We start from the raw sequence: 72,089 nt of genomic DNA on the forward strand, positions 1-72,089 counted from the left end.
AGAAATTGACAGACTTTATTGACACTATAAGTGATATCAGGCCTAGTGATTGTTGCATACTGAAAAGCACCAACAATAGACCTATAGAAGGTGGGCTCAACATAGAAATCATTCCCTTCTTTTGTAAGTCTGCAGTTGCTTGTCATAGGAGCTGTCACAGGTTTAGCAGTACCCATATTTGCTCTATCTAGGAGATCTCTAATGTATTTTGATTGGGACATGAGAAGAGATCCATCAGTGAGGTGCTTGATCTTAATGCCAAGAAAGTAGTCTAGTTTCCCAAGTTGTTTAAGAGCAAAGGAAGAGCTAAGATCTTTGATGACCTTCTGAACTTGAGAAGAAGAAGAGTCAGTTACAATGATGTCATCAACATATACAAGAACAAAGAGTTGAGTGGAAGAGGAGGTCTGCATAAAGAGAGAGTTGTCACATTTTCTGACCACAAACCCGAGATTGAGAAGAGTAGACTTGAGCTTCACAAACCACTGTCTTGGAGCTTGCTTAAGACCATAAATAGCTTTGTGAAGTTTGCACACTAAAGATTTGTCATTGTGTTGAAACCCATAAGGTTGTTGCATGTAAACATCTTCATTGAGAACTCCATTTAAGAAGGAATTATTGATATCAAGTTGTTCAATGTGCCATTGGTAAGTAACATCAAGAGTTAAGAGAATACGAATGGTGATGGGTTTGACTACAGGTGAGAAAGTATCAGTGTAGTCAATGCCAAATTTTTTATGAAAACCCTTGGCAACCAACCTTGCTTTGTACTTGTGAATAGACCCATCAGGATTTTCTTTAATCCGAATAACCCATTTACAGCCAATGGCATGTTTACCATGAGGTAAAGGGACAAGAGACCCAAGTTCCTAAAGCAAGAAGAGCATTGTACTCTTCTTGCATAGCTTGCTTCCAAACAGGATCAGCAAGAGCAGATTTGGCACTAACAGGTTCACATTGAGTGAGGAGAACCCTAGGAAAAATGGTTTTGAAAATTCCAGACTTAGACCTTGTCTACATGAGATGAGTGGATGAAGATGGCAAATGATCAAGTAACAAACCAGTGGAAGAAGATGTATCCCTGGAATTAAACACATGTATAGGAGAGATTTCAAAACTAGGTAACGAAGGAGAAGACATTGAGGTAGACAAAGGGATTGAGTTTGAAGGGATATCAGTAGATGAAGCAGAGGTAGGAGGTAAGAAACTTGATGTAGAAGGAGAAGGAATGGTGGAGTTGATGGAAGGAGACAAAACAGGTAGGTCATTTTGGACAAAGAGAGAATTATCATGAAAGGGAAAGGATTGTTCATTAAAAAGAACATCCTTCGAAATATAAAGCCTCCCATCTTGAGACAAACATTTATAACCTTTGTGATTAGGAGAGTAACCCAAGAAAACACACTCAGTACTCATAGGTTCAAGTTTATGTTTGTTGTAGGGTCTAAGTATAGGAAAACAAGAGCACCCAATGATTTTAAGGAATTTGTAATCAAGAACAGCGCCAAACAATTTCTAGTAAGGTGATTGATGTTGTAAAGTGGGTGTAGGGTTTCTATTGATCAAATATACAGCAACAGTGAAGGAAAACTCCCAATAGTCCATGGGAAGTTTAACATGAGACAAGAGAGTTAATCCTATCTCAACTATACGCATGTGCTTCCTTCCCACAGTAACCTGTTGATGATGTGTGTGAGGACAAGACAATCTATGTTGTATGCTTAAGGACTGAAGATAGCTGGTGAATGGTCTAAATTCACCACCAAAGTCACTCTGAACAACCTTAATGGTTGTATCAAACTGAGTTTTGACCAATTGCATAAACACTTGAAATAGAGACATGGTATCAGACTTTTGTTTCATAAGAAACATCCAAGTGAACCTAGAGTGAGCATCAACTATAGTAAAGTAGTACCTAAACCCCGAATATGAGTACCGAGGTGCAGGTTCCCATAAGTCAACAAACACAAGGTCAAAGGGTTTATTGTAAACAGTGGAAGACAAAGGAGCATGTAATAGCTTTACCCATACAACATGCATTGCAAAAATCAGTGAAGTTCTTATTACAATAGGAATATTACAATGTTTCAAGACATTATAGACAATGGTCTCATGATGATGACCAAGTCTACAATGTCGCAAATGAAAAGACATAAACATAGAAGAAGTACTATTACAATGATCAACAGAATTATTCACTGTATCAACAGAATTATTTAAACTAGAAACAAGAGAGCAACTAGGACGAGAGACATAGTTGGGAATACGACCATGAAACGCATACAAGCCATCTTTGGTTATAGAACCTTGAAGAATAAGCTCATTAGAAACCTGAGATTTCACAAAACATTTGTCAGCATGAAACTCAAAATAACAGTGATTATCTTTAGTAAATTGGGAGACACTAAGAAGGTTTTTCGTAATTTGAGGAACATGTAAGAGATTATGTAAAGAAAATGAGAGATGAGAGGTATGAGAAGTAAACTGAGAACTCCCTGTGGAGTGAATCGGTATACCATGACCATTACCCATGAATATGTGATCTGGACCAAAGCGTTCCGTAGGAGTATGAATTAAACCCACATATGAAGTGAGATGATTTGTGGCTCCCGAATCTGGATACCAGGTAGAGTGTTTGGTAGCTTCAATATTTGATGTCATTGCATGAGGTGTGTAGGAAGGTGGAGAGTAGGGAAGCCCTCGAGTAGTATTAGCACCATAAGGAAAAAATGAGTGAGGACCCGATCCTAGAAGAGATTGAGAAGAAGGAGGCCCAAACTGAGATGTGTGAGGCTCAAGAGTGTAGTGTGTTGCAGTTGGAGGAAAATGTGAAAGAGGAGAGTAGTAGTGATCAGTGTATGAAGGAAAATGGGCTTGAGAAGGTCCATGAGAGAAATTAAATGATGAGTGATGGCCCAGCCCAGTTTGTGTGAAGGTTGATGAGCGTGGAGCAACTCCAACATTTCGAGGAGCGTAGGTTAGCGAGTTGTAACCATAAGGCGCATAATAGCATGTTGCCACGTCATGACCAAAGCGGTTACAGAAATCAGAGTACATCGATGAACCACGGTGAGATCCCCTTCCTCCGCGCATACGACCACCACCACGACCACGATAACCACCATTCGAAGCAGCAAAACCATAATCAGGTCGCAGAGACTAAAATTGAGACTGAATTTGAGGCGAATTAGAAAAAGTCGATAGAGAAGGAACATATCTTCCTGAATTAGGGCACGGTGATGCAGAGGAAGAAGGAACAACAGCAATATTAACCGATAGAGCATCAGAAAGGACCTTCGACTTGTTCTTCTCCATTCACGATTCAAAGGTCAGAAGAAATGATTCCAAGGAATGAAGTGTTGGAAGATCAAGTTGCGTCTCAATCGAAGTAATCACCAGTTGGAATTCTTCATTTAAACCATCCAACACATAATCAATGTGTTCAATTGTGGAAATTGGAGCTCCAATGAAAATCAGAGCATCAACAAGATTTTTGATCTTACGAAAATACTCAGATATCGACAAAGAACCTTGAGTAATTGAACGAAGCTGAGAACGGAGTTGTCGACTTCTTGCTTTTGTTTGAGAACTGCAAAAATTGTGTAGTTCTTCCTAGAGTTGCCACGAGTGTTGACAACCAACAACACGAGGTTGTAAGCTTTCCGAAAGCGAATTCAAGATCCAGGAAAAAATTGCTTGATCTTGTTCTTCCCAACGCAAGTAAGCGGAGTTCACTTTGTTGATAAGATGATCATCATCGGTGAGAAACCGATGAGGTATTTCGGTCCAAGAACAAACTAATTAGCTCTATTGGAAGTGAGAGTGGTGATCATGAAATGACGCCACACGAGAAAGTTCTGCTCCGTTAGTTTCATCGTCGGAGCAGGGAGAACTAACGGTAACGCCACCGTTTGCAGCGGAGTCAGAGATGGTGTAGATGGAGGAGAAGAGAGAGAGGCACCAGGAACTGGAGAAGACATGATACCATATAAGAAAATGGTTACAAAGAAAGAGATAGAGATAGAGAGAGAAGAAGAGAATGAAAACATAATTTGTTATCATCTCAGACCTAGTTACAAAGAGAGGAAGAGATGATTTATATAAGGTTTGACAGCTCAGCATAGTGAAGCTAGTCACAACCTTTTCCTCACTTAAGAGATAACTAAAATAGAATTACAGATGCTAAGTATATTCTAATAATCCATGGAGGTTAATCCAATTATGACATCATTTGACATATGTTAGATTTATCTTTGAAAATAAGGTGTGATTGTTGTATAATTTTAGTCAGGCCCTCTATAGTTAAAAAATTAAATAGTTCCACTATGGCACAAATTATGGAACCTAATAACAAATTGTAATTTAGAAAACTAGGGGAGGTTTGTGTAAGTTTAGAAAAGTGAGGGGTGGTTTGTGTAATTTCACTAAAACTCAGGGGATGTTAGTGTAATTTACTCATAACATTATTATATGTACTTACTCCTTGTATCTTTTCCTCTGATTGGAGGGGAAAAGTTTCCAACATTAACAGGTTTTAAACCTCCATTACATTTTAGTTTCTTGATTAATCAAAGGAAATGATTGAGGGAATTAGCACAGATAATGGTTACAAGAGGGAACTCTTTAAAAATCAAGTGAATCAATATACAGACCAAAAGAACGAATGGAACTGTATAATAGGCTTCCACATAGTGGGGTCGATGTATACCGTTTTTGGGTATTATGTTGATGACAAATAAAAACACTCCTACTTAGTTCCTCTTCTGTGTTCTGAAAGATCCATGCAGACTTCAAAGTCCATGATAACCCCTTAACCATTTCATTACAATTGAAAAGAAGAAAGAATCAAAACTTTATTTGCTGTACTCACTTCATCCTAATATATCAAATACAACCTAAGCATACTGCATTTGCAAGCCCAGTTGCTTTACCAGAAAAAAATTAAATTTAAAAACAAAATGAAGATTGGCATGAAACCCCAAAAAAGGCAAGCTCAGAAACATGTGCCCTAGAATCAGCTACCTCAACAAATAAATTACCCTAAACATTCAAAGAACTCGCAAAGAGAAGGGGAGGGGTGGAAAATCTCTAGTTTCTCTTCATTAAAAGTTTCCTAGGAGCAGAAGCAGTTATGTTAAAAAACACTGATACTGTCCCTTACACTTCCATATGTTCAGCTCATCACTGTGAAACATAGAATCTCCCTGGGCTGTAAAAAGAGACACTACAAGTAAATACAAGTGTCAAGAAGAAAAATATAAGCTTCAATAATAAAAATCATTTCGCTCACATGCTTAACTGCCAGGAACAAAAGGCAAAGTAAACTTTTAAGAATCAGAATAACTGAATAGCCATTTTGAGTTTGTTCTGTTTCCATTTGGGCAACTTGTAAAAAGCATCCTTTGTCATCCCAAATTTCTCTTCGAACTCCACAGATGATAGATAAGTCTGTATGCATCAAGCTCAAACAAATCAAAACTAAAATGAAAGCAAGTCTAATTATAAGCTGCCAATCCACAAGTGATGAGGGAAACCACAGAAAGATGAGAAGCAAGTACAGAGTACAGAAGAGAAGATGATGCGAGATAAACAGTCCATTATACCTCACGTCTAGTCACATCAATGTCTGTCACAGGATCTGTGGAAGTTATTTTAATGCGTTCATAGGGGTAAATCGAGAGACCTTCCTCAGCTTCATCCTTCTTTACATCTTCCTGTATGGTAAGAGATTCCATTCTGCTGCTAACAGGATTCTCCTTGTCATTTATCTTGGGGTTTGATTTGAGGGTAACTGGACTCACTTCACATCAATAACAGCGGCAAAGAACAGAAAACATTTTGCATTAAAGCAAATTGTGATACTCAAAGCAGTGCTCAAAGGAGAGGAACATTCAATTATTTCATCTATTATTTACCTTTAAGTGGCCGAGGTATCATACTTTCTCGTGCTGAAGGTGGTTGTTCAAAACTAGAACTAAGTGCAGCTATCACATTAGATTTGAGTGCAAATTTTGAAAAATCTGGTGTCCGAGATTTTGGATACAGCTTTGTAATTACTGGAGGAGTAATTACTGGAGGAGTTGAAAGGTTCCTAACATTAGGGCTCTCAAAGGTAGCTGCTAGTGCATTAAAAGCTGGAGACCTGCCCCGCACACGAACACGATCAGGACTTAAAGACACTCTGCGGGAGGAACGCTGGGATTTATCTGGCACACTACTAGACCTTCCCCCATAAGATACAGGATTTCTCCGTTTGGGTTTCTAAAAATGTATCAGGCAATCAACAACAAAAGAGAATAAGTACAAATACAAACAAAATATTTGAAGAGTCAAGTATTTTCACTCCAAACAAGCCATGTACTCTCTTCAATGAACCTGTCTATTTTACTTTCCAGTTAACCTGCGTTCATTAAATGTAACATTTGGAAAGCATGTTTACAAGTTGCATGAAGCTACAATATGAGAATATGAATAATTAATTGCAGAACAAAAGAAGTTTGTTTCCATTATATCATTGATTTTCTGTTTTTAATTTTCAGTGGAGCCATTACAAAAGCTTATGCCACACTTTAGTACTTCATTTATTCATATAATAGGCACTAAACATGGACAACTCAATTACAACTTTAGTCGGGTAATAAACATTTATCCACAGAGACTAAGTTAGTTACAGTTATTATGAATCCTTACTTCAAACTTTTATGTTATTGTACCTACAACAATTTATATTAAAAAAATTACTTCAGAAAAATAACTTTAAGTAGAAGCAGCATTTCATCCATTAACCAGCCTGCTAACAAAAATGAATATTGAAAAAGTGAATTTAAAAATGAGCTTAAATGAATATCAGACAAGAAAAGGAATATGTCATTTGTGATTGAAAAGGAAACAAAGAAATACAAGATAATATGCCTTACATCCAAAAGTGGAGTACCCCCATTCTTTAAAATTGTAAGCTTCCTTTGAAATGAGTTCCCCAACATCTACAAAGTAAAAAGGAAATTGTCAATAGTCAGGGTTCCTAAATGATTTAAGTCATATCAATATGCCATTACACTGAGAAACTTACTGCAGATTTTGCAGATTCCCATTTAAAGAAACGAGTGAAGAAAGGTGGCTCACTCCCTTCATTGATAACATATATTGGAGCCACCTGAGATAATTTTTCTAGAAGGAAATCAAGCTCGAGATATTTCTGTTCAGTTCAAAAGAATGAGTTAATAAACCCGTAGTTGACTTTAGAAATATTTCATGCAAAAGACGATGAAAATGCTCAAGTTAAAATATCATGGCTTCCTAATGATATTGGAAATTAAAATAACTAAAACTACATTATGAAGTGCTCAAAATACTAGCTATGAAATTACACATGTTATTGGCTTCCAAAAGTAGCACAACCAGTTATACCTCACCAATTGTTAGAGCCTGCGCTCTACTCTTGAGGTCGACCTGCTTGCCAACCCAGAGAAAGATTTCTGAGCGACAATCCAAGATGAAAATGTCTTCCGTCATTAAATTGTCCTGGGAAAAGTTGTATATCTCTGTCACCTGAAAACATTGCTTCAGATTAATGCAATGCAGCAGAAATAAATCCAAGTAATTGTATCTTCATAAGCAGTATAGTACAAACTACGAGTGAATTCACCCTGAAGATTTCTTAAATGTGCTTTTAGTACGATTTTAGGTTTCAAAAAAGTTATTCATATCACCATGACCAGACTTTATGTCAGCATTCTTCACTTGAAGAGTCAACCTTTAAAGGATGGCGTAATGGCCATAACCAAATTGAATTACATTGATCAGGTTAGGTCTATATTTTTCCACTTTGCTGCTCACAGCACCAACTAGTATACAATTTTTGACTTTGAAAAAACGTGCTGTCTGTTTTAGTTACCATTTTGAATATACGTCAGAACATCTAATAGGGTAATCTGACTTTATTTGCACATACTGAATGCAACTATAAATTATTTAATCAACACCTAAGAATGTTCCAGCCTCAAATTCAATCAACTGTACCACTGATGTTGGATGTCTTCCAAAAGTGTATTTCATCCCTGTTCAGTAGCTTTCTATTGCCATCATTCTTGAGTACTGGAATTTATGTTTTCCAACATTATTTGTTGATCGAAATAGCTTGTATTTCAATCTTGTTAATCACCTATTACTTGTGCTTAATATTGATTGCAGCATTAATATATTTTTATATGATAAAAGCAACTTAACATGTCATAAGTAAAATATTTTGAAGAGTATTTTCCTATGCCTTCATGCCATTGTATCTCCATAAATTTCAAAATCAAGTATATGGTGATTAGAGATAATAGATCAGTGGATGTACTCACCTTTAAATTTCCTGCACATTGTTCAGTCAAGCAGCCGAGGAAAACCATCATAAACAAGTCAGTTGTTTGTCTTCAAAAGAGAGAGTGGAACTAAATAGATCCTTCCAGCAAGCAAGAAAATAATTCTTACCTTTCGAGAAGTCACAAGAAAATAGGTGAGGATCACTTTCAGCCTCCCTAAATACCTTTTGACTGGGATATTCTGATTTTCCTCCTAACAAATCCCAAAATTGCTCAGACTCTGTACCTTCCCTTTGTGGCTTGGTTTGTAAGTTTGGCTGCAGAAAATTGTCATCTTAGAACAACATAAACAAGGAAAGCTGACTAAACAAAAATATTTACCAATCTCATGAAACATTTGAAAGTTTAAGAACTCGGTTATTTTATTCTCACACATTAAGACTGAAACTGGCAAACATGCATGATTAATATGATAACTGCTAAGCCATATCTTCATAACTGTATAGTTTCCTGTCTGTGAGATGGGGATTAGAGGAATTCCACTGGCTACGCAGAACCCAATACCCATGACAGAGGCAATGTGATAGGGTAGGTATAGGGGTAGTAGAAAAGAGGGTTGTTGTTGGTAGTTGTTTGAATTAAATAAAGAGGGAATTCCTAGAATACTCTTACTAGTTAGTTGGACTAGTGTATTAGTTGTATAAATAGAGAAGGGAAAGCTTGTAAGAATAGTTTTTGACACTTTGTAAATGTGGAATAACTGAATTGGAGAAATTGGGTTGGGAGGGAAACTGCTGGCAGTTTCCATTTCATTCTTGTACTCTATCTCTTTCTTTCAATACAATTTCATAGATTCAAGATCAAATTGATCTTGGAAACATTCTTTCTTCAATCTTTCTACTCTTTCTTTTCGTGATTAACACCAGTTCTAACACTGGTATCAGAGCACCAATCTTGGTGCCTGAGGGAAGTGAGATCCACCAATTTTGCTGCTTGGGTTACGAATCGCACCTGTGGAGGAATAATACGGGAAATCGCAGAGTTGAAATTGATTGAAGATGAAACAGAAATCTGATTTTTACGAAGGCTCGAATTTTGCGACACAAAGATGACACATGCAAATTCGTGAGGCTAGGGTTTGTGCGAAGAAGAAGACGATTGAGTTGTGACGTGGAGAGGACGAAGTCAGAATCTGAATGCTAAGGTTTGGATGCTGGAAATTGCTGAATTACACTAGGAGAAGAAGACGAAGCATTCCAAGGTAAATTGGAAAATTCAGTTTCGAATTGAGGGCTTACTAATTCAATTTCATATGATTTCAGTTGTGAATGGTTGGCAATTCATGTGAATTAATTAGGGAAAGAACTATCAATTTATTATGTTTCGAATTGATAGACTAATTCAACTTCCCTCAAGCATTCCAAAATCACATCACCACATCAGAACTGTTTTTATTTTTATTTTTTGTTAAAAAAAAAATCAGATTGTGAAAACTGCTATTGCTACTGTTGTTTGGTGTTAGAATTTCAGATTCGAAATTCAGAAATTTAGATTCGGAAATTCAGAAATTAGGAATTCGTGAATTTTTGCCGGAAATCCAGAAAATTCAGATTGGGATTTGTGTGAATTCTTGTTGAGAATTCGGGATTGGTTGTCAGTTAATGGTGTCAACACGAAATATGGCACGAGACAGTGATAGTTGGAAACAAGAATGTGATAAGGATGCGCACCAATGAGAGAAATGGCAAAAGTGGGAGATTCTGATTTTTACTGGCGATGACGCGTTCGAGTGGACTCACCGGTTGGAGAGGTACTTTAATTGAAAGAATTGTCGAAAGATGAGAAGATGCGCGACCATTATGGCTCTTGAGGGGAAGGCATTGAGTTGGTACTAGTGGTGGGAGAAGTGTAATCCGAGACCCAATTGGGAAGCGTTCAAGATCGTTGTGATTCGTCGATTTCAATCATCTATGATTTAGAATCCATTCGAACAGTTGTTATCTCTCAAACAAACAGGTTCAGTAGAGGAGTTTGTGGAGGAATTCGAGAAGTACGGTGGGACCTTGAGGGTTATAGATCAAGAATTTGTGAAAGGAGTATTCTTGAATGGGCTCAAGGAGAAACTACAAGCAAAGGTAAAACTATATGATTTACATTTCTCATATGAAATTATACAGAAAGTTTTGTTGATAGAACAAAACAATCAAATGGAGAATAAGAGTTTGGAAGAAGCTACGAATCAGAGCATCCCTTTGAAATTATCATCTGAAAATCCATGTTCAAGTGTTAACTCTCCTTCTTTTCATGCAAAAGGAGCATGAAAGACTTTCAGTTGCTATTACTTGTGTACAATCTGTCAGTTCATCAACTCCGAGGGAGAATTCTAGGTATCAAACCAGAAACGAGGGTGGTTTTGAAGCTAGTAACATGTTTGGTTCAACGCCTTTCAGGAAAAACCTTGAATCACCTTCTGCAAGGAAATCTCCCTGGCTCTTCAACACTTTTCTGTATAGTCCTAGATTTGATAATGAAATTACAATTGAGAATTTTGGGTTTTTAATGAGCTTGGGTGATAAAAGCTATGATGAAATCGGGTTGGTGAAACAAGTCGGCGAACAAACTGATACCACATATGTTAATGTTGAGGAGATTTTGGGCGACGAAAATCTCTGGGAATCAACAACCTGGATTCAGGAGAACTTTCCTAATTTTCCCCTTGAGGACAAGTTGATTCTTTTAGGACAGGGTATTGATAGGGTAGTATAAAAGAGAGTTGTTGTTGGTAGTTGTTTGAATTAAATAAAGAGGGAATTCCTAGAATACCCTTACTAGTTAGTTAGACTAGTGTATTAGTTGTATAAATAGAAAAGGGAAAGCTTATAAGAATAGTTTTTGACATTTTGTAAATGTGGAATAACTGAATTGGAGCAATTCGGTTGGGAGGGAAATTGTTGGCAATTTCCATTTCATTCTTCTACTCTTGTATCTCTTTCTTTTAATACAATTTCATAGATTCAAGATCAAATTGATCTTGGATACATTCTTTCTTCAATCTTTCTACTCTTTCTTTTCGTGATTAATACCAGTTCTAACACAATCCAACACATTTAGTAAACACATTTAGTAGGTTGTTGACACAAAACCCCGTCCCCACAAAAAAAAAGAGCTAACTTCTTCACGTTTGTTCAACAAAAAAATTCACTGCATTTATCATAGCACACATCAAACCTTTATCAAATCCAGCATCCTCTCAACAAGGTCGTGGTCAACTGCAGTTGCAGAGCTTCCGGACCATGTAAAAACAACAGGCCCATTATGAAGTATGTAACAATAACAGGAATTCAAAGAAGAAGCAACCTGGTTGACCAAAGAACATCAAAGGAAGGAAATTGATTAGATAAATAGAATGAGGATATCCAAAAATGTATCTTGCACAGTGCATGGAGATATGACCCACTATAAAGAGAAAACATGACATACTGGTTCAACTTGTATAGCTTGCATATTGTCTGGTCCAGAGCCCTGGATGCGGAATAATGCAACTCCATCCTCACTGTATGTCTCATCTGGAATTTCCTTTTCCGCAATGTAAGTTTTATATGCATCACTAAGTCCACCCTGATAATAATAATAATAATAATAACAATTATAATAAGCAATAATAACAAATTTAACGGGCCAGTATTACAGAAAAAATAAATTAAATAACATGATTCTTTAGTTTCCAGTTTCCACAATATCAGAATCCCACAAACCTTAAGAACAATAAAGGTCTGAAAGATAGTATAAAATTGAATTGGTTCCTTGTCTTCATATATGCGAGCCTAAAATCAATTACACATGCATATAATATCAGTAAGGAGAAAAGAAATGGGCACAAATAATATCTCAACAAAGTTAATTTAAATATAAAATAAAAAATGAAGAAAAATTACCTGGGAAGCCTGAAACTTCATTGACTCAACCAATTTGCTTGCCAGTGAATTAGCTGAAGCTCTTTCTTCCTATTTTCAAGTTTCAACTAAAAGATCTTGTAAACAATCCAACAAGAGATTCACAATATTCTGAAAGCAAATTTATTGCAAGACCAAAATAAACTCTGTTGTGGATATATTTACCACTTTCTGGTTCCAAACCAGTACTGTGTATAGTGTAATGATATAACATAAAAACATGGTTGGCTAGCATATATTACATTAATCTTCATGTCTCTACATATCAATTTTTTTTTAAAATAGACCCCTAGTTTCAAAAACTATTTTTGATACGTTCCCTAAATTCAGTCTATTGTTAGGTCCAGTTGAAAGCAATAAAGAGGCAACCTGATGTATTATGCTCATGCAATAAGGACCCAGTTGAAAAATAAACTGAATTCAGTAAAATAGGGACTTGCAGCTTAATTTAACAGCCAATATATTTTCCACAAGTTGGTAAATAATTTTCAACCATGTTATATTATTTGTTAAATTTTATATTAAAATCATACATGTAAGCAGAAGTACAATTAAACAATAAATCTTTCACCTCAACGCTATTCTTTCCGATCCATGTTCCAATAAGACATTCTTCCTTATCTTCTCCAGGATATGTATACTTAAAGATGTAGCAATCTCCAGTATAAAATTTTGACTGGTCAGAAGCTGGAAGAGGAATCTTTTGCTGACCAATCACATGCCAAACCTGTGCAGTTAGGGTAAATCTGTTGTTAACCTCATAAGGAAAAGAACAATGTTGGAACGCACAGATCACGCAACCAGTCTACCCAAATAGGGAGGAGTATACAGCATTTTTTGAATTGTCAATATACATTAACTAATTATCAAATTCCAATAAAGCAATACAAAACAACAGCTAAAATACTGCAACTATGCATAAAACTCTTCAGTCAAAAACCTATTTGACTCTCACCTTGATGTCTCAGTCTCAACAACAACTTCAATGTAAATTAAGACGTGTTTTCATTGAATCTTGGAATCAGAATTCCTAAAATAGTGGAAACCAGGAAATATTTTGGGCAGACCAAAGCAAATGGAAAATTTCCAAAAATACTTTATTAAGTCTAATATAAGGTCACAATATAATACAATTTATAGTGGCATGACTTGAACCCTAATACCAGTAGGAAAAGAGTAAAAATGATAAATGAAAGCTTTCTCCTGCTGGACAAAAATTGGATCATTTTATAATCCAGTAACTCTTAACTGAATGAAACAAATGCATAGCAAACTCGTCAAAGCCTACTAATTAGCAAATAATCAGAATAAATATCAAGTGCTTATTTATTCTTTCAAGTTTGTGAAGGAAGGGGTGTGCTGCATCTTTTACATTAATTACTCTCCCCAACTCTGAATTCATTTCTTACAGGATAATAAGCAACAACTCAATTTGTTCAAGATGAATATAAAGTAGACATAGTTTGGCATATCCCAAGTATATGATAGAATACAGCTTTATGTACTACAAGCTTATGTATTCTGCTTCTCATTCTGATCGCCATCTTAAGGATGGGAGGAACGAGAGTTTTTCGGGGTCCTGGGGTTATAAATCTAAACAATTCTGTCATTAGAATAAATCAATTACCCAGGGCCAAGGGATATAAAACCAATAAGAAATAAATAAAAGTGAAACTAAGAAATGTTATATCAAGAAATATTGGTTTTGGTAGATAATTAGCTATTTAGCTATGCAAACTAGCAAAGTACCTGCAAATATCCTGCGCAATCGATGTAAGGTTGAGGCTCTTCCTTAATTGGATCAGCTTTCAACAGACCCTTCACATTTATGCCTTGACGTTTAAGAAGTGCTACAAAATCATACACAAGAAAAAAATTGGGATATGATATAATGACAATCTTGTAAATGGTGCTGATTATAAAATTTTATTTTTAGAAAAATGTATGCAGACCACAGTAAGAACTGTAATAATTTAACACCTACAAGCAATCTTGCCACGGCCATCTTCAGTTACTGTTACATCAGTAGTCCGAGGCCAAGACTCAAACTTGGACCTGAACATCACTGTTTCAAATCCTTCAATAACACAAATTAGTTGGGGTTTCAGTTGAGCAGTGCCACTGCCGAACTCCTGTTTGCCGGTCAACAGAAATTAGAAAGTCATTAAAATTTATAGTAAAATACTTAACTATAATGTAAGGAAATGAGATGTTACATCTGCAGCTCCACTTGCACGTTTTCTTTCATCAAGAGAGGTGTATCTTCCCATCCAGACAAACACTTCCAACCCACAATCAAGAATATAGCATTTATTTGTGTCTAGTAATTCCCTTTTCAAAGAATCAGTCTCAACAGGTTTTGCTTGTCCCTTTTCAACACTGCAAAAGTGATAATTACTTATAAACAGAACATTATAGAACCCATCATGTTAATATTACAGATGAGTTTCATCAATACTTTGTCAAAATGATTCATATTACTTTCAGACTCAGACTGCAATAAGCTAATACAACTTTGAGTTCAGAGTATAGAAATTTTTTAGTCTTCACTTTGATAAAACAGCATGTTTGACAAATGGAAGGAAATATGAAACAGTGGTAAATTGAAGTTTGCACCCTTATACTCCATCCGAAAAAAGATTAAACCTTCAAAATTGAAATGCTTTAATGACCCCGGCAAAAATAAATAAATGAATGAATCTTAACACTTCGTGTGGAAAACCCCTTTCATCAAGCAAAACATTAAAAATTACAGGAAATGTCTGTGACTTACATGCAAATCCATCAAAACATGTTTTAACCTCCAATAATGCCATGTTAAGTGAAAACTATTCAGGTTGTTCCTCTTAATTATGTTAATTTTTCACGTAAATTTGACTTTATTGACTTAATTATTGCATTATTGGAGGTTATAATGTATTATAACTTTTACTGGTATCCCCTACAAGTCATGTGACAGTTCCGTTAGCTTTTTAACAGTTTGCTTGACATAATGGGCTTTGTGCTCAAAGTGGTGAAGATTAAGGGATCAATTGCACCTTTTCAAACCCTAAGATCTAATCCACACATGCCAAAAAGTTAAAGGGTTTAAGTGCAATGTAACCTTAAAAACAAAAGGTGAATGAGGAAAATGAAAAAACATTTCAAAATCAATCAATCTGATACAAATATCACTTTACTAAAGAATGGAATATAGTGGCAGTTAAAACACAAATGAAAATGCCAGAGGGAAAAGTGAAATGACATTACCAAAGCAACTTTGGAAGGTAAGAATCAGAAGGCTTATCATCATCACTGGCTGCTTTTCGTGGAAAAGGAGCAAAACCACCAAATAAACCCCAAAATTCTCCAGTTTCAGGATCAGCCATCAACTTTCCATCCTCTGCATGGAAATTCAAGTATAGAAATTAAATTTGTAATACGTAATAATCACCTTTCAAACTTCAAAACATACTAGTACACTTACCAATAGCAGCCACATCACATTTCCCCTGATGGTACGTATCCTTAATATACTGTACAACTTCCAAAGCTTTAGCCCTTTCTTGAATAGATGAATTGGAACCATTAAATTGGAAGATTTTTGACTCAGTATCAAGAACATAAATATCATCATGGCTGAGTGAAGATCGAGCAAAGGGAACCTATAAACAATATAAACAGTTACTCAAACAAGTATAAAGAAAGTAGGAAACATTTTTTATATAGGTGTATGTCTGTATCCATGGTGCAAATAAGGATATACAAGACTCAAACCTCAATGACAGATTAATAATGTCAAACTTGCCTCTTTGACATGTACAACATGTTTCCCTCTGCATACAAACAACCGTGTTTTATGTTCTTCAGGCACAGCATGTTTAAAACCAGAAGCAATTCCACCTTCTTGAGGTATAATACATGGTTTGAAATAAGACAGAAAATTTTCAGTTTCATGGCCCTGTACTTCACGATATTGTACAGCACGTCCTCCAAGAGCTGCATCCAACTCAACTGTCTTGATGGCCGCAGCACCAGCTTCATCCTATTTTAAAGTCACAGTCATTATATACCAAGTATATAGCTATTTTGGGCGGGCACCCCTTGTGCTTAGTTTAATACAATTTTTCTTTACTGAAAAAAAATGTATATAGCTATTACAACTACTGTAATGTTAAACCAGACTACAACAACCAAGCCTTTATCCCACTATCTTTAGTGTACTGTGCAAAATTTAAAAAAATCTAAAAAATATATATATATAACCCCCAAAGAAAGCCTTACCTGACTGGTGTCTTTACCAAGCCAGTAATGGATTTCATGGCGCAGAGCACCACTTTTCGATGCAGTTGTCTGCATTTAAAGGATAAGAAATAAGAAAATACTGATACTAACGGAAAACATTGCTTCATATATGATATAGTATGTACAAGCAACTTAATAAAAACTAAAAATAACTGCATTGGCAATTGTGGCCAAACAGCACTAGAAAACAAGAGGATAATGTAAGTCTAGCCAAAATAGGTGCTATTGAGGATTATATTGAGACTTCAACCAAAGACCTCAAAAACTCTCTCATGAAGAGGAAAACAAAGCACATGGTAAAGAAGCCAACAAAGTCCTTTACCTGATCTCGTGCTCAAGGAGAAATAATATATATTGTAAATACAGGCATCACTATTTTAACTTGAGGGCACATTCTCTACCAAAACCAAAGGGAATAAGAGATATACATTATAGGTATAGCTAGTCGATATTTCTCACATTAATTTCTTTACAACACATACATGGTTCTCCCTTTCTTGTATCTTTGCATTTCTTAATACAAAAGGATAAACAAACGAATTTAATGTTTCAATATCTAAGCTTCATATTCTGCCATCTTAAATATGTGCCAGTCTTAATAGCTAGAATCAGAATGATGCCAACGATCTCAAGATGAAGGAAAACATGGCAAGCATATTCATGTTCACATGTTATTAGAGCAAAGTGATTCCTGTATTATTTCTAAAGATAGCACCAATGCCTTAACATTTATAAGTGCAGAGGTGCTACAGTCTGAATCATCAAAGTATGGCTCCGATAATAATGATTTAAGTTAATCCCCACCTTGTTAGGGAGCATTCTTAAAGCAAGAGGGAACATTTATCTTAAAAAACAAGTGCAATTTGATTCAATTATTCAAATCAATTTTGGCATGGTTGTACATCTGTAGGCATAGAAATTCCATAATAAACATTTTCTATAGAAAAACAAAGAAGAACAAATTAATCTCACATGTCACTGCTACAGATACCATAAACTTTGTCATTCTGAGAACAGGAAGGATTTTAAATTTCAAGGAAACACAATAATAATCAGAAGCAAAATCTTCCTGCAACTAAAGATACGAACATGAGGCTACCATACTATGAATGAATAAACACTTGGGTTAAATGGCTTTACCTTTAAGATCACATAGGAGTCTCCTGTGAAAAACTTCCCATAAGAGGACTTTGGGATAGGAACTGGATTAAAATTCTCAATACGCCATATTTCAAGTCCACTATAAATAATTAAGGAGAGCAGTGCAGAAATACTGAGAACAGGTCAAAGGAAGAAGTTAAAGTAAGACTAGAACAGAGCCAAATGAAGATAAATTGAAATTCTGATAAATTAAACATCATAATATGTTAACTAGATTCAGGATACGCCTTTTGTCCCGCTCCCTGGAAAACTGGATCCAAATCTCTCATGGAAACAGCCATATTAATCTTCTGCTATTTTGTTTTCCACAAACTAGCTTCAGTGTAGCAAACAAATATCCTAAAAGACAACTGCAATAATATAATGAGTGTATAAATGTAACATCAAAGGGTTAAATTGCTGAAGCTGACATAATAGAGGGTGAAAATGCAAATGCTTCAGTAACTCCTCCAACTAGGAAATTCTGGATCAGAAAAAAAAAATCTGGAGAGTCGTGAAATTGATCAAGAACAAATAATAGAAATACATTCTGAAGCATATCTTTCTCAACAACAACATTCTCACCTGTTCTGATACACACAAAAATTGCATTTTCAACAAGCACACATTCCTTGTAAATGACTACATGAGCTAAATATTTTGGCAGCGACCTTCTGTTTCAAGGTGAGGCTTTTGAAAGTCAAAATTGCCTATTCACACTCCGGTGACCAATCAAAACATTAGGTTGTATTTGACACACAAACATAACAGAATGGAACATGACACCATTAGAGTGATTTTGTTCTCTTTTTTGTATCAAGCCTATGATTGGAATCAATTTAACCGCACGTCTTATTCTATTTTAATTATAAAATGCACCAAACATTGAAACATATAATAGAACTCAGATGTTATGTTCAATCTTGTTCTAATACACCTACTAAATGCTACCTTAGTTGTTCTTTTTAAACATGAGTGGACAGAGTGGTCAATGAGGAGTGTTAATAGACAATTGAGATTTCCGGCAAGAACACCCTCTGTTCAAACACACATCTGCCACTTATACTAGGAGCCTAGGAGAGTTGCCCATCGAAAATGAAGCGTAGTAATAGCAATTACATTAATCTATGAGAAAATTGTCTAATAATATCAAATAAACAATGAATTATATATACATATATATATGACAAACATAAACTATAGGCATTGGTCTAGTAGTGTAAGGCCCAACTAGATCCCCATAATGACCAAAAGGTCAAGGGTTCGGTGGTTCGATTCCTAGGAGCGACACTTCTTGGGAAGGGCAATCACGAACCCCGAAAATGATTAGTTCTTTATCCATAAGGTGGGGATACCCTTGATAGTACCCAAAAAAAACTATAAAGATGGCTCTAATCATTAATTAATTGATCCAAGGCTAAAAGGTGGCAAAGAGAAACAAATGATATGAAAATGATATATAGCACAACACTATAGCTGATCCAGAAAATCTACATTGCTAACAATAACACATTCAAACACGTAATTACTGCTCCATTTTCTAAAGTTCCGAAACTTCAACACATCATCATCTACTTACTCTAGTTTCAAAAGGTGCTAAAATTCAACATCGAAAACAACAAAAAAAGTGCATGTGTTTGGTTTCGGGTTAATCAAAATCAATCAACAATCGGGAACAAAATAAAAATTCAAGTAAAACAGATAAAAAAAATTATACAGCCACGTACCTTGAAAAAAATTAAGCACAAGTAGCAGCAATCGATTTTGTCTTTATCGAAATCAGCAACGAAAATGACGTTGATATGAGAAATGCGGAATCGAAACGAAATGAAAAAGTTGAAGCAGATTGAAATGGAGGACTTTAGATGAAGCAGAAAATGGAAGAAGAAAGTGTAAGGCAGGTACAGAAGAAGAAGAATAAAAAGATGTAAGAGAGTGAAGTGAATGGAATATAATTTGTGAATGTTATTAAACTAGGATATGACAAGAGTCAATTGGTCAATGATCCACTTAGTTTACATTGAAAATCGTAAGATTCTAAATTTAAAAACATTATCAAAATTAATTAATTAAACCATTAATAAAGAAATTTCATTATTATAAAGTATTATAAATAAATTATAAATATAATTATAAATAAATTAAAATATTTAAGTTTTATATCTCAAAATGACATTTTTTATTAGCTCTTTTTATAAAATTATTTTTTATTAACCTGATCTGTTCGATTATTTAAGTCACTGATTTTAAGCTTAAATTTATCAAATTGAACCAAGTTGATTTTGATATAGAACCAGTTAGATGAGAGGCTCGGACAAAAAAATCTAATTCACGATTGAACCGATCAGACCGGTTAATCTTAGCCGAGTTTTATTAGAATAATAATATGATTTTGTTCTTTAGATTGGGTTTAATATTTATTAATCGTTTTTTATGAAGTTAAATAGGTTATGATTGTAATAAATGAGACGGTAAATTTAGAATAATAAATCTAACTCATTACACTTGAATCTTGACCATCTTAATTTAGGCCTCTTTTTTGTTTTAATTAACATTTTTCATAAACTAAAGAAAACTTTATTTTAACAAAATTTATAAAAAATAATATCAATAAAACATTGCCTCTAGAAAGAAAGACAAAAGGATGGAAATAATGATGATATGCCAGCCGTGCTTATCAGACAACAAAAATCCACCCCCACATATCACACCTCAATAAACTGCAAAACTTTTTATAAAACTTTATCTTATTTTCTTTAAAATTTTAGGGAATTGATAATTTTATTTGACTCATGAGTGATACACATGGTATGCTGGTGAGGGTGGAAAGTGAAAAAACTAAAGACTAACCGTAGGGTTAGAAAAGAGAGAAAATATGGATAAAGAAATGTGAAGTTTCTTCCATTTGATTGAGATGTGAGAAGGAATAGAGACAGTAAAAAAACGGATGGATCCACAAAAAGTTTTTCTCTTCATTTATGAGAAGAGAAAAAAGAACTTTATACAATATGTTAATAATATCCTACAATAATTATTCTCGTAATTTTATACAATATATTTATAATTATTGATTAGTAATTAAAAGAGTATAATATTTATATATTGTTAATATAAGGATATATATATAGTTAATATATTATTCATCATTCATTTGTATTATTTTTTGTAAAAATTCGATAATGATAAAAACATGAATAGTCATAATACATTGATAATGTATAAAACTCATATATTGTAAGTCCGTATGTTTTTTCTCTAATTTAAAACTAATAGTTAAAATAATATGTATCATAATATTTAAATATATTATAAAGTTTAATAATTTTTCTTATATTATTTTCATCTAATATTATTGATATTTAAAAAATTGCATTGTTTTTCTCTTCATATTTTCTATCTAACCAAACAAATCAAAGAGAGATGAAAACACATATTTCTCTTCTTTTTCCTCTTTTACCAAACAGTTGAAAAATTCACTCTATTTATCACATATTTTTTTCACATTATTTTTCTCACCTCTTTCTCTCTATTCATTTTCTTCTATTAACCAAAGAGTGCCAAGGTGATCCTCTGCGATGTATATTGGACAATATTTTCCTCAAAAACCGTTTCAGTGTTGTTACAACATTTTGTCTATTTAGGTCTTCACTTTAAAATTATAAAGTTTAACTTTGGAAGGAAATAATAGAATACAAAGACTTGTGAGCCATACAATATGGTGACTCTAAAGCCTTTCATTTCGTCTCAAAAACTAAACTCTTTTCTAACTAGCAAATCATTGGTACTATCATTATCTAAGGGAGTAATTAGTAGGGAGAGTGATGATTAGTCAAATGAGGAAGACTAAATATTTGTTTGCTATTTTAAATAGACTGGATTTTTATATAAACTTGTAGATTGATCATTTCTTTTTATTGATTTTTTTTTAAATAGTATATGAGACACTTGTTAGCAATACTCAATTATTATAGATGTGAAGATTTATTTCTATTTCAATTTCAAGTAGTAATAATTAAGAAGCAAAGAATAGGTGTGAAGAGATTTTTTAGTGTGTTTGGTAAGGCATACTAGATGATTATACTTAGTATTGGCAATTTGGTGTCATGTCTATGCCTATACAATGCCCATTAAAATTATGGCGGATATGAGCATGCTCGTTTTTAAATAGAGTATGAAATATCATGTTATATTCACCCTAAACATGGGTAGGGCAGGCTTGCGGGTCACCCTAAATTAAAAAGAAACTAAAAATAATATATTACATAAAATATTGCAAGATATTATATATTGTCTCTTATTTTTTATTTTCAGTGCAGAAGCATTGCAATATTCATATTATCATACTTGAGATATTACATGAATGCACAGTGTGATAGTGATGTGCTCTTTGAGGATCATATCAGATAGTGAGGTTCAAAATACAAAACATAATATCATGTTCTGTATAAATCGAACATGCAGTTAATTGGTAAGGTATTATAATTTGGAAAATTACTACATTAAACTCGAGTGGTGAGAACATGAGTTAGTCTTGACATATTTGGTCCATCAATTTTTTTATTATAGTATTTATTGATGTTTGTGGGTAGCCTTGTCCACCCGTTTGAAATGTCTGTTGGCAAAAATGACATGTTAAATGGATATTTTAGGACGAATGGACACATTTTTCATGTCATATTCGCCCAAAATATATGAGCGGGTGCACGGCCCCATAAGCATGACCAAATGGGCAATGATAATTACACGTTAGTGAACCCATTTACTTGATAAGAAAGTCTATAATCCTATTTAGATAGAAAAGATTATAAGTAGATATAGGCAAAAGGATGAATATGCTTATATGTATCAACACACACCTATTTGGGGACTTACCCACCAGCATAGCAAGTATCTATAGGTAGCAACATTTTTTTAAATTAATTATATATTTATATATTTTGTAATAACGAATATATAAAAATAATCATTATGAAAATAATAACATATGTATTTAGTAAGTTTGTCATTATAGTTTATTTACTAAAATTCATTATGAAATTAATATATATAATGTCAAAGTAATAGAAAATTATGTACATAAAATATTTATTAAAAACAAATTTATGAATATGTAAGTATTATGATAGTCTTCTTCATTCATAAGTTATCCTTACATATTTCTATTATGGGCATTTTGTGGGTACTTATGTGTGTGAGTATTTTTGACATATATAACTATAAGATGATGGATGGGCTTTTTTGACCAAAAAAACTTGTAACCTTGCTTTGTTAAAGAGAATTTAAAAAGTATCCAAATTTTAACATTTAACTTGATATAATTATGTGTTTGGAAAGACATGGAATGGGAACATAAGTGAGGTGACAAAAAGTAAGTTCCAGGTTTACTTTGGTTAGATGAAATTTTCAGAAAACCTTTACAAGTTATAAGCCCTGATTTGATAAGCCTATTAAAGTAACTTATGTCTCCTGGTCTCTTAACTTATAAGCTTTTAGATATTATTTTGTCATTTTCATCCAATCTATTAGCTAGTTTTATCAAATAATCTAGCTTATTGGCCTTCAACCTTTTATTGTCGACTTTTTCGATCTCATAGTTTCACTCACTTCCAACAATATGATTATCAGTGTCAATTCTCGAAATACTCACAATATGGCTATTCGTGCCAATTCTTTTCCCACAAAACTGATTACCAGTGTCGGTTCTTGAGATGCCCGCAATATGACTAACTGTGTCAATTCTTTTCCCACAATACTGACTACCAGTATCAGTTCTCAAAATTCTCACAATAGGTTGCATGTGCCAATTCTTATTGACACAGAAAGAAAGGGGGAGAAGTTTGCCAAAAATACATCGGCAGAAAATAATGGGGGGAGAAATCTTCTATTTATAACATGACATTTTTTCCAAATTCTTCATCTCTCCAATGTGGGATTTGAGAATTGTTTTTTTCTTTCAAAACTTTTCTATATGGGACTTAAGAGTTTTTTAGATTTTACACTCAAAAGTTCTTACTAATGACTTTCAATTCCACCAACAAGTTAGATGACCAAAAATAAGTCAATGACCCTCTTTGGCTATAAGTGAAACGTACTATGTCCTAAAGGTCTCTACGGACTTCCCCTTAGACCAAAAAAGAAAAGTTTACATTAAGAATAAGTGGAACCCCACTTATCAACTAGAGGAGAAAATTAAGTTTGTTTTACTTCCACTGTTTTTTCTTGTTGGTAGGTAAGTATAGAATGAAGAATACATGCATGTAAGTAAGCTTTGACTAATGTTGTTATTATCTAAATTTACATTTATATAATTTGTTATGTTTGACTATTGGTGCTTTATGATAGTGACATGCATTTTGTTGTACCGTGTTAATTGATTTGAAGGAAAGAGTTCGTCACAAAAGGAAAGATTTCGGACATGTTTAAAATAGTAGATATGTGTTCCGTATGTAGTTGGTCATAAAGGGGAAGGACGTCTGCCGGCTAATGCATTATTATTCATGTAGGTTGCCATAAACCCTAATGTGTATAAGGGTTTCTTGCTAGATAGATCATCCGTCCTAAATAGTATTTCATTTCTTATCACAAACTAATCACAATGATATTTTTTATTAGTTTTTGTTTTTAAATTTTATATTTTATTCATGTATCAATATGTGATTGACTCGAGGCAATGAATAAGACACTATTTAAAATAAATGATTCAAATCCATAACTTTAATAGATATAACACGTCAAGCTACTTTTTTTCATCTTTCTAAATTGATGTATCCTCTATAAAGAGAGTAATCCTAAAGAGAGTAATCCTATTGAGTTGAAAATGATCTAACTCTCCATGTCCCCTCTTCTCTATATCTTTTGGAATAAAAAAGAAATTTCATATTTATTTATTTGTTGGATGGTTAGTTTCTAATTAAAGTTTTAAAGTTAAATATGATTATACTATCTCTTAAGGCTTCATTTAAGAGTTATGAGAGAAAGAGAATAGATGATCAAAGAATTATGATGAGAAAGAAATGAATGACAAATGAAGGCAAACATCTTCTTTTTTAGGAGTGTGAAATTAGATATGAATAGACTAAAATAATGATAATACAATAATATTTTTATTATTCCTTTAAAAATTTAATTAATAATGGAAAATGTACAAAAATATAATTATATAATTTTAAAGTCATTTAAGTACTTTGACATGTTTGTTTATGAAAAAATCAGAATGGGATTCTATGTCCTTAGAATTCTTGTCTCTATGACCCAGCCTAATCACTATTTGCTAGCAAATAAAAATAACACTTTATTTTAATTTTATTTTACAAAAATAATACATTAGATCCACGTGTCTAAATAATGGGGACATCAGTTGAGACAGATGATCCCCATCCGAAAAACCCCTACATTGAGGGAATTGACATGTGAAAGATTTTAAAGACTCTGAAAACCTCTAAAATCATTTTCTCTCTTTTCCTCAACTATCAAATAAGGAAGACTCTTTTCAAAATTGTATATTTATTTCTCCTCCAAACTAACACTTCCAATCAAAACCTAAGTGAACAATTGATGTGGGTGAAACACATATTTATTAGGGAATTAAGTATCTCATGGTATAAGGAGATAATGTATCTCCTTCTACCAATGAAATCATGACATGTGTTATGTTTTATCATTTTTTATAAAAATATTTTTAATAATAAACAAAATAGCACATATGTCACATTTTTACGGGCTAAATGATATAAGTTATTTCCTGATATGAGGAGATACATTATTCCCTATTTATTATTAGCAAATTTTCAATAAATAGAGTGTAAACTCAGCCATGAACAGCCGAAAATTATATGAGATCACCTATAAAAACAAGTCATAGGACAACTACACCATTCCAACATATATACCATGTTCCCCTTACTAAATTCATAACCGTGTAATACTATTCACCCATAGTGAAGAACATATATCCTAGATCATATCTCAATGAAGCAAAAATGGAAAAGATAATAAATATTTAATTTTATAATTAATATAACAAATATTTATTAGTGCCGAACAAACTTTGGCATAACAAAACTTTATTTATCTACTGGAGAGTAATATTGACCTCATATCTTAACACTAATATAAAAAAAATTTAAAAGTCAGATTTTTTATTGTTTTAGAATTACATAAATTACAAAATTAGATATTTATCAACTGGACCCTGGCATCCAGCATTGTAAATAATCTCATTCTCTTTTTTTTTGGGTACATAGTGAAAATAAAAAACAGAAGGAATAAAACAAATTAGTAAGGTAGATGAAGAAAACCTAGAATTTTATTTAATGACTAGTTTGGAAGTTAAATTTTGGAGTAGAAGAAAGAAAAAAAAAATGCTTGGGTGTTATAAAATATATTTGTGAGATGACTCTCAAACCTTTTGTTTTCATTCATTCCATTTCAAAATCCAATGGTAGATTTCTGTCTAAACACGATATCATTCCTATTTAACCACGATGACCCACCAACATATCATTACGCCTTGCCTTCATAAAATAACTAATAAGTAAACCAGTGTCATGCACGGATTAATAAAACAAAACTTTTAGATATAATAATTTATTACAAAGTCTGTTAATATTTTTTTATTGAAAATAATTAGCTTTTAATATCATTAATGTAGTATTAAAACAAATTGACAGAAAAAATTTATGAGTTTATATTTTTACTTTGCCACCATAAAGTTTACTGCACTCAGCAGTACAAAATTCTTACACTGTTAATATATAAAACTATAAATATTAAACTCATTTTTATTACATTATGATTAACAATTAATAGGATATCATATAAGTCCGATAGTAATCGTGTTTAATTTTTATTTTTATTTTTGAGTTTTTGCTTATAATAATAAATCAATATATTAACATACCAATTAAAATTCCTAGTCAAATCTACGATCTATTATTCAATCAATATTGATTAATCAATTATATAACCATTATTAATTTACATGTGTAATTATTAAAAAAAGTTGGTCACATGGCTTATCCATTCCCTGAGAGTGCAAGAAAAAACGATTTTTCTTAATAATAAAAAAATTAAGAAAATTTGTGAGGAATGAAAACTTGTCTAAAATAGTAATGGGGGTTGATTAGAGATGGTCAATGGTCATCATAACAAGTGAAAAACTTCAAAATGATGGACTAAAGTTTCTCAAATAATAATTTGGGAGAGTAGATGATTAAGTTATTTTTTCTAAAACAAAAAATGTCCTCATATTTTTTTATGATGAGTTTGGAAATTGTATGTCAAAAATTAAATCTTAAACGTTAAGGAAACATTTTTCAATAGGAAAAATGACAATTTTCTTTTTTCTATTTCATTTTTCAATTTACATTTTTTCTAAAACAGGAAAAATGACATTTTTATTTATTTTTATTTCAATTTTCAATTTATATAAGATATTATACTATTTTTTGGCTTTCCTTAAATTTATTTTAAACAAAATAAAATGTTTACCTCAAAAGAACATTAACATATATTTGTTCTTTTTTCATACGGTCACCATTATCTACAAATTATTTTGGTGCCCGTAAAAAAACTCATTTATGGAAACAAAAATCTTATAAATCTATTTTTCATTTAACAGGACTAAAATCTTAGATGGTGCTGAATAAGGAATGTTTTGATCTTCATAAGATCCTAAGATATGAGAACATGTTTGGTAGAAACTAGAAAGCTTGAAAAATAAAATATCAGGAAATTAGCATATTGGAGAATCACTAATTTTTAATAAGTTGAATTCCTACAATTTTAAAAATACATATTTCAATCTATGTTTTTTCAATGTTATCAATTTGGTTACTCAAAAAATAAAAAAACCCAAAATATTCCCCTAAAGTTTTAAATGTAGGTCAAATTAATCTCTATCAGATGTTATAAAACATGCTAAAAATAACTAATTTGATTTATATTTAAAACTTTTGTAGACTATTTTGGGTTTTTCCATTTTTGAGGGATCAAACTTATAAGGTCAAAAAAAATTTGAGGCACTGATTTACTTTAAATAAAATATTAGGAAAGTAGTATATTGGACTATATCGATCACTTCAACCGTAAATTGGTAAATCGGTCCTCATACCAGTACAATATGATAATATATCAATTTATATAGCTAAAATTGATCGACCAAATTTCAATTGAATCATATCACACTTGTCAGTTTTAACTTTTAACTATATTTTTTTACCAAAATGTTGTTATAGAGTATCAATTACAAGTGCTACATTTATTTGTCCTTCCAATTTCTAAAACATGGTCTATTATCAACTAACATTTTTTTAACAAACATATATAAATAAAAGTAGTTATCATTTTTTATTAATTTTCAAACATGTATATCTAACTCAACTGTTATACAATTTAATTATGCATACATGTCTTACATATTTAGCATATAATAAGCAGACTTAGATTTTCAATAATACCTCTAATTGGCTACCAGAGGTAAAACTTAGACTTCCAAAAAAGATCCCAATTTATCCTACTGGATTGCCTTATGTATTAAATATTTCACATGATCTACTAATTAGTAATTACTTATTAGTATACCATTCTTATTTTATACATGATATAATACTTCTAAAAAATACTATTGTGTTTTGATAATATATATTCGATTAAAGTTGTATTATACAGTCCATAAACAACATAATAAAAATATATGATATGTTTGTGAAAACACAAACCATCATTATGGTAATAATACAATCCACCAAAATATTTAACAAAAACAGTAAATTTCAATCAGCAAAAGTTTCCTTCCAAACAATTATACTAAAACAATATTTCCATTCAATTATTCAATTGACATAATTACATTGAGTTCCACACTATTGATGTACATACATACACTATTTGTTTTGTTTCTAAAGTTATCAAGGTGCAGATATGAAGTCACAGGAAGTAGTAACAATAGTTTATTAATTAGCAGGTCCAAATATCAATATCTCAACCATTTCCTATGATTAGCAGCAGAAAATATGTGCTTGGGTTTGCATGCCACTGCATCAATCCAATGTGTCTCATCTGCATTGCCATCAGGTTCCAAGTGTTTGATTTTCTGCATGAAAAAATCAAGTATTAGATAAGAAGTATAGAATAGGAAGCTATCACAATCTAAGGTAAGTGTTTGATTCTCTTGCTCCATAAAGCTTTCTTCTATTTTAGTGGGGTCTAGGGTACGCAGCCTTACCCCCGCAGACGGATAGGCTGTTTTCGGAATTTGAACCTATGACTTCATGGTTGCTAAGCAACAACCTTACCGTTGTGCCAAACTTAGCCTCTACTTTCTCGAAATATATAAAACATAATATTTTATCAAGTACACCATACCTGCCAAATTATACATCACAAGAATTCTTATACATACCTTCTCCAAATTGCTGTTCCAACCGAGACACAATGTGTTTTCCATAAGTGTATTTCTTCAAAACATGAGCATGAATTCTTATGTACGAAAGCAACTTCGCTCGCTGGTTTTCGGAACACATATCAATAACCTTCTGGACCACATAATTTGCAAACTGGTCTTTCATCATTGTCTGGAATGAAAATAAAATACGATCAATTATGCAAGAGTACAAACTCAAAATTGCATGTATACGACAGTCATAAAAATATCATAATCATTAGCATTATTCACATTACATTTAATGATTTAATTCTCAAGTTTTGACCCATGAATGATTTAGAAGACTTCAATGATAAAAATGTAGAATAATCATCAAACTTGGAAGGATCAAACATACAAGCATATAATTAGTGTTACATACGGACCAACGTGCAGTTTGACTAAACCAAAAAAACTTGAAAGAATCCGAATCCGTAAATTAAAACAGCAAAATAAGCCATAAAAGGTTCCTGATATTGTTTGGTATCAGGAGGGAATAAAAGGGATGGTTGAAAATTGGAGAGGGGAAGAGGAAGAGGGATAGGATCTCTTGAATATCCTACCGGGTTCTTTGTATCTTGTTCCTTGTCACTGAGTTGTTTTGCTATCACATTGGTAACAGAATCATTTCTAAATAAAATCCATATTGTCCTACACATTCTTTTTGTTGAGTCCTACATTGGTTGAGTATACGATTAAAGAATCGTTTATAATAACTTAGGCAACTATCCCCCGAGATCTAGCTCTCGGGTGGATTTTCAGAACAGTTATCAATAGATGCTTTAGTCAGAGATTACGAGACAATTTTCAGCCACCACCTAAAAGGATAAGTTTTTCGGTGAAGTTATTTTTGACAAATTTTTCTTTGCATTTGTTTATTCTGATAACATTTTCTTTCATAAAAAATAAGAAAAACTCTACAAACTACATACATAGCAATTTTTCTTCTATGGCAGTTCTAGAAATGTAATCCTAATCCTCCATGTTACAACAATTATATGAGCATTTTATTACCAGTAAATGTGAACAAGTGGATATTCTGAAGAACAATTTGCCTGTAAAAAGTTTAGACTTACCAATAAATTATCATTCTGTTCGCCTTGCCCAACAATCTCTGAAATTAACAGCTCCCTTTCATTGGCATCACCATACTCCAAACATTTCTCGATAACATTTGAAGCAAATTTATGCTGACTTAATTGAACAACATGTTCTGACAGCTTACTAATAATTTGACTTCGTTCCTGACGATTTCCTCTCTCCAATACATGCTGTAAAGACATTGCTTAGGAAATCAAAGGAAATTGACATATGAAAGGCAGCAAATAATAATCAAGTACGTATACATTATATCCAATGTGATGCATGTGCAACCGAGAGTGTGCACAAAAAAGTTCCAATGGGACCCAGAATGTTATCAAATGTCTCAAAAGGAGTATGTGAATTCAAGTACGTGTTTAGGCACCATTACTCAAATTTATATGCATGCATGAACACAATTCCGAACATAGGACTAAATTGCGTAAAAAGAATCATGACATCAAGTCAGCAACAACCAATACAATTCAAATGTTAAATGTAATATAACAATCACTTAAAAAGCCAAAAACCTCAGTATTATTTTAGGGGTAAACCTCGACATGGAATTTGCTTTGTATAATGCTACATTTGATTGCCAAATGTTCTGTCTAAAGTATATAATAAATACCCGAGTCCAGTTCATAATAATATTTTGAAAGAATTATTAATTTGGAGTGATGATATAAAGGTCAATTCATTTGTCTACATTCTCTCAAAGTTCAAGCACATCATATGGCACCTCATGTAGACCGAAATGACACGACATAATTCTATCCACTGAATGGCTACTTAAAATAACAAAGGACTTACATACCCAAAAAATATGTTAAAGTACCTGTGGTTTTTAACAATCTCACCTAATTGAACATGTATACACTTCCAATGATCCCATTTTAAATTACAATGTTTGATAACATAGCATCCATAATTTTGAAACTGAACTCCAGAATAAAAATATATCTAAAAACTATAGAATACATAAAATACTTTTTTTTTATAAAAAGGACAACCCATTGCACAAGGCTCCCACCTAGTGGGTTTCGGGGATGGTAGATGTACAACCCCCGCAAGTGCAAAGACTGTTACCAGGATTTGAATGAGTGACCCCTTAATCACTAAACAACAACCTTACCATTGTGCCGAGACTCACACATTAGGAAAAAATCAGACTAGAAAAAGAACATGGAAGCTTAATGAATAGATTTGGGAAGAAAGGTCTTAGAATGTCGTTTGGCAAAAAGAAAAGTTCAAGTTTGAACAGAAGTAAATAGAAAAAGTAAAAGTTGGGAATGAAACATCAATGTAGAGTGACACCTGATGAGAGTGTCACAAATCATGCTATTTTACAGCAACATCAATGTATGTGTATTGTGGCCACAACCCTGGCTTATTCTTTAAGGCAGTCACTATAGAGATACTGCAATTTATATTGTACACGACTGCATGTCAAAGAAAGTGACATGCACATAACTACTTCCAACTTTGATGCAGTTTTTTTCTAATCAGTACTATGCATCATAAATACTATAACGTAATAATCAAAGATTATAATAAATGGAGAGAGGGTGTGACTAACCTGGGTAACATAATTACCATATTGGTTCTGAGCAAGAGAACAAACTGACTCCAATATCTCATCCACAATAAACTGACATTCAACCTCATCTGTACAATGCTCTAGAACTCTCTACAAGAAAAATCATCGTAGGACTGAATTCATGACCAGACAAAATGCCATTTCGTAGGAAAGGGAATTCAATAACCTTACCTGTATGACTCGGCAACCATAAGGATGTATTGATAAATTAGCAACTTGGCCACGAAATGCAGATATTATGAAGCCAATTTGTTTGGTTGGAATAGATTCAATGCACTTCTGTATTACATGATTCCCATTTTGGTCACGAACGCATTTCATTACATTTCCATCTAGCTCACGAACAATCTGAGCTTTCTGTTCAAGCTCAATAACCTCAAGTGCCTGCATGGACAAAAAATTATAATAAATATGACAATTTTAATCTCTAATGTAGAATGAATAACAGCTTAAAAGATGTTTCAAGCTTGAGGTAACTGATATGCTTTAAAAACTTTGTGCAATTGTGGAATAAGTAAAACAGAGTAAAAGAATAATCAAGTAAACATACTTGATCATAAAGTTGAATAATAAAGATTCCCATAGCTTGAGATGATTGAGCGGTGAAATATATTTACTATTATTCAACAAGCCCAACTCTATAAATTCATTGATTTTGTCATTACTTGGAAACTATATTGTTGGGAAGTAAGTCTCACTTCGCCTGCCTCATTGTCTCGGTAATGGCTTAAATACTTGTTAGGCAACTTCTCTCATTGCCAATTAGTTTTGAGATGGAACCTTAACATGGCATCAGAGCCAAAGCCCAACTTCTCACAAGTTGTCATGAGCCAAAAGATGGTCTTTCGTATTGGGTCAAAAGAACCCATCACATGATCCGGCAGGCTTTTGTGGAGAGCGACATTGGGAAGTAAGTCCCATCCCACATCGCCTATGTCATTGTCTCGGGAATGGTTTAAATATTTATTGTGTTACTCCTTTTGTTTCCAATTGGTTTTGAGATGGAATCTTAACCTATATATTGACTATAGAAGGAAAAAAATTAGGTAGTTGATACTAAATGTAAACCAGATTTCGTAAAATCCTACCCCAGGGGCTGGTGGGTGCAGCAAAAAGCAAACCAGGTTAGAAAACCCATTCTTAGAATGCCATTTTTGAAAGCCTCAGCTCTACCAATGGCTACCTATGATCTGGATATATGCAGAACATTACTAAATCTCAACTGTAGAAAAATGCCAAACGGACTAAAATCCATAATTAAAGCATCTATGTGAATTGCACTAGCTATGGTGGTATGGCCTATACGTGCCACTTAAATACACGTATGCTAATGTCATACAGCTACATGAATTAATATGAATTACATACCTTTTGGATTACACGACAGCCATACATCTGCAGACTTAAAGTAAGTATCTGACCAGCCAACTGATTTGCAAGTTCCCTCCTCTGCTCAGGGCTTCCATACTCAAAAAACTACAGTCAAGAGTAAACAAAAGTTTAGACGAGAATAAATTCCAGATAACCACGAGTTACACTAAAATTTTACAATAATGTACGTCACTTAAAAAACGCACCTTCTGTATTACGTAATTACCAAATACATCAGTCATTAATTTTGAACTATGTGGGAGAACTTCTTTGAACACCAATGCCTTCTCTTCAACACCACAACATTCCAACTTTTGCTGTATAAATCGACTACCGTGCTGATCAGCGCTGGAGTTAAGAAACACTGAACTTTATTTTCAAAAGCAAGAAATTGATAAATCAGATAGGCTGAAAATAACTCAAAAGACTACTTGCCTAAATTCAACAATATGTCCAATAATATCAGATAGCTCAAATCTGCGACCTTTGCCAGATTTTAATTCCTCAAGAAAATTAACAATTTTGGGGTCATGAGTACTGTCAAAGTATCTCTGGCCTTGCCATCCAATTAATACACCTATATTTCTACCGGAAGCTGGGGAAGGTTTCACTTCACTCCTTCCTCCTTGAAGGGCAGGACTTCCTTCTGGGTATCCTGACAGAAGTGGACTAGGAAGTGGTGAACTTGGATACTGCATTACAAAACCCATGTTTGGCGGGTGTCCGTGATAACTAGGAATTGTTAATCCTCCTCTTCTTGACTTCATATTAGCACTGGTTCCCTGATCATGCAATATTTTATCATCCGAATAAGCACCGGTACTGGGACTTTTCTGCAAATCAAAGGGACTAATTTGGCTACCACCACTTGGTCTAGGTGCCAGTGGATCAAAATGACCAGGAATACCATACCCCTCCACAAAAGGTTGCTGATGATATTGCATGTAAAAAGGATCACCAAAAGAAGGCTGCATAAGACCACTTGGTCTATATGAAATGCTTCCCCTGGTTGAAACCCCTGGTGGTAGTGGAGTATAACTAGAACTAGCAGCCCCATCAACAACAAGTGGTACAGCACCGTGAGGCGGAAATGCAGTAATATATGAAGGAATAGCTGTGGGATTTAAGGTGTATCCACCAACATATTGTGGAGTATACATGCCTGAGGCATGCAAATTAGTATAGTATGGATTTACTGAGGTCATATAAGCCGCTGTGGCATATAGTGGAGGTGTAATCCCAGATGACTGCAGCACTGGTTGGACATCAGAGAACTTGCTGGAATTACGAGGAAACTGTTCCCTACCAACATAGGCAGAATTTACACTTTGAGAATTGGCATTAGGAGTTTCATATTTATTGTTTTGTTGGTGGTATTTCTGGTGTTGCATCAAATTATTCTGGTAGCTGGCCTTCCATTTTTCTTCATTACTCAGGCTTTGTAAATTTGGTACATTAGATACACTAAGAGCCTTTAACTGAGACTCAACAGTCATAAAATCTATGTCACTAAAACCCACGCTGCCTGTGGATTCAATAGATGATGAGCTTGCAACAGGGGCATGGGAATCAACAGTTGATAAAACACTTCTTTCATCTGCACCTCCAGCAGGTTTAGCAGCATCTGCTGTAGTGACAGAAGGGTCATGAGAAGAAGTGGAACCAGCATCTAAGTCAATTGGTTCATCCACGAGTCCATGACGTATGGAAAGAGAGTTATTATATACAGGGGACACTGTACGGGGGAAATCTTCCTGGAATTAAAATTTTGAACAAACAAGAATTATGCATTTGCAATCACAGCTTTAACCTGGAGGAGGCAATAAAAAATACGGACTTACCCACTTAGAAAAGAATTTTTTTTACCATAATCATGGAAATATAACCCATTGCGGCAAACAATAGGCAAAAAGAAACTAAAGAAGGTAAATGGACATTATATTAAAATTTGATAAATAAACTAACTGTTCAAATGTAAGAAAATGTAACGGAAATAAACTGAATAGACTTCAAAAAAGTTGAGAAGTTGATAGCACATCAATCACCTGAATTAAATCAACCACATTTTTGTGCTGAGATGCCGATGAAGCTGCATCCGGTCTACGCCATATGTCACTTGTCTTAACTAACTCATTATCATATGGCTGTTGGGGTGATTCATCCTCGGACTCCTCCTTGTGTGTTGCAAGAGTCCATTGGGACAAACGTTTAGAACTTCTACTGCTATCATCTGCAAAAGATGATCCCCAATTATTGCTAAAATTACTAATATGATGTCCCATATGACGATTTTCCCGGGAGATTAGCGGGGGAGGAAGTCTAGGGTTTAGGTTGACATGAGAACTGTAATATGCCAAATAAGCTGGATCAGCTCGTAATTGTTCTTCAGTCTCACATTTCTGCATAGCTTTGTTTAGAGTTGCAAGGCTTGCATTCTGGGTGGTGCTCTGCTGGGATAACAGGTTTTCTATGGCATGAAATGAGCCTTCCATGCTAGGAGGTGCACTGCCGCTGCGATTTGGTGCCACAATCTTTCCACTGCCGTGGAACCGATGGCCCTTCAAAAGTATACCTAAATCCTCTGTTGCCATGTTACGAGATGGTGGACCATAAGTTGCAGCTTGCTTAAGAGAGGGCCATTTACCACCAGCTTTTGAGATTCTAATTGGACTCTCAGTTGCCATGCCACTGGAAGATTAGTTTGCCCCTTTTTTTGCAATGTAAGTGAGAAATATCACATTCTCTCCTAAACTGCACCCAAAATTGTTGAATCAATATAAACTTCTAAAGTTAAAAAACATGTCAGTATTATTATTAAAAAAAAGGAGACCCAACGCACGAGGCTCCCACTTAGTGGGCTCTGGGAAGGGCAGGTGTACACAGCCTTGGCCCCAGAAGCGGAGAGTCTGTTTCCAAGTATCAGTACTATTATATTACACTAAAAAAGTAAACCAGAACAGTACAAGAAACAATAACTCCAATCAATTAATACATTGAGTAGTGACCAAAGCTATTTAAGTAAACACTTTACATGAATTTGTATAAGTATTATGCAAAAATTAAATTTTGCTGAAGTCACTAGCAATTATAATGAAGTTACATGATGATGATGTCATGCTCCTAGAATTCATAGTAACAATTCAATGGAAACAAGATGTATTAACACAATGTTAGGCATTAACATGATCCATACTCAACTTTCATGCATAATAACCATCTCAGCATAAGTATATAACTTAAACAGTCATTCAAAAATATTAAAAGCAACCCCACCTACCAATTTCCAAATTGAACACAGACAATATAAGACGAAAATGGGAAAATTACAGTATCATAAATGCTTAAAAGAGTAAACAAACGAAAACACAAATAACAAACCATATGCAGCACAAATATAAAACTTCATGATAAGCATGTTTTTGAAAATACCAATGTAGTCAAACCTTGTAAAATTGAAGGCTCTCACCAGCAGAATTCAATCCTACATAGCTGGCACATCTCCAAAGAAAAGAGCAGAGTTGCCGGGTTCACTTCGATACCCAGTTCGTTACTTTTTACATATTTTATGAGACATTCTTTATGATAAACCAGAGAATTATGTGACTGTGGAAAAAGCAAGCACTTTATTTTTATTTTCAGGGGGAAAGGAAACATGTATAACAAAACAGAAATGAATTCCTCTTGCAACATATACACTAACAAACAAGCTTACTCTACTGGTCAAATACTAATAGTTCTTCTGTCATCATTCTCATTGACCAAACAGGAACCAAAGGAAGAAGAAGACACAAACTAGTCCTTAGTTAAATGATCATAACCAAGCATCATCATCATCACCAAAAAAACTAATCCGTATTAATAATTTATTACCCAGTGAAAAACAAAACACAAAAATTTCACCTTTTCAAAGTGTCAATTCAATTACACACAAAAACAAATAAAAATGAAATTTTTATGCATGCACGTAAAGAGAGAGAAAGGAAAATGAAAAATCAGAACAAAGCATGAAGAAAATAACAGAACCTTGATGTGGAACTGAAAGGGTGCAAGATTCTTTTGTTATGGTGAATATTCACTATTCAAAAACCCTAGATTCTGTGGGAAGTAGAGAAATTTTTGTAGAGAGAGAAAGAGGATGATGCTGAAGGATACAGAAGCTGATTTGTTAAGTGATTTTGGTTTTCTATTTACTGTATATAACAAAAAAAAAAACTATTCTCACTTGACCAAGGGACACATGTTAATATCTTTTACAAAATTTTCATTCTAAAAGTTCTCTATTACCTTTGCTATTTGTTTTAATTTATTTGCTATTTGTTTTAATTTATTTGCTATTTGTTTCTATTCTTAAACATAAGATAAAAAAAACTTACAGTAAGGACACATGTCAATACTTTACTTCAAAACTTTTTTTATTATTTATTTTAATTTAACATAATAACTCATTATCTTTCACATCTGTTTTATATTTTTCCACTTTTTCTCTCACATTTCATTCTAAAGCATAGAATTTTCTCTCACATTTGTTTTCTATTCTTTCATCATTTTTCTTATCTTCCACCATTTTTTCTCTTCTTGGTTTGTATTCTTCTTTCATTTCATTTTAAAAGATTCTTTTGTTACATACCAAAGATGTATGTTACCTTTTTTTGTTGCTATAATGTTTTATAGTTAACTTTATAGTGGTTCTATGAATGTAGATTTATTCGTTGATTTTTTCAATTAAAAATATATTGCATTAAAGTCTTTTCTTTATTAATTTTTTGTACTTATATCGTAGGATAACTGAATGAGTGATTTGTCTTTAATGATGTGAACGGTGATGAGGGTTATATTAGATATGGTGTCTCTTATTGTTGGTTCACCCTTTAAGTATTATTGTAGATTAATTTTCTATATATTTATGCATATATTATTTTGTTTGTAAAATTTTCTACTTTTTAACAAAGAGTATATCAATTGTCTTGAAACCAAGTTATAATACAGCTGTTGAGAATGACGCCTATAATGATGAATGGTACAAATGAAGAGAAAAGTTAATAACTCATAACAATGTGGTATTTTGATCATTTTGCTTTCAATTTGTAAAGAAATAATTGTTTAAAAGTAAGCACTAGACAATGTATTATATGTTATCCTACCAAAACTATACCAAAAAATTGTATGTGTCTTTATAGTCATTTTGATATTATTTTAGAAAAATGATTTTTACCTTACAAAATCATCCACTAACTTTAAATTTAAAGTTTACATTTTGTGATAATATCATTTTATTGTGTTTAACTTGTATATTGATTTAATAATATTTTTTTATTATGTCGTTTAGGTTTTTATTCTATTGTATTTAAGACTTTCAATTTGATCAACTAGAAAATTCATTCAAGACCACAAGTGTAATAAGAATCAAATATTCTATGATAGAAAATTATATAATTTTAAGGTATGTTATTATTTGCATTTATTTGAAGAGAGAGATTTTACGCGGTGTGCAAAATTGCTTAATTAATATTTTCACTACGTTATAAAACATTTATTTTTATGTTATTTTAAAATTTATTTAATATAAAATCAATAAAATGATTAATAAGTTAACTTCTTCCATACCCACAGTTATCTTGCATTCATTACATTAAGAAACATAAAATGTCAGCCGTTACAATATATAATATTAAAGTACAAACATTTTATTACTTTATATAATATTAAAGTGAAATCATTATAATATTTGAATTGTAACAGTGTAATAATATATTTTTATAAAATTCGAATTGTAAAAAAAGAATTGTAACGAACAAAATTTATAAATTTTAATATATATGTTTGTTGCTCATTTATGTTATTTTAAAATTTATTTAATATAAAATCAATAAAACACTTAGTTAGTTAACTTATTACGTAACCACAGTTGCAATACATTCATTACATTAAAAAAACATAAATATGCATACGATATATAATATTAAAGCACAATCATTATATTACATTATATAATATTAAAGTACAATCATTATAATATTCGAATTGTAAAAAAGAAATTGTAAAGGTAGAATTGTAACCAGCAAAATTTATAAATTTTAATATATATGTTTGTCATTTTAAATTTTCCTCTATTAGTTCTGAAAGTGACCAACTATATTTTTAACTAATAAATGATTTGATATTTTACACTTAATATAGAATAGCAATCTTAGAAAAATGACTAATTCAAATATTAGTACAATTCAAATCAAAGTTACTAGTGATTCCTTGATATTATACAATGTTCATTATTATAAATATAAATTTATAATCATTTATTGTTTAATTATATAATGCGTAATAAGAAATATTTATAAATCATAACAAATATGAATTCTTTAATTTTAGACAATACTCATTACCAATATATTTTGTTTAGAATTTAGATTTGATTCTAATATTGCAATGTTACTATTGCATCATTTAGGTAGTAACAATAAGAAATGTAATAGAAAATAATATTAATAATTTTTTATTATTAATATTTGTCTGTAGCTATTAAGAGTAGTAACAATAATAGTTTTTGAATTTTATTTTTTTGTAATTATTTTAGAGCTAAATAATAATAATGTGTTTTTTGAAATTAATCTTATTTTATAGTCAAATAATAATGAATTATAAATTTAGTGATAATTTTTTTAATTAATGTGATAATGGTGTGTTTCTCAATACTTTATAAGGTTTCATGTCCTCCATCTTCAAATAGAATAATATAAAGTATAACGAGATCTTTTTCTATCTCTATCTTGTAGATAAAATCACCACAAAAAATAGAACAATAGCCTTATGAAAGTGACTAATTCAAATATTAATACAATTTTAATCAAGGTTATTCATAATTCCTTAATTTTAGACAATACTCATTATTGATAAGTTTATAATCATTTCTTGTTTAATTCTAAAATAGCTAATAAGAAATATGTATAACTCATAGCATATATCTATTCTAAATAATAGAAATATAACTTCACTAATAACATAGATGAAGAAACTAAATTCAAATAATGAAAATATTAAGTCAAATATGTATACTATAAAAGTTATAGTTTGTATTAGAAAAATAATATAAATATCATAATAAATTTCATATCTAAACATTTATTTATTAACGTTATTGATATTAAAATTAACTTTAAATATTTATATTTATGATTGTATGAATTCATAATATTAAAAATATCAAATTGTATAAAACATAATGAGTCAGAATCTAAAATAAAGATACGAATAACATTATTTTTATTAAAGTCAATGAATAATGAAATTGTGATAAAGATAATAATATTGTATCCATTGAGGGTAATATTCTTCCAAATAAAGAAATGAAACTTCAAATTTTTAAGGTAATTTTTTTGTAATAAAGCCTCTACAAAATTCATAATGTATCATTGACCCATATAGGAAAAAAATTAATATTTTTTGCTTAAAAAAGTCATATCTTTGATTTGATTTAATCGTGATAATGAAATTGATTCTTTACCTTTATTATATTATAAACATTCATAAGATATACAATGTGGAATGCACGAGTAACCATGTGAATGCACGAGTAACTATTGACGAAGCTATGTAGAATGCAGGGTGTGTAAATGCATACCCTGAATTTTTTTTGAAAAATATGTATATTATTTATAGACAAAAGTGTATGTAATGACATTATATGAGTTCTATATACGATTCCTATATTATCTACCATTTATATTTAACCATTATCACCTCTTTAAAAAAGTAACTCAAATAAATTGTGAATGATATAATAACTGTGTATAAATCTTACACTAATAATACATAGATATTACAATTTTTAGAACTCTACTAGTCCAAAATTTATTTATTTTGTAAAATGACATGTTTGGTGAAAAATAAAATAATTGTTATTGTGTTAAATATTTTATAATATTATGGATATGCAACTTAAAATAACTTCATGATCGTTTCTCTAAGACAAATATTCAGTTGCTTCTTTGAATATCTTGTTTGAGTCTAGTCGATTTATTCTCTGGTTTTGATATGACAAAACTAATTGGATTGACAAAGTTTTATCTACCTGATTTTTGTTCAACATTTACAATATTTGATAATTAACTTGAGACTTACATCATTGATATATATAACAGTGTTGAATTTTCTTATTTGAAAGGAATGAATAATCTTTATGGTAAGTTGGTTAAAAGTGGAAGACACATTATTTATCTATTAGTTTATCTTCTTTTGAAGTTAGCAATACAACCATAGAAAGTGTTCTTTTTCAACTATGAAAATTATAAAAAAAAGAGGTTGCATAATATAATGAAATATAAGTGTATAAATGATTGTCTAGCAATTTATATTTAGCGAATATTGCTCAACAACATTGAAAACAAATTGATCATTCAATAATTTCAAACTGTGAAATCACATAGAAATTAATTATTTTAATATATATTGCACACCCTGCATCTGAGTCCTAGATTCGTCACTGCGAGTAATATGTGTGTGTTTTTAACCAAATGAATTCGTGGATAACATGTATTCTTAACCATGTGAATATACGAATAATATGTATTCTTAACCATGCAACGAAAAATTGCTGCACGTGCAAATGCAGGATTAAGTTACTAGTTGTGTATGAAATAAAAGTTCAGTGTATATAGAAATAAGCAGAACTTTTTATTTAAAAAAGCTGCTTCTCTAAATGGATAGAAGAAAATAATAAAGCAGATTTTTTTAATAAAAGCTGCCTTTATAATTTCTAAATGGATAAAAGAAAATAATAAATAAATAAAATATGAAAGAAAACGTTAATTCTAGACACCAGACACGGTTTTTATGGTAACCTTTGATTTGGTCCGTGTAATGTGAGTCAGAAAGGGAAAAGAGGGGAGGGGTGGATAAGAATACAGGTTGCTTATTTACTACGTTTCTATCTCTGGAAACTAATTAATAGATTGATAATAGATAAGTTTATATATTATTAATATTTAATTATCATTGATTCTTTAAAAAATAATACAAATAAATAATGAAGGATATAATAACCGTATATAATTAATTTTTATGCTTAGGATGCATAGATGTTATATAATAACTAATTTGGATCCTATGTTGACTGAAGAAATGTGAAAAAGCAGAGAAGAATACGTTTGCATATTTAAAACATTTCTATCTATAAAAAATTAAATTTGGGTCATATGGTTAAGATTAATATAGTTCGCTCATTATCAAAACGAAAATACATGTATTTGTTTTTTAAATTTAATAATACAAATACAATTTAATAATTTATATTAATTGTTGTAATTTTTTTTAAAACAAATTGTTTTAATTTTGAGTCACTCTTAGTCTTGTATTTTTTTTTATTTCTCACATGTATCCTCATATTGGAGGCAATCTTGTCTAAGTCGAACTTTCATCTTAATCTTATATCTGTTCCATATACAATTGTGCCAAAAAAAATATATTACAAATATACTTGCTTGGAACTCAACACAAGAATACACAATTGCATATATATATTCAAAGAAATTGCATGGAGCTCAACAAATTTATATTATATATTGCATATTTATATTATATATATACTAGTGTGTACAGACATTTCGTGTCTGCCGCAAATATTGTGTGATACTACATATTCAATTTTTGTATATTATATTTTTTGTGTATGTATGATAATGTTTAATTTAAGGTGATATATGTGGTTAATTAATGTATTGGTGGTAGTTGCTTAAGATTATATAGTTTTTCGTAAAAATTAAATAATGTTTAGGACAATATAGGAAATGAAAATTACACTATTGTGAATGTTATTTATGTTTTCACTTTATATATATATATATATATATATATAGTATAAATAAATATAATAAATAAATTGCACAGAACTCAACACGCACCTCCCCTAAGACACGTGTGGTTTAATTATGCCACGGAACACTTAACACCCCCACCACATTAAATATTCAAGATATTTATATATAGATTTCAGCAAATGATCATGTAAATCTTTAAGCAGTTTAATATGGAGAGATTAAATATTGGAAAGTGGTGTAGTTAATAAAGAGTGTAATAATTATACTAGCAAAGTGTAAAAATTTATGTACAATCAGTCTTTATACTCAGTCATCATACATGTTAGTTATTTTGAAAAGTCAATAATAATTGAAAATAAATGACAGATGATAAACTTATTATTATAAAACTCTTATACTAATAATGTATATTTTTTGTCTTAATAAAATAAGGGGAATTAGATTCTAAATGTTGACTTTTCTTTCTTGAATGGCTTAAACATTATCCTAAAGTAATGGTTGATAAAACCTTGTTTTAATACTATGTTGGGAGTTAAAATAATGATGGAATAAATTTTTTATAGGCATGGAGTGGAATGAGTGATTTGATATGTAACATAATAAAATGGAAGGAATGAAATAGAATGGGATAACCTTCCCCTTTTTGTAGACATTTTCATTTCATTGCTTATATTCTCAATCTGGGTGAAAATATTTGAAAGCTTTTGGATGGAATTCATAATTTTTGTTAAGAAAACACCCAAATAATAAAATCTCATTTCCTTTAGCTCTATCCCCATTCAAACATGGTGTAAGTGTCTTCAGTCATATAGATTTATAGAAAAGAAAAAAAATATATGCACTAATGCTATATGACGTTATCTATCATTCATGTTTAATTATCATTGATTCTTCATAAAAAAAATTAAATAAATAGTAGATAATATACTAACTATATATAAATCTTTACACTTTAAATTAGAAATTAGACTCTAGCTAGATATGGATACTATGTTAGAGAAAATGGTAAACTTTGTATTGAAAAATCCTCATACACCATACTTAAAAACAGCTTTAAATATCCATTGTGATTGATACACTCATATTACAAAAACAAAGTTTTTATATTGTTAATATCATTTCATTTTTTTACTTTATTTAATTTTATTCCGTGCATATAATTTTTAGAAGTGTTCAAATGGGTCTTATAAATTTATATTTAATTTATTGGTTTTAGTTATAAAATTATTAATTAAGTGTTTGACTGATTAAGTTTTTGGAACACATGTAAAATGTATGAAATGGTTGTGCCTTTTTTTTTTGCTCATGGCCACAAAATTTAAGCGGAGGTAGATATGTTAAGTATCAACAAATAAAATTACATGTTTTGTCCGTTTTAAAACAACCATTTGAGTGACTTGCGAACATTGATGAATAATTTAAAAAGAAAAAATTAATACAACAAATGAAAAAGAAATAAAAAAAGTAGTTGAAGAGAATAAAAATAATATTTTATATGAAGTTGAACAAATCACATTACATCACAATTTTTAAGTCATTAAATTAAATTATATATCATTTATTTGATTTCTTCTTCTTTTTTTCCTGGAAAAAACATGCAAAATTTATATTTCATGCCCACAAGAAATTGCAATTATATGGATGGACCCACAAGCATTGTCTATTTTACAATTTATATTATTACACGATATTAATAGTACATATAGATTAATTATGTTATTGTATTTATATAGGCTATTATTAAACAACACGTATATTACCTTAAGGTCACAAACGTAAAGAAATCTCATATATGACTTTGTTTTCTGAAAAATACGAATGTGGCCTCTAAGGTTACGTCTACAACAATATGCAACAACAGAGTAGTAAAATTATGATATAGAAGTTACCACATTTTTTCCCTTTTATACTTTTCAATCAAATACTTAGAGTTGTATTATTTTTTTGAATGAACATTTTAAATTATTATTTATTTAAGTTGGACTTAATGTCGCATATGTGTTATTTAGGAAAATGAACATATATGTAACCTTAAGGTCACAAATGGGAAGAAAAAATGTATATGGTCTTCATGGTCACGTCTGCACCAATATAAGAGCATGCAACAACAAAGTAGTAAAATCATGTTCTAGGGTCACATATGTTCTTCCTTGTATGATTTTTTATCAACTACTTAGAATTGTATTCATATTTTTTAATTTTATTGTTTATGCAGTCATTAACAGAAAAGTGAAGAGCAAGGAATAATGCTCTTTGTTACACAAAAAGGAAGGAGAAGAATGCAAAAAACAAAAGAGCCAAAAAATGAATATTACCTCTTTTTATTATTGAAGATGATCTTTACAAGAGAATTGAAAGGATTAGAATTGGAATGAAGATAATGAGAGCTATATATAGCAAATTAGAATTGGCTAACTAACTATAACAAATTCTAACTAAAAAAAGATTCTAACTAATTTTACAAAGTGAGTTTTCTAAGTAACTTGTGGGTCAAGTAACAGATGTGTATGACTCAAGGTGGAAATCTGGTGCATGTGAGTGTTGGAAATCTAGTGCATTGGGTGTGTGCCTTGATGCATTGTTGTTGCGAAAAGTTGGTGTGTGGCTGAGCCTAGTGTTCCATGTTGAAAGTTTGATACATCTTGATGTGCTGCTAGTCTGGTCAATAGGTGCTTGACTGATGCGTGTAGATTGGTGCATTTGGCTTGATCAGAAATTTGGTTGTCCCGGTCATGTTTATGGTCATGTACCGTGTGGCTTATTTTGTGTTGAGTAGCTTGGGCTAATACTCCCCCCAACTTGAGATGAATGTTGTTGTAATCCTTTGTGCCTAAGGATTTTTTTAGAGCATCAACTAGTTGAAGGTGGGAATGGACATGAAGAAGTTTGATTAATCCCCTGCTATATTATTCTTTGACAATGTGGTAGTCCAAGTCTATGTGCTTGGTTCTTTCATGGAAGACATGGTTTGAGGCAATATGAAGGGAAAATTGGTTGTCACAATATAAGGTGGCAAGTTGAGAGGTTTGGAAGTGTAAGTCTGCTAGGATATAGGTAATCCACTTGATTTCACAGGTAGTTAGGGCCATGACTCTGTATTATACTTCACATGAGTTCCTAGAAGTGGTTTTTGGCTTCTTGGATTTCCAGGAAACTAGGGAATTGCCTATGTAGATGCAGTAGCCTGAGAGAGATCTTCTTATATCAGGACATGATGCTCAATCACTGTCACTGTAGGCCTTGATGTGCAAAAGGGATGAAGTTGGATAGAAAAGGCCAAGAGCAGTTGTTCCTTTGAGATATTTGAGGACTTGTAGGGCATCATTATGATGCATGGTGGTTGGTGTAGTCATGAATTGGGCTAGATGGTTGACAACAAAGGAGATATTTGGCCTTGTGTTGGTGAGGTAGATGAGTCTGCCTATCATTCTTCTATAGGATGAGCATCATGATAGGGTGTGGTTGAGTCTTGAAAGAGGTGAGTGACATGCATTATTGGTGTTGGGGCTGGTTTGCTACCTAAGAGACCTACATCAGAGATAATTTCAAGGGCATATTTTCTTTGGTTCATGGAAATGCCCTTGTTAGTTCTAACAATCTCAAAACCAAGAAATTACTTTAGGGAGCTTGAGTCTTTAATTTGGAAAGTTTGATCAAGGAGATGTGTATGTTAGAAAGTTCTTTCATGTTGTTACCAGTTAGAATAACATCATCCACATATACTAATAAAATGACCATAGACTTATCTGGAAGATGTTTGATGAAAAGAATGGCCACTCCTTGATTGTGAGTAGCCTGCTTTTAGTAGAATGGTAGATAGTTTTGAAAATCATTACCTTCCTGCTTGTTTGAGTGCATAAGGGTTTTTTGTAATTTGTATACTTTGTTGGTTGATGGAGGTGTTAAATTAGGAGGAAGAGTCATGTAGACATTCAATAAGGTCTCCATGTAGAATGCATTATTAACATATAATTGGAGAAGATTCTAGTTGTAAATGGATGCAAGAGATAAGAGCAGCCTAACTATACTGATTTTAATAACATGTGAAAAAGTATCTAGATAATCTATTCCCTCTCTTTGATTGAAGCCTTTTGCAACTAAACGAGCCTTATACCTGTCTATAATGACATTTGGTTTGTGTTTGATCTTAAAAAACCATTTACAACATATGGGTTGTGTGTCTTGGGGTAGGTCAGTAATAAGCCAAGTATAATTGGCTTGTAATGCTGCTACTTCTAAGTTGATAGCCTCTCTCTAGTGAGGATGTTGAATGACTTGTTTGTAGGTTGTAGGTTCTATGTGGGTTGAGATGTTTAAGGCATGAGACTCGTAGGATGTGGATAAATTGTTATAGGATAGGTAAGCAGATATAGTATAGTTGGTTGGACAATTAGTGTTGTGTAGGAGTGCATAGTGGTAGTCTTTTAAGTAGGGGGTGGGTTAGAGGCTCTAATACTTCTTATAGGTGAGGTTGGAATGTGTAAGTCATGAGGTGTGGTAGAAGGAGCGATGTTAGGATTAGAGTGTTGTTGGGTAGAAAATGTCTTCATAAATAAGGTGGTTTGAGTGTGGATCAATGGGAATGGGGATGTTGTCAAAGTTGTTGGTGGTTGGGCAATCTTTGTATGGGAAGAATTGTTCATAGAAGAGAACATCTTTGCTGGTCTTTAAGGATTTGGAAATAAGGTGAATGACTAGGAATCCTTTGGTACCTTCTTTATATTCTAGGAAGACATACTTGCTAGCTCTAGGCTCAAGTTTACTTATGTTGTGGGCTAGGGGTGCTAGTGAAGCAGAGTGAACCAACGACTCTTAGGTGGTCTAGTTGTGGTTTTCTTTGGTAGAGCATGTCATAAGGGGAATATTTTTTCAGTACAGAGGTAGGAAGAATGTTGATAATGTAGGCTACTTGTTTGATGGCATAAGGATAATAAGTCTTAGGGACTTGACTTTGAATGAGAACGGCTCTAGCTACATTCAACAAGTGTTGGTGTTTTCTTTCCACAATACTGTTTTGCTGAGGGGTATACCTACAAGAGGTTTGGTGCTTGATACCTCTGACTGCATAAAATTTGGTCATGGAGAATTCTCTTCCATTGTCACTCCTTATGGTTTTAACCTTAATGGAGAATTTGGTGTCTATCATTATAATGAAGTCTTATAGGGTCTTAGAGGCTTCTCCTTTAGTTTTCAAATAGAATATCCAAGTATATCTAGAAAAAATCATCTAAAATGGTTAAAAAAATATCTATCATTATGAACAGAAAAAATGGAGATAGGTCCCCAAATGTCTACATGTATCAAGTCAATTTTTTTGATAGAATGTGTTTGACTAATAGGGAAGCTTAGCTTCGTTTTTTTAGCAAAGTGATAAGTATCACAAGGCTGTATTTTATTGAAAACAACATAAGGAAACTTGTTCTTTATGATGATCATACAAGATTCAGAAGGGTTAGATAATCAAAGATGCCATAGCATAGAGGAATCTGTTTTAGTAAAATTAAGAACATGTGAAAAAGATGCATAATCCCATGTGCTAGTCTTCAAGACATAAAGGCCATCTGATAAGCTAGATATACTAATCATCCTAAATATTGTCGTTCCTAGATCTTGCAAAATGATTCATCAAAAGTCAAGATGTAAGATGTTTGTGATGTTAGTTTACGTATAGAAAGCAAATTATAATCAAAACTAGGTAGATACAACACATCTTGCGGAATTAGATTATGGTTTATAAGTATTGTGCCTAATATTTGAGTAATGATATTAGAACCATTAGGCAGTTTCACAATTATTGGTTTAACACTTTTAAAAGATGAAAAGATAGATAAGGAAGTGGCAATATGATCAGTGACACCATTATCCATAATCCAAATATTATGTTGTTGCATAGGTTTAGGGGTACCTTTACTACATTCATCATGCAGGTTGGATCAATGGTGTTGATAGAGAAGATATTTGTTGCATCCTTTATTAGAATTGTACCAAATTGTTGGAAGATGCTAACTAGTCCTTTGAATTGTTCCTCGCTTAGACAAAAAACTGTGTCATTGTTATGATGTTTTTGTTCCTTCTTTTCCACCATTAAAGACTTGGGCATAACTTTGAGTTGTTTTTGTTGTAGTCCGATGTTATTGATCTAACATTTAAGTAAGTTGGATTCTTAAGTAAGAAATCATATAGCCTGCAAGGATAGCTAAACTTGATACTTGAGCTAGATGTGCTTTGTTTATCAATCAACTTATTCAAAATTTATGGCTTAGTAAAAATGTTATAATTAATTTTTGTAATAGTTCTCATTCACCTATTTCCTTATAACATTATTTGATTATTTCATAAGTTGTAAAATTTTGTCTAACAGAGTTATGAAACACTTGAATACTTGATATAATGACAATTTCCTTTATGTGTATATTCCTTTCCTTGTCTACTTGGCCAAACTTGTGTTTTCTTTAAGAACGTTGGTCGACTTTTCATATCAAAACACTTCATCAACCATAGTGGTGTTTTTACATGTTCTTTTTCCAGTACTATACAGGTTGGTTTTTAAATGTTCCTTGGTATTACTGCATCTGTAACCAATTGGGATGCTGATGGGACATGTTGTAGTATTATTTTGGATGATAATCCTTTGGTAGACTTTGTTGAGCTTCCTGACAACTGCCAAGGTTTTTACTACTGTAACATCCTAAGTGGAGTCATTAGAGGAGCCTTAGAAATGGTAAGTTTTTGTTCCAAATTGTTACCTTACCTCATTTGACATATTACTCCTTAATAGAAGTTCTATTTATCAATGTCATTGTTTTGTTTTCACTTTCAAATTTTGGGATGTTAAGAAAATATAATATTCTGATTTCAAAAGCTACTTCACCTCACTTGAGTCTGCATGAACAGTCGAACTTTCATGTTGCTGGACATATATATTTGAATACCATACTTTCATGATTGCTATTGTCTAATATTGACTTTGCATGATTCTACTTGTGTAACTTTTCTCTTTGCTTTTACATTCTTGTTTTTCACTTTGCTCTTTGCTTTTACATTATTTGAAAATGATACCATACCTTCTTGTTTTTACTTCAATTTCTATAGGGTAATGATATTAAGGAACTAAAATCTTTCTGTCATTCACTTGTAGAAAATTTGAGTTGCAACAGAATGAAAGCCTTGTTTTCATATAACATATTATGTTGGAAAAAAAAATTGAATTCTATTCCTATCTAGCTCTATTTTCAGCATTGTCTTAAATTGCAGCTATGATATCAGTCTACTAAAAGGTAACTAACAATTTCAATTTATTTTTAAGGGACAATAAAATTTACATTTAAGAGAAATTACACCCCCCCCCCTCACACATTATGTGTTGTACTCACCCCTCATTGCTATTTTTCTTCCAGGTTATTTGTTAATTTTATATACTTAGTGTATATAATGACGCGTTAATTATTAATGTTTTTTTATTATTCTAACTAAATGTTTTTATTTTGTTATTTTAGGCAAATGATGATACAAGTATGCCTTATACACCTTAGGATGCAAGAGGATCATCTGGAGTCAACTAACATTTAGGATATTTGTTATGTATTTTGTTTTTAAAATGTCATATAAGTGGTGTATTTGAATTTATAATGAAGGATGAATTATAACTCTCTCAACTCTGTTACGTTACCTTAGTATTTACAATGAAACTTTATTATTGCTAAGAACATTTGTATTTAGTATTGTATATTTAAATAATTATTATTAATTAATGAGATTAAAGTTGTGAAAATTATGAAATTAAATTGAGGTTAAAATCTTCTTGAACCATATAATAGTTGCCTTCTAGTAGGTCTTCATATGTTATTTCAAGTAGTGAAGGTTGAAAATCTCCACAATTACCCTTCATAAATAGTGGAGGCTAAAGCCTCCGTGATAAATACTACAAAAACCTCATCATATTGTGGAGGTTTACAACCTCCACGATAAATGTTGCACAAACCTCCTCAAATAGTGGAGGTTAAAAACCTCCACAAATAAACCGCTGCAAATTTGTCGTTTCCAGATGTTTTCTAAAACCTCCACAAAACGCTTCTAGCGGTCATAACTGTGGAGGTTTTTGAAACCTCTGCTAAGTATATTGTGGAGGTTAAAAACCTCCGCTAATCGAAAAAAAACCTCCACTAAATACAAAATATGTTGTAGTGACAACATAGTAAATATGTTTGATTTTGTTTTACGTACGACATCATATGTTGAATAATCGCAACAATAGATCATGACCCAATAACATGCCAACCATTTAAGAATTATCATGTTAGGTCCAACAACATGTTTAGAAATCTGATCTTGCTCTAGTCATCAAACCATCTCATCATCGTGTGGAAACCACCTTCTCATATTGATGGTACGAGGAAACATTTGCCTCTAACATACCTTGCGCAGAGATGAGTGTGACCATGGAAGTCGTGTCATGCATACTGCATGTCCTCATCCAATTGATCCCATTTTTTGCTGGAAGGGGATCCTCTCCAGTACTGGAGAGTCCAATGCTGGAGAGGATTATAACATGTGGCAAAAAAATCATTCTGACGGTCATGATTTCATATTATTTTTGAATAAAAATAAATAAATAAGGTATTAAATATTGGCTTAAAATAAAAAGAGAATGATGTGGCCAAATAAAATGAGTGGCTATAGTTGAACCTTATTTGTAGCCAATGAGAAGAAGAGGTTGTGGTGAAACATCTTTGTTTTTTGCCATACAATCCTCAAGGCTTTGACTATAAATATGAATGCTCCAAGCCATTGTAAGACACACCAATATTCTAGCCTTAATGCATATTCTCTCTTCTTCTATTGTTCTAAAATTGTGAGGAATATTTTAGTGTTTAAGATATACTTGAGAGAGAGTGATATTGGGTGTACTTGGGTTTTGGGAAGTGAACGAAACACTTGAGTGAACTTGTAATTCTCTTTTATTATAATGATAATATCATTGTTGCTCTTCAACCGTGGACGTAGGCAAATTGCTGAACCACATTAATTTCTCGGTGTCATTTTCTCTATTTAAATTTCTCAAACTGGTATCAGAGCTCGTAGAGCTCTTGCATGCTAAGCCGTACGATCTAAAAGAAAATTCTTAGTATGCTCTGTGTTTGCAGCATTGTCTGATCTTACACACCAGAAAAGAATTGTTCTTGTTACTAGAAAGGTATAATAGTGTGAAAGTGCATGTCTAGGAAAGTTCTGTCTTAGGAAAGACCTGGTATTTAAGCGTGTCTGTTAAGACCCACCTCTCTTTCCTGGGAGCTTTCCTGGTGTATGTTCACGGACTACGATACTGTTCTGGTATACGGTTATCATGGCGAGTGCTAAATTTGTTTTGGAGAAATTCAATGGAGAAAATGATTTCAACCTATGGCGATTGAAGATGAAAGCTCTATTAGTTCATCAAGGCTCGGGAAAAGCCTTGGAAGGTAGAAACAAGTTACCACAGAGTCTGACCGAGGACGAGAAGGATGAAAACCTGGAAAAAGCACATAGTGCAATTTTGTTGTGCTTGGGAGATGAAGTTCTACGAGAAGTGTCAGATGAAACTACAACTACTTCATTATGGTTGAAGCTGGAAAGCCTCTACATGACGAAGTCACCCACTAACAGGTTGTATTTGAAGAAAAGAATATAAACTCTTAAAATGCAGGAAGGAAAGCCCATAAAAGATCATCTGGGTGAATTTAACAAAATTATTTTTAATCTCAAGAATATTGATGTTAAAATTGAAGATGAAGACCAATCAATTCTTCTACTATGTTCCCTCCAAGTTCTTATGAGCACTTCATCGACACCATGATGTATAGTCGAGAAGATCTGGCCCTAGACGAAGTAAAGGCGGCGTTGCACTCGAAAGAACTGAAGAAAAGTATCAGATTCGAGATCTGAAGGCTCAGGTGATAGTCTTTTTGCCAGAGGAAGAACAGAGAGGCGAAATCAATTTGGTGAAAGAGGGAAATCTAGGTCCACATCTAAAGCAAAACCTAGAAAGTATAAATGCTTTCACTGTCACAAGAAGGGGCATATAAGAAAAAATTGCCCAGAGCGTAAAAGCAAGGAAAAAATTATGAATATGGAGATGCAACTGTAGCAAATGACTATGATAGTGCAGATGCACTAATAGTCTCAGAGCACGATTCAAAAGATGAACGAATACTTGATTATGGATGCTCATATCACATGTGTCTTGATTCTGGATGCTCATATCACATGTGTCCCATTAAGGATTGGTTTTCAACTTACCAACCCTTAGATGGGGGCAAGGTCCTTTTGGGAAATAATGCTCCCTGCAAGGTCATTGGCATCGGCTCAATTAGAATCAAGATGTTCGATGGAATCGTAAGGACGTTGACAGATGTAAAGCATGTTCCAGAATTGAAGAAAAATATGATTTCCTTGAGAACACTAGATTCAAAAGGTTATAGCTACAAAGGTGAAGGTGGAGCTATAAGAATATCTAAAGGCGCTATGGTTGTAATGAAAGGAAAGAAAGAGAATAGCCTATATATGTTACAAGGAAACACAATCACGGGTGTTGCTGCTGTCTCATCAACAAGTAGATTCTGATCTCACCAAGTTATGCATCTAAGAATGGGTCATGTCAGTGAAAGAGGTCTAGCCGAGTTGGCCAAGCAAGGATTACTATGTGGTCAACAAGTCGGGAAGGTAGACTTCTATGAACATTGCATTTTTGGAAAGCAATGTCGAATAAAATTCAACAACGCGGTTCATCGAACAAAAGGCACGTTGGATTATGTACAATCTGACTTATAGGGTCCTTCCCAAGTACCTTCTCATGGTGGTAGCAGATATATGCTAACTTTCATTGATGATTATTCAAGGAAGGTTTGGATCTTCATTTTGAAACATAAAAGTGAAGCATTTGTTAAGTTCAAACAGTGGAAAACCCTGATCAAAAAGCAAACTGGGAGGAAGATCAAGCGATTGAGAACTGACAATGGCCTAGAGTTTTGTAGCAGAGAATTCGGAAACTTTTGCAAGGATCATGGTATTGTCAGACATTATACTGTGAGGCACACTCCTCAACAAAATGGACTTGCAGAACGGATGAACAGAACCTTACTTGAAAGGACAAGGTGTATGTTGTCAAATGCTAGATTGCCAAAACAATTCTGGGCGGAAGCTGTCAATACAGCTTGTTACTTGATCAACAGATGTCCATCAACGGCTATTGACTTTAAAACTCCAGAAGAGATGTGGTCGGGTGTTCCTGCAAATTATGATAATTTGAGGATATTTGGTTGCCCTGCATATGCTCATAACAAAGAAGGAAAACTTGATGCAAGAGCATTGAAATGCATTTTTCTTGGATATCCTGATGGTGTAAAAGGATATAAATTGTGGTGGCCAGAGAAAATAAAATGTATTATTAGTAGGGATATTACTTTTAATGAAGCTGAAATGCTAAAGCCTCATAAAGAGTCTTCAAGTGAAAACAAAGACCCAAGTATCTTGGAGAAGTTGGAGTTTGAGGTGGAGCCAACAAAGGAAAATACATTTGATCAAGAAGAAGAAGTTCATGATGCATCTACTAGTAGTGATGTATCCCAATTGCAACATTATCAGTTGGCTAGGGATAGGCAAAGGAGACATATAAAACCTCCTGAGAAATATGGTTATGCTGATCTGGTGTCTTATGCTGTAAATGTTACTGATGATATCAACAATTGTGAGCCACAATCATATGAAGAAGCTATCAACAATAAAGAAGCTTCCAAATGGATTTATGCTATTAGAGAGGAAATTGAGTCTCTTCATAAGAATCATACTTGGGTTCTTGAGAAACGACCAAAGTCTCAAAAGGTTGTTGGATGCAAATGGGTCTTCAAGAAGAAGGAAGGAATTCCTGGAGTTGAAGATGCAAGATTCAAAGCGCGATTAGTGGCCAAAGGTTTAAAAGAATTGATTTCATTGAAGTTTTCTCCCATGTGGTAAAACATAGCTCTATTCGCATCCTACTTGCCATTGTAGCTCAATTTGATATGGAACTTGAGCAACTAGATGTCAAAAAAGCATTCTTGCATGTTGAGTTGGAGGAACAAATCTATATGAAACAACCTGAAGGATTTGAAGTTCAAGGGAAGGAAGATCATGTTTGCTTGCTGAAGAAATCCTTATATGGCTTAAAACAATCTCCTAGACAGTGGTATCGGCAGTTTGACACCTTCATGCTCAAAAATGGCTATTGTAGAAGTGAGCATGATAATTGTGTCTACTACAAGAAGCTTGCAAATAAGTCATTTATCTATCTTCTTCTTTATGTTGATGACATGCTGATCGCATGTAAGAACATGTCAGAAATAAAAAGCTTAAAAGCTCAATTGAGCTTAGAGTTTGAAATGAAGGACTTAAGAGTTGGAAGGAAAATTCTAGGAATGGAGATTCAAAGAGATAGAAAAGAAGGCACGCTCTTTCTATCACAAAAGAAGTATATTGAGAAAGTGTTGGAATGGTTTGGCATGCAAAATGCTAAACCAGTCACTACTCCATTATCGTCTCATTTCAAACTTTCAATGACCTTGTGTCCACAAACTGAGAGCAAAAATGAGGAGATGTCAAGTGTACCTTATGCTAGTGCAGACGGCAGTCTTATGTATGCCATGGTATGCACTAGACCAGATATTTCACAAGTAGTAGGTGTGGTAAGTAGGTATATGGCAAGTCCTGGTAAAGTTCAGTGGAAGGATGTGAAGTGGATTATGCGCTACCTAAAGGGTACTACGGATATTGTGGAAAAGTCAAAGATGTTGGAAGTAAGGTCATCGGATTTGTTGACTCAGATTATGCTGGAGATTTGGATAAGCGAAGATCACTCACTGAATATGTCTTTACACTGTGTGGTTGTACTGTTAGTTGGAAAGCAACACTACAATCAATTGTTACTTTGTCTACCTAAAGCAGAGTACGTCGCGGTAACAGAAACTGTAAAGGAAGCCATTTGGGAGAAAGGTCTAATTGAAGAGTTGGGTATACAACTAGAAGAAACAACCATCTACTGTGATAGTCAAAGTGCTATACATCTCACAAAAAATCCAATGTATCATGAAAGAACTAAACATATTGATGTTCGGATGCACTTTATCAGAGATATCATTGAGAAAGGAATTGTTAAAGTGGAGAAAATACCCAGTGCAAATAATCATGCTGACATGATGATGAAGCCAATTCCAACGACGAAGTTCAGACATTGTTTGGACTTGATTGATGTCCAGAATCTCTAGTGGGCATGAAGAAGAGCAACATGAAAATAGTTAAGATAGTCTTTTAGTCAAGGTGAAGATTTATTAAATATTGGCTTAAAAGAAAAAGAGAATGATGTGGCGAAGTAAAATGAGTGGTTATAGTGGAACCTTTTTTGTAGCCAATGAGAAGAAGAGGTTGTGGTGAAACATCTTTGTTTTTGGCCATACAATCCTCAAGGCTTTGGCTATAAATAGGAATGTTCCAAGCATTGGAAGACACACCAATATTCTAGCCTTAGTGTATATTCTCTCTTCTTCTCTTGTTCTAATATTGTGAGGAATATTTTAGTGTTTAAGATATACTTGAGAGAGAGTGATATTGGGTGGATTTTGGGAAGTGAGTGAAACACTTGATGAACTTGTAATTCTCTTTTATTATAGTGATAATATCATTGTTGCTCTTCAACCGTGGACGTAGGCAAATTGTTGAACCACATTAATTTCTCGGTGTTATTTTTTCTATTTAAATTTCTCCATGTGTCTTTCGCTACAACATAAGATTTAAAAAAATCTTAGTCACATGTTCTAGTAATGACTTCTCTATTACTAGAGAGGAGTTAAACTCTTTTTTTCCTAGACAAATCACGCGTTATTAACATTTTGTTGGAGCTCATTGGATGGAGATGGAGGATGCTGTATATGGAGTTAGATGTTGTTTTTTTATTTTCCTTATTTGGAGAAGTGGTTGAATAGATGCATAATAAAGAGAAGATATGATAAAGAGATGTACGTGCTTATTTACTATGTTTAGTTAGATCGACCTTGTTTATGAATAAGAGTCTGAATTGAGTTCATGTTTATTACTTGGAGTCATTGTGTCAATTAGATAAGGATAATGAATACTCATGAGGGGCAAGCCTAACTATATTAGCAGCGTTGCAAGGCTTTGAGGTTTACAACATGCACTTCTATAGAGCTAGACTCCTCTCCATTACTGGAGGGAGAAATACTATATAAAACAAAGCAAAAACCAAAACAAAATGATAGTTATGTCCTTCTATTTATACTTATAATAATATTTTTATCCTTAAATTAAGTATACAAATAGTTTTTTTCTCTCCATTAATATAGAGGATCCCTACTCACTTCTATAGGTACTTCACTCCTCCTCAATAACTTATGTTTGTTAAATCCAACTATATTATGCATGACACTTAGTTTTCACTTTTATAGGCTTGAATTCTCGAGCAGTGTCTCATATGTGATCTTAATGTAAAATGTGTCTTTTAAATGAAAAAATATTACACTTGAACTTAAAGGTCACATGGAATAAAAATTCACATCTCACCTTAAGGTCATGTATGTATTTTTTCCCCAAAACAATGTTTATAGGTGACCTTAAGGTTGTTTATTTTTTTTTAAAATATACACATACATCACCTTAAAGTTGTGTACAACATTGTGACTATAATAAAAGGTTCAACAAAATACTTCGATTGTTACACCAATTTTAAGTTGTAAAGATCATATGCAAGAAAAAATGAACACAATTGTATATGATTTTTGCGTGCTTTAAAACACTATTAAAATTGAGGCGATTGAGAGAAGATTATTTGTGGAGAATATTTTGAGAAATAAGATAGATGAATGTTAAAAAATAGTTGAAGACTATTTTAAACATTTTTAAAAATTACTGAGTTATAAATCTAAAAGATTGGGAGTATAAATCTCAATTCCAGCTTATTAATTTATGGTGGGGTCAGTTCAATATAGATTCTAGATGTTCTGATATTGTAAAGAATGATCTCTGCCCAGAATAAGATAGTTACCGAGTGTCCAAGCAAGGTTAAGTTTAGCGCGTTTAGCAAATATATTATTGTAGCCAACAAAGACGGCAAAGTTGTTCATTCATTTTATGATTAGGGATAACAATGAAAATCGAACCTGTAGGTACCCATCCAAACCCAACCCGAACTTAATAAGGAGAACTCATTATAATTGGGTTTGAGTTTGGGTTTGGATTTTAGCCAAGTACAATTTTCGAATTCGGGTTCGAGTTCAAATTTCATACAGGTAATACCCTACCCGAACCCATCTCAAACCCGTCCCAAACCCGAATGATATATTTGTCAGGCTATTATTACAGACTCACCTCAACACATGCCTCTAAGAACCAAGAAGAAACTCATCTTATTAACTGATTTTATTGAGGAGTAATACTTTTTATATGTCTATTTTAATAAACTGATTATACGATTAACCTCAATATTTCTCTAATAATAGGTATCACTAATTGTAGGATGGTGTGTATTTAAGCTATTGGATTGATTGCCGATAGATAACTAAGAAAGAACATACATTTTCTAAGCAGTAATATATATATATATATAATAGTTTCCGTTTTCTAATAGGATTTGGGTATCCGAAACTCGTTAATTTGGAGATAGTAGTATGACTTTAGCATATGTGTTGAGAACATTTAAGCTATGTCATTATCTCCTTAATCAAAAAGGTGAAAATCATAAATTGGACAAATTATGTATGCAAGTTTGTAAATTGAAATAAAAATGTATGGATTATAAAGTAGTTTTTAAATTAAATATTTGTAAAATAAATAGATATTTTAAAATAATTATGTAAAAACTAAGGAAATCTGTATAACCCAAAAAGAAATAATTCAGGAAGTGCATATTTTAGCCTCATAATGTATTCCTCTCAACATGGTTGCATTTTGGTCCATTTCTAACATGTTACAAAAATTGCACAATGCAAAAAGCGCAATCATTCATTTTAGGCATTGTCTGCGTGCATTGGAAATGTTGGATAATGTTTTATTAGGCTACAATAAGGCCGTTTTAACTATATAAATATATAATTATATATAAATATAAAATTATTTTAATTAATTTACATTTAACTTTCATATATTTATTAACTTCTTCAATCATATATATATATATATAAACATCAACCCTTTTGAAACAGATAGAATATACAACAACACTCTTTGTTATTTTGATGGAGATGGTCCATTGGTGGATAATGGAGTTTTCTCTTTGAAAAGGTTGAGTGTTATTGAAAAGACAAGTTCAAGTGGTTCCCAAAATTTTACTATAATATGCCGTAGTTGCAATATTTTCATTTAGTGGATTTTTTAGTGAATTATTCATACCATGAAGTTATAAAAATAACGTGAGAAGGCATCCAAAAACTGCAGCCAACAAATTTGGATGAGAACTGAGACCCATAATGATAAGTTATATGGGCTTCTTTCTTAAACCCGAATACATTACCTCGAAGTAAACATATTAGTAAGAGAATTTTCTTCAAAAAGGTCAATACGATAAGTTATATAAGCAATAAATTGAATTTCTTTTTGAGCAACAGGCTTCATATGATAGCATCATCCTTTGTAGCGATCAAGACTGGTAAGCATGTTAGTCCACATAGTCGTCCAAGTACTAGTACTCAGGATAACACTTGCATCCTTTATCTCACCACGATTGCTAGCACAGAGTTAATCGACATTTATTCCCTGAATATCACCATTGCTTCTTCTCCGAGAAAAGAAGTTCACGAGTCATAAGTCTTCTACCTCCACACGACATTGCTCCATCAAGCTTTCGCTCATTGCAGAAAATTCTCCACTACTGCCTCCTGTTGGAGTTTGGGCCCTAGCGGCACTTGCTTCTTTAGGTGGAACTCCAGGTTGAGGAGTTACTCGGAATGCTGCACAAAACAATGAAATTTATTTAGTCTATATTTGATATCAACAACTTATCTATTATTATAATGTCATCTTTAACGATGTTTTTAATTGTTTTTACAAGTAATTTAACTCACTTTTATGTAAATGACTTATTATCAAAGTACCGATATCATTTTATATGTCATTGATTCTTTAATTTTTTAGTATATATACACATATTAAAATTATTCGCAAAATATTTATAAGTATATCATTTTATATGTGAAACTATGTATATATAAAAATAACTAATATTGAGAAAACTTTATCTAAAATAGAGAAAATTACATTATATTTAATCAGATCTAAGGTTGGGTTCATATTCAAAAGTTAATCCAATTGATATTTAGAGTTAGGTAAATCTTTAAATCAAGGGTCAAACATAAACTCAAAAAATTAACCTAAATAATATTTATGATTAGATAAGGAATAAACTTTATTCATCCCATCCCAGCACATGTGGATCCCGGAGATGCACACTAACGCAACAATGATAACCACTTCATTCAGATTTTCAATATACAATATCAATATACTACTACAAAGATGTGCACCATGTTTTGGATAACATAAATTATGTTTTTTCTTCTCCCATGCTTGATAGTGAAAAAAGGAGAGGATAACATTGCAGTTAATTTTAATTCTCAACTAATTTCTGAACACGAATTGAGGAGAAAAGACTTCCCATGATTTGCTATTTTAAGTAATGCTATCTCCAATCGTCGATAATTGAAAGATTGTGATGAATGAATTTACTATTTCAAACCTCAAAGTTAATGACATGTAAGTAGTTATCTCATAACTCATTGTTCAAACATAGAGTTTCATTGACTTGAGAACACATTATTGATGGGATGGAGTGTAAGATAAGAAAATTGGATAGGTGATCTTTTTATTTTGTTTGTTATTATCAATGTATTTTTTTATCATTTTGGGTAAAGAATTAATTCCTCATAATACATGTAATTCTAAAAATCTAAGCCATTGAACTTTTCACTATCATGAGAATATAGTGGAGTATTACATTACTATATCAACATATTATTTTATTGTATTTTTTTGTGACACTTTTCTTTATAATTTCGATATTCAACGCATGGATGGGTTGTGTATACTCCATTATTTATTACATACTCGTATTGTAATGATGATGATCAATTTCAAATCACAAGGTGTAATTTGCATTTTATGGTGCCTTCATTTTATCAAGGCTATCTGATTTAAAAATGTTAAAGAATTATAAAGGATGATAAATAGAGTGAAAATATGGTGAGCTATTTGATATAAACTATTTAACATTTCTTGGATATCATAAAACGATTTATTTTCTAGGCAAAAATAAATATTTTAAAATTTAACTTATAAACAATGAGCAATCAATTTTGGTAATAATCAAATAGAAGGTTAACTAATAGAAAGATGAAAAAAAGTGAGAGAAAAAAAATATCACATATTATTAATATACTATCCACCATGTATATTTAATCATTATTGATTTAAAAAAATTAATATAAATGAATAATAAATGATATATTAATCATGCATAAATTTTTATGCCAATAATTTATGGATATTATACTGATAAAAAAAATGGCTCAAGAAAATTACAAGTTCACATTTCAAAAAATGTTGATTTATTTTTTTAGGATTGATTTTGTTCTTTTTGTATTTCTAAAACAGTATCTCCCTTCCCTCCTTAACACTATTAAATTATTAATAATATTTTATATAAAATAAATTTAATCAAATCAACAGTTGAATTGAAAGTTCATATCTTATGAATCTCATATATCAGATTTCTCAAAAAGTACAAAATTATTTAGCACTCCAATTATATATATATATATAGTCCCTCCTCCAAAATTATTTAGCCCTTCAAATTTATAACAAATAAGTATATAATTATTAAAAAACTGATCAACTCACCTAATTTATATTTTATAAAAAATATTAATCTAATTACATAAATTTAGGTTAACTATAATTAGATTATGTAAATTTACTAACAAGACATGAGTCTAGTGGTGTAAGGTTTGTTAGATCCCAAAATAACGAAAAGGTCAATGGTCAATTCCTACAAACAATACTTATTGAGAGATTAATTGCTTACCAAAATTCGATAAGATAAAAAAGTTATATAAATTTAAGATAATATAAACAAAATTAAGTATGCTCAATTTAACATCATCCTCTAATAAAAAACACCAACGAATATTGGTTGAAGTGATATGTTTGATTTTCCTTAAGCAAGTTCTCGAGTTCAAGAGGAAAAAATATCTATTAAAAGATTAGTCCAACATACATATAGATATTTCGACTCGGACAGAATTGTCTCCAGGTGCGAGGATTGAAAAGAAAAAAAAAACAGAGTTGCCAGACCCGGATGATTAGTAAAAAAACAGAGCCGGATGATTAGTTTCGGATCTATTCACACAACAAAGAAACCAATGAACTTTCGGATCACCCAATAACATCATAATCAAACCACATCAAGTTTTGTTGTGTTTGTGTGCATGTCAATGGAAGCAGCGAATGATAACATAAAGAACACCCTTGTGGTGAGAAAACCCTGCTTTGGTCTTCCAACCGCGTGTCCACAAAGCCTCTCTGCTTATATTTACCTCAAGCTTTCTCAACTTCCATTTCACTTGCACTTCCATCTCAACTACCCTGATTCTGGTACCTACAGTTCTATCATCTTCAATTACCCCTTTGTTTTGTTTCTTCATTTGTTTCATAAAGTTTTGTTTTTTATTCATTTTATTGTGTTTGAGGCTTCTGGGTCATCTTGCATTTATGTCTATCTGATAAAGTTTCTTTCTTTTCTATGTTTTTAGAGGAAATATTGATGAAAACATGTTCAAAGTAGTATTTGACAGAGATTAATTTGTACCTAACATTTGTATTGAAAATGATATTTAAGATTCTTAAGGACCTATTTGGTGTTTTTCATTTCTAAGGACTGAAGGGGCTTTTGGAAGAGCTTATAGAGAGTTTGTTTTGACTTATGAGAATAGCTTTTAAGGTCCTTTTAGTTTATTTCAATAATCTTGCCTGAGAAGCTTATGACAATAAGCTCTTTTTAGCTTATTTCAATAACTTTGTTAGAGAAGCTTATGAAAATAAGCTCTTCTTAGCTTATTTCAGAACTGCTTATTGAATAAGCTCTTAATTAAGTTGTTTACCTCGAGACATCCTAAATTCCTGGAGCATATTTTTTTCTTGGGGTGAATTCAGGTATTCACTTACGATTTTATTTAATTATTGTGGATTGTGGTTTTTAGATCAAATTCCTTACTTTGAGGCTGGTGATAGTGTGGTATATAACAATGAGAAGGAGGGAATCATTGAGTGCTTGAAAAAGGATGCAAGAGTAGGTGATTTGGATTTAGATTCTGGAGTTTCTTCACTGCCCGAATGGATACCAACCAAAGTGATGCTTACCACGTGGCTTGCTGATGCACTTGAGTATGAACTGTGGGTGGGGTGTGACGGCTCCTCGGCATATAACATCTATTATTCTGATCTTCCTTGGCCTATAGGAAAGGTCTTGTTTTGGAAGAAATATCACTGGGTAAAGCAAAAACATGCAATAACTAAAAACAATGTTGAAGTAAAGGAAGAAGAGGTTGGTTTCTCTTGATACTATGAAAAGCTCTTTGTATAAGTGCGTAATAGTTTCGATTTTCTGTAAATCATTTTCCCCCCTTTATTTTGGTATTTATATATAGCTACTTTGTACCAACAGATTTACGAGAGAGCAAACTCTGCTTATGATGCTCTGTCAACTTTGTTAGGGGATGCAAACTACTTACTCGGAAGCAGGTGACTTGTCTTGTTCTGTATTATGTCAGTTTACCTTTTGTTAGCAATATGTACCACATTTTGGTTTTCCTTTCATTTTCAGAGCAAACTTTGAACTTAAACATCCTGGTAATGTATGCACATGTGTTCGTTCTGTTTTTGCAGGCCATCAAGCTTGGATGCTATTTTTCTGGCACATGCATTAGTTGTTCTTCAAGCTTTACCTGTGAGTTATATTACCGAATATTTATATCATGATTCTGATATTTAAGTTAACTATGGATGCTCTAGTGACTATTGGCCACTTGGACTATGGTGGTCAATAAATATGAGAGTCAAATGGAACTTGTAAGTGTTAGCTTTTATTTTAATGATACTTTACTCTCAACGCTGGGAATATTGGTAATTAGCTACAACTGGTATGCTTGGTAGTCAGAACCATGAAATTGTTGAGCCCAATTCTCACAGAAGAACCGAGGAAGTAGTTAATGGTTGAGAAAACTTACGTGAAAGTTGAGGTTGAGTGTGTTGAAATATGAACAACCAGCCTTTGGTTCAAACCAGTAGGAATGGGCAAGTAGTGAGGGGTTTAGATAGTTTGCATGAGATCATAAGTTCAAACCTCATTACCACCATTGTAGTTTACAGGTTCTAGTGAAATATGATTGCATATTACTGTCAAAGTACAACAACATATTCTAGCTGTTGAGCTTCATGACTTTTGCATTATGACCAAGGGAACTTTTGAAGTTTACACCCTAGGAACTATCATCCAGCCAGTTAGATTCTTAGAATATGAATAAATGTTGTTTATGGCTGCCTATTGACTGCAGCAGAAAATCAGTCTACTAGAATTTATTTGATGACAGTGGAGGAAACTCATAAAAGATGGCGATATTTCTTAGGATTATCCTTTTGTCTAGTACAATTTTTGGATTTTTATTCGATTTCGTAGCACAATAGTATTAGTAACAGATGCATTCCAGCAACAATAATAACAGCCAAAAGGTATCCTTCTCTTGACTTATCAACTTGGACTATATCTTCTGAAAAAATAATACGTGTTGAAGAATTTGCTTGTGGATGTGCCTGGTTTGCCCATTACTAAGGTAAAAAAGATATGGATTGCAAGTCAATCCTTGGTGGAAACCTATTGTTTTAGGGAGAAATTATCGGTAACCCTTTCATGCATTTGTGCAGTAGTTACCCCATCATATGTATTCTTCATTGCTCTCTAATATATACAACATGAACTGTTTTCTTCTCTAGAGTTTTCCACATAACTTTTCATTGCTCCCTATCACATGATTTTTTCTAGATCAAATAATATAGGTGCGAGGTATATGTACTGCTTTGCTATGTGGGGTATCTATTGCTTAGGACTTTTAGTGGTCACATGGGATAGATCATTTGCAAGACTTGTAGTGATGAAATACTGAGCAAATGGGAGATTGATGATTTGTTAGTTCTTGTTTTCTTCTATTGAGCAATGCTATTCTTGAAGCATAACCTGATATCAGGCAATACTTCTGAACTCGGAAATTCTGGCACAAAAGTGTTACAGTCCTATACACTTTAGTTGTCTTTGCATTCATTCAACTGAGTTTCCTGGCTTCTTTCCTAAATGAATTTCATAGATTGCCAGCTCTGTTTTTTTTCTTTTGTTGTCATTTTTGCTCCCGAGGTAATTGTATTCTGTTTGCATAGAAGCTATTGCTTACCGGAAGCGATGAGAATCATTATTTTCAGAGAAGTTTGAACTTGGTTTCCGGTGTTTCAGGAATCGTCAACACTGCAGATCAAGTTTTCAGAACATGTAAATTTAGTGAGATATGTTCAACAACGTAAGACAGAACTTATAGAAGCTGGTGCGTTCCCTTCCAATGACACGCCTTTTCATGCAGGTGCATCATCATCAGCTTCCAGAGGTCAGTTGTAAATGCATGCTTTTCTAACTGTAATCTGTCATTTTTATTTGATGGGATTTCCGTAACAAGCATAACTAGTGTTTCTTTCTTTTTCCTTTTATTTTTAATTTAGGTAACTACCAAGGAACCCTTATCTCTCTTTTCTGGTTTGAGTTCCTTCTAGTAATAGTGTTATTTGAAAACAGTGGCTTGCAATATGATGCTCGGTAGTACAAGCCTATAAAAATTCTGAAATTCTGAAATGTGTAGGTTTCCAGCTGACTGTAACGGGGACGGGTTTAATACAACCAATGAATTATAAATCTTCGAACATCTCTTGATGGGAAATTTTGTAATTTTAATTGGTATACTTGTGGAATGATTGAGTTGTGAACTTGATTAATGATTCCTTCACCTAGATTTGTGATCTTGCTCCTCAATCATATCCTTCGCATGATAAAAAAAACAAGTGCTCATAGTAGTAAGTAGTTGACTTCTAAGCTCTAACATACCTTATAAGCTTTGTTCTATACACAATAGAACCATAAAACCTTCTGAGTTCTGACCATAAACAAAAAAAATATAGAAAAGTATATAAGGTTTCAGGTTAGAATGCTACATCGCAAAGTAGTCTGTTTCTTTTAGCTTTTCGGATATATACTACACGAATTATGTGAAAAATATATCTTTTGCTATATTAAGCTCTCCCAGTCACTTGTTTTTAATGCAGTTTGATGTCATTTTTTCAATTAGGGTCGAAGTCCAAGAGCAAACCCAAAGGAGATAAAACGAAGGAGGAGTCAAAGGAGGAAAAAACCTATCGAAAAAGGGCCAAATATTTTGTGGTAGCACAGGTGGTAGCAGTTGTTCTTTTTGTCAGCATCATGTCTGGATATGGTAATGGTGATGTGGAAGTAGATGATGCTGATGCAGACTATGGCTATGATTAAATGAAAATGCATTCATTTGTTCTTCTTTCTCTCAATAACAAGGCTTAGGCTGATGACTACTTTTTGAAAAATGAGACTTTATTTCTTTTGTATGATGCAAATTGAAAAGTATCATCCATACCAAATTACCAATTGTAGGATATTTTTGTTCTATACTTGAGCTGATTTAAGTAGGTTATCATTGTCTCACTAGTGGTGACTATACATTTTCATTCAATGGATGGATGAATACATAGTGAAATAAGAAACTGAAAGATTTTGTTAAAATTGTTTGTTTGGAAATTTTCTTAGAAGCTAATCATAGGTTGTAGAGAGGGTCTTTGGGTGTGTTTTTCATTATCTTGAGCATGAAGTCCACTAGTAAAATATTTCATTATCCTAAGATGGAATCTTCCTTCTACCTTAAGAGGAGGTGGCATCACAATTTTACAATAGTGTGGTGTACTGGTGTTTTAGTATATTTTTCAAAATAACAAAAATAAAATACTTTATGCCTACCTCTCAAACTGTGATCGGTTGAATTCTTTACTATTTACCATGTACCACAAAGATCATATGACATGAGATTGATTTAGCGAAAAAGTTCATAAAACCCTCTAAAACTTTATGTGTTTTATAAGTAGATAATGTAAACTATTTTCTCTTCCTAATTATTTCTTAAATTTTAACTATTGTTAAAATTGGTTTTTACCTACATACAATTTTGAAGCCAAACCTGTTTTTGGCTTCAACACCTTTTCATATCAACTTCAAGGGGCCTATTAATAACCCAAGTATTTTCCAGAAGTGATTTTTCTGTGATATTGTATGGTGTGTGCCCATACTAGTGATACAATATGTCTGTATGTGTAAATCTCTATCTACCGTTTTAAAATGAAGTATCCTAAGAAGTTCATTATAATTGAATTATGTATAAAAGCAAATGCAAGTTGATAAATGACATTTCTCTTTATCTTTTATACTTCTGTATAGTTTTCATCAAAGAAGATGGAGCACATACAATATTGAGCTACAAGCATATGATAATATAGTATTTATCAGTATTGTAACTCGTGATGTTAATTTCATTATCTAGTATTTTAATTTGTTAGTAATTTAAAATTATATGTACGTAGAAACTAATTTCAGCAATAGTTCAAGTTTAAGGAGTAATTAGGAGGAAGAAATAATTTACAATATCTATTTGCAAAACACATAAACTCATAAATATATAAATTTATAGTTTCCATAAATACAATTGCACTAAATGCTTGGTTTCTCTTGAGACCGTGAGTGAACTTTACATTCAATGTCCATGGTTTAAATCATAAAGTCACTACTCTTATGAGGGAGAGTGAAACTTATGTGCAATGTAAATGATTCCAATCTTAAAGTCACCATTAGTCTTATGGTTATAGTTACGATAGTATCCCTCAATAATAAAAAAGAAGTGTTAGGGATACAACGTAGAAAACACAAGATCAGATCAATTGAGAATAGAAGAGAAGCAAGTAAGGGAGTAAAGAAAATAACACACAATATTTAACGTGGAAAAAATCTCTCGATGTGAGAGGTAAAAAATCACGGGCAATCACGAGTAAAGTTCCACTATGTAAAAAGAAGAGTATAATAAATAATCTTATAGTAATAAGGACAAGAAAAACAATATTCCCTCACAAATACTCTCTTAAATGAAACAAGAATTCTCACCAAGATACACTTACAGCGAAGAGGGCTAAAAATAATCTCCCAAACTCTCACTATCTTGGAGAAGAAACCACTCTTTTTATGTGTTAAACTTGATAAACTCTAACAATGGATATGTTTGTTGCAGGACCATCAATGACTCAACAAGCAAGGATCATGATCAACATGGCTCAAGTATGAATCAAAGGGAAATTGGCTTGGTTGGAATCATAGCAATGTGCCATGAACCAGATAAAACAAGGAATACGTTTGATCAAGACAGAATGCACTAATTGGCTCTGTCTCGGTCAGGAAGCATGCATCAGATGCACATACGCCAACCTCGGTTAGAATGGTCGCACCAGATGCACATGTGCCAGTCTCAGAGCCTGCATCAGATGCGCATGCACATGCGCCAGCCTCGGTCAGAATGGTTGCACCAGATGCACATGTGCAAGTCTCGGAGCCTGCATCAGACGCGCATGGGCAATGAGCACCAGTTGAGTCTGTCTCGGTCAGGACAGGGCATGGCGCTAGTTGGCTCTGTCTCGGTCAGGACAGGCCTTGGCGCACTAGTTGGCTCTGCCTCGTTCAGGACAGGCCTTGGCGCACCAATTGATGTCTCAGTCAGGCAAGGGCATGGTGCATCAAGTCAACCATGGCAATACTTACTCAAGTCAGATTCATCATCACAATGAATCAAATAGATACAAAGTCTCTTGGATCAACTATAGGACTTCATATCTACATAAATTAAAGGCCTATGATGTGTCCTTTTATGATTATTTAAGAAGCCAACAATTTCTTGTAATACAAGCTATCTCTCTTAGCTTTGTAATAGGCTCAATAATTCTGATTTTACATATTCAGTTTTTCTGTTTTTAGATAGATGTTTAGTTATTAGTTTGTTAGGTTTGTTATTTTCAAGGATATATATATTGATCCTTGCTTTGTAATAGTAAGTGCTTTTTGATAATCAATAAGAGAAAATTCATTGAGTTCCTTTCATCTTTGTATTGTTTTTGCTTCTTCCTTTTAATCAAGAAGAGTCTTTGATCTTTAGCAATGGAATTCACTTTTTCAAGATGGTATCAGAGCATCAATTGATGCTCTGCTGCGCTTCCATCAGAAAACTTTGATATCACTGCCTTCACCCTCCTCTCTTCGTTCTCTTTATCATAAATGGAAAACATAGTTGCCACTCTCAATCCTATCAATGATCCTTGTAGTCCATACTATATGAGTTCAAATGAAAATCCTGGAGCCATCTTAGTGTCACCTCCTCTAACAGGAGGAAACTACCATAGCTGGTCTAAAGCCATGATGATGGCTTTGAAAACAAAAAACAAGCTACAATTTATAGATGGTACCCTTCCAAAACCTCATACAAGTGACCCAACTTATCCAATCTGGGATAGATGCAACACTTTAGTTCTCTCTTGGATTAATCAATCAATTGATAAATCTATTCTACAAAGTGTATTATGGTTGGACACATCTCTTGAAGTATGGCAAGATTTAAAAGAAAGGTATTATCAGGGTGATGTTTTTCGCATATGCAATCTTCAGGAAGAATTGTACAATGCTAAGCAAGGAAGCAAATCAATAGATGCATATTATACCTGCTTGAAAGGTTTGTGGCAAGAGTTAGACAATTTCAGACCTCTGCCATCATGTCCTTCACAATGTGATTCTGTTCTCTATAAACTTGTTAAGTCCTATAGAGAAAGTGATTATGTTATCAGATTCTTGAAAGGCTTGAATGAGCAGTATGGAGCAGTAAGATCCCAGATCATGTTGATGGACCCTTTACCCTCTATAAACAAGGTTTTTGACTCCTCATCTAACAGGAAATGCAGTTTGCATTAGCAAACCCAATTGACGATGTGAAGGTCCTAGCCAATACCTCCAATAACACATCTAATGGATTTAGATCAGGTAGAGGTAGGAGCTCTGGATTCAACAGTAACTCGGGGACAGGAAGATGATATAACTTCAATAATGGGAAATGCAGAAGTGGATCTAAGATGTGTTCCTTATGCAATAAGCCAGGGCACACAATTGAAACATGTTACAGGAAACATGGATTCCCCCTCACTACAAGAGGACCAACAATGTTAACAACCTTACAAGTTCCAATGAAGAAGATGACCAAGAAGATCAAGAAGAGACAGGGGTCTTCACTATAGATCAACATAAGGCTCTATTAGCCATGATCAAAGAGCCTGCAAATCATCAGGTGAATCAACTAACAAAGCATAGCACATGTATGGATTCTTCAAGTCAAGGTAACTCAAATTCCATAGCTTGTTCTATTAAAACTAAGGATTGGATTCTGGACACAGGAGCAACAAATAACGTATGCTTCTGTTTAACAGAATTTCAATCTTTTAGAAAAATTGACCCCATCAAGATTAGATTGCCTAATGGAAATGAGATTGTAAGCACCATTGCAGGAACTGTCATATTTTCAAAAGACTTGTGCCTGAGCAATGTGTTATACATACCTAACTTCACCTTCAATCTCATTTCTGTTTCCAAATTAACCTTAGCCCTTGGTTGTAGGTTAATATTCACCACCTCAAAATGTGTGATGCAGGAGGAGTCCACGTTGAGGATGATTGATGTAGCTGAAGCGAAGAAAGGATTGTACATCATTAATGCTCAAAGTTTAGTTTTCAGTCTAAATGAATATGTCAATAACATAGAAATGATTAGAGACAACCATGTAAAGAATAACTTGTGGCATGTTAGACTTGGTCATCCTTCAAATTCCAAACTAGTTATATTGAATAAAATGTTTTCCTTCATTCAATGTAAAGATATAAATATGCCATGTGATGTATGCCATTATGCCAAGCAAAGGAAATTGAGTTTCCAAGACAACATGACTAAATCTGCATACAATTTTGATATCATACATATAGACATTTGGGGGCCATATCCATTCCCTCTATATTGGGGCATAGATACTTCCTCACCATAGTAGATGACAAATCCAGACATACATGGTTGTTCTTCATGAAAGCCAAGTCAGAGGCAAGTTCTCTTGTAGAGTCTTTTGTTAACATGACAGAGACTCAATTTGATGTTAAAATCAAGACCATAAGGTCTAATAATGGGCCTGAGTTTAAGATGAATGCCTTTTATAATTCAAAATGCATTGTTCACCAAACTAGTTGTGTTGAAACACCTCAACAAAATGGAATTGTTGAGAGAAAACATCAACACATACTTGATGTTACTAGGGCCCTCATGTATCAATCTTGCCTGCCCAAGTGTTTTTGGAATTTTGGAGCTGCTCATGCAATTTACCTTATAAATAGGCAACCCTCTCAATTTCTCAAAAATAAATGCCCCCTATGAAATATTATACAATCATGAACCCAACTTTTTGAATATCAAAGTTTTTGGATGCCTCTGTTTTGCCTCTACTCTAACTCATAACAGGAAGAAATTGGATCCAAGAGCTAGGAAGTTTGTCTTCCTTAGCTTCAAACAAGGAACCAAAGGATACATAATGTTTGATTGCACAAACAAAGAAACCTTTTTGTCCAGAAATATAAGCTTATATGAGAACATATTTCCCTTCAAGAATGAAAGAAATCATCATAATCAAGGTATGCACATTTCCCTTCCTACTTCTTCTTATAATAATGAGGATGTCTTCCTTAATCATGACCATGTAAACATGTCTAGACATCCTAATGAAACTCCAATAATTGAGAACAACAATGACTACTATGAGAGACATGCTGATGATGATCAACCTTCTTTGAATAATTTAGATGAGAGTCTTGACTTCAATAACAATAACA

At 32.7% G+C, this 72,089-nt stretch overlaps 3 protein-coding genes across 9 annotated transcripts; 1 reads left to right on the forward strand and 2 right to left on the reverse strand.

Annotated features, from left to right (window-relative positions):
- Positions 5,076-19,587, reverse strand: LOC109345056 (villin-4-like). Of its 5 annotated transcripts, none has more exons than XM_019583818.1 (24): positions 19,411-19,587; positions 17,930-18,043; positions 17,684-17,783; positions 16,523-16,591; positions 16,047-16,283; positions 15,726-15,903; positions 15,509-15,641; positions 14,476-14,638; positions 14,244-14,391; positions 14,009-14,109; positions 12,831-12,986; positions 12,242-12,310; positions 12,062-12,130; positions 11,787-11,924; positions 11,535-11,663; positions 8,476-8,623; positions 8,346-8,356; positions 7,408-7,548; positions 7,070-7,195; positions 6,918-6,983; positions 5,916-6,261; positions 5,604-5,800; positions 5,291-5,448; positions 5,076-5,209 (listed from the first exon to the last, which is right to left on the reverse strand). In XM_019583818.1, exons 2-23 carry the CDS (start codon positions 17,983-17,985, stop codon positions 5,335-5,337), a joined length of 2,895 nt encoding a protein of 964 aa, XP_019439363.1. In that variant the 5' UTR covers positions 17,986-18,043; positions 19,411-19,587; the 3' UTR covers positions 5,076-5,209; positions 5,291-5,334. The 5 variants fall into 5 exon arrangements, with proteins under 5 accessions (XP_019439363.1, XP_019439366.1, XP_019439362.1 ...); XM_019583821.1 differs by having other exon boundaries at positions 5,604-5,791; positions 17,930-18,054; XM_019583817.1 differs by having other exon boundaries at positions 17,930-18,054.
- On the reverse strand, positions 28,450-37,330 carry LOC109345057 (pumilio homolog 6, chloroplastic-like). Of its 2 annotated transcripts, none has more exons than XM_019583823.1 (10): positions 37,177-37,330; positions 35,199-35,904; positions 33,589-34,907; positions 33,360-33,501; positions 33,151-33,258; positions 31,954-32,166; positions 31,762-31,872; positions 30,182-30,376; positions 29,085-29,256; positions 28,450-28,775 (listed from the first exon to the last, which is right to left on the reverse strand). In XM_019583823.1, the coding sequence occupies exons 2-10, from the start codon at positions 35,835-35,837 to the stop codon at positions 28,753-28,755; spliced, it is 2,922 nt and encodes a 973-aa protein (XP_019439368.1). In that variant the 5' UTR covers positions 35,838-35,904; positions 37,177-37,330; the 3' UTR covers positions 28,450-28,752. The 2 variants fall into 2 exon arrangements, with proteins under 2 accessions (XP_019439368.1, XP_019439369.1); XM_019583824.1 differs by having other exon boundaries at positions 35,199-35,907; positions 37,141-37,330.
- LOC109345058 (mitochondrial outer membrane import complex protein METAXIN-like) lies at positions 62,351-66,868 on the forward strand. 2 transcript variants are annotated; one of them, XM_019583825.1, is made up of 6 exons: positions 62,351-62,624; positions 63,230-63,573; positions 63,694-63,770; positions 63,915-63,975; positions 65,530-65,677; positions 66,410-66,868. In XM_019583825.1, the coding sequence occupies exons 1-6, from the start codon at positions 62,459-62,461 to the stop codon at positions 66,604-66,606; spliced, it is 993 nt and encodes a 330-aa protein (XP_019439370.1). In that variant the 5' UTR covers positions 62,351-62,458; the 3' UTR covers positions 66,607-66,868. The 2 variants fall into 2 exon arrangements, with proteins under 2 accessions (XP_019439370.1, XP_019439371.1); XM_019583826.1 differs by having other exon boundaries at positions 65,530-65,653.

Source organism: Lupinus angustifolius, chromosome LG04, assembly GCF_001865875.1.
Source record: "Lupinus angustifolius cultivar Tanjil chromosome LG04, LupAngTanjil_v1.0, whole genome shotgun sequence".
NCBI lineage: Eukaryota > Viridiplantae > Streptophyta > Magnoliopsida > Fabales > Fabaceae > Lupinus > Lupinus angustifolius.

Excerpts from the sequence above, each read along its gene's own strand:
- LOC109345057 (XM_019583823.1), bottom strand. The coding sequence starts at position 35,837 with ATGGCAACTGAGAGTCCAATTAGAATCTCAAAAGCTGGTGGTAAATGG. Across the intron at positions 33,259-33,359 it reads GTAATTACGTAATACAGAAG|TTTTTTGAGTATGGAAGCCC; the intron begins GTGCGTTTTTTA and ends TCTTGACTGTAG. Across the intron at positions 29,257-30,181 it reads AACAGAATGATAATTTATTG|ACAATGATGAAAGACCAGTT; the intron begins GTAAGTCTAAAC and ends TTTTCATTCCAG.
- LOC109345058 (XM_019583825.1), top strand. The coding sequence starts at position 62,459 with ATGTCAATGGAAGCAGCGAATGATAACATAAAGAACACCCTTGTGGTG. Across the intron at positions 63,574-63,693 it reads TTGAAGTAAAGGAAGAAGAG|ATTTACGAGAGAGCAAACTC; the intron begins GTTGGTTTCTCT and ends TTGTACCAACAG. Across the intron at positions 63,771-63,914 it reads AACTACTTACTCGGAAGCAG|GCCATCAAGCTTGGATGCTA; the intron begins GTGACTTGTCTT and ends CTGTTTTTGCAG.
- LOC109345056 (XM_019583818.1), bottom strand. The coding sequence starts at position 17,985 with ATGGCTGTTTCCATGAGAGATTTGGATCCAGTTTTCCAGGGAGCGGGA. Across the intron at positions 12,311-12,830 it reads TCGGAAAGAATAGCGTTGAG|GAAGAAAGAGCTTCAGCTAA; the intron begins GTGAAAGATTTA and ends ACTTGAAAATAG. Across the intron at positions 6,984-7,069 it reads GGGAATCTGCAAAATCTGCA|ATGTTGGGGAACTCATTTCA; the intron begins GTAAGTTTCTCA and ends TTTACTTTGTAG.